This window comes from Oryx dammah, unplaced genomic scaffold, assembly GCF_014754425.2.
Source record: "Oryx dammah isolate SB20612 unplaced genomic scaffold, SCBI_Odam_1.1 HiC_scaffold_10, whole genome shotgun sequence".
Taxonomy (NCBI): Eukaryota; Metazoa; Chordata; class Mammalia; order Artiodactyla; family Bovidae; genus Oryx; species Oryx dammah.
Window position 1 is genome coordinate 23,454,131 of NW_024070194.1, and position 59,216 is coordinate 23,513,346.

General features: G+C 39.6%; 1 protein-coding gene across 2 annotated transcripts; it reads left to right on the plus strand.

Moving 5' to 3' along the window:
- Positions 1-221: 221 nt before the first annotated feature.
- On the plus strand, positions 222-36,029 carry RAD21L1 (RAD21 cohesin complex component like 1). 2 transcript variants are annotated; one of them, XM_040247649.1, is made up of 13 exons: positions 222-715; positions 1,877-2,006; positions 3,533-3,626; positions 6,295-6,401; positions 13,304-13,474; positions 14,641-14,736; positions 15,833-15,940; positions 17,265-17,491; positions 17,723-17,822; positions 18,935-19,059; positions 23,763-23,858; positions 27,915-27,992; positions 35,667-36,029. In XM_040247649.1, the coding sequence occupies exons 1-13, from the start codon at positions 572-574 to the stop codon at positions 35,853-35,855; spliced, it is 1,665 nt and encodes a 554-aa protein (XP_040103583.1). In that variant the 5' UTR covers positions 222-571; the 3' UTR covers positions 35,856-36,029. The 2 variants fall into 2 exon arrangements, with proteins under 2 accessions (XP_040103583.1, XP_040103584.1); XM_040247650.1 differs by having other exon boundaries at positions 23,766-23,858.
- The last annotated feature ends 23,187 nt before the right edge of the window (positions 36,030-59,216 follow it).

Here is a 59,216-nt window from a genome sequence, read left to right on the forward strand (position 1 = left end):
TAGCCTGCCAGGCTCCTCTGTCTGTGGGATTCTCCAGGCAAGAATACTGGACTGGGTTGCCATGCCCTCCTCCAGGGTATCTTCCTGCCCCAGGGATTGAACCTACATCTCTTATGCCTCCTGCATTGCAGGCGGGTTCTTTATCACTTGAGCCACCTGGGAAGCCTGTTATTTGATTATGCTGCTGCTGCTGCTAAGCTGCTTCAGTCCTGTTCGACTCTTTGCAACCCTATGGACTGTAGCCTGCCAAGCTCTTGGAATTCAAATCCTTTATATAGTATATGTAAAATGTAAGAAATGCTCAGTGATCAGAATACATTTAAACCAGGTGTTATACACAGTTTATTAATAGAGTTCTGTCATTAGTTTATAGTTTTGTATTTTAAAGCAGTTTCTTTTTACAAGAAAGTAATTTGAATTGAGTAATCTATTAGAAGTTAATATGTTATAGAATTAATGAGAAATGGTTTTGCTTACTGTAAAATAGCACTAAAAGTATTTTATATTCAAATTTAAATATCTTTTCATATTCTCTCTAGTTCATTAAATATTACTAAGGAATACAGGCAACATGTTCTACACACATGTGCTTATGAGTAAGCGAGGGCCATTGGCCAAAATCTGGCTTGCAGCTCACTGGGAGAAGAAACTCACAAAGGCCCATGTATTTGAATGTAATCTAGAGATAACCATTGAAAAAATTCTTTCTCCTAAGGTATGTTATTGATTAAAATTATAGGATGTATTTACTTTGACTTATGGAGAGGAAAGGAATTAAAAGACATTATACCATGCAATGTATTTCCTAGGAAGTTTTACTACTCAAATGGTCTTCTTTTTTTAAAATTCCTAAGCATTTATCATCTGAAAATAAACATATATTGGTTTCTGTTGGTAATTAACTTTTTAATATGTTTATCATAAATAGATTGGATCCTGAAGGATAAAGGCCATGCTTTATAACTATTTTGTGATTGTTTCTTATTCGCTAACAAAATATTATATACATAGTAGGTACCAAGTGAATATTTCTTAGAAAAATAATGAGTGAATGAATAGGGAGAGTAGAAGGAAAGGAGGATTGAGTATAAATTAAAATATATGTGAAAACTTCATTAAACAAAGCACTATATTCATTATAAAACAGTTACAAGTTACTAGAATTTGCATTAAAATATTTTAATATTTGTATTGGTTAGGTATTTTTCTTCTTAGGATGAATTATGGATTATATATTCAATATATAATATATTCAATTATATATTGAAAACTTACCATGTGCCAGGCACTGGGCTAGACTTTAATTTTTTTTAGTTTGCTTAACCTCAGTGAATGTGGTATTTAAGAGCATGAACTTCTGAGTTGGTCAAATTTAATTTCTGCTCCATCGCTTAATAGTTTTGTTACTTAGGCATGCTGTTTATCACATCAGAGTCTCAGTTTTTTCTTCTGTAAATAAAGGTTATTGTCAAATAAACTGATGTATAAAAAGCTCTTAGGATAACTCCTGGCACAAAACAAATGTATAATAAATTGTAGTCATTATTAGTAAATTGAAGTTCAGGAAGGTTAAATGACTTAGCCTCAGCAATTGAGCCAAGGCTTGAACCTAAGTCTGCCTGACTGCAAAGTTTATGTTGTTTTCATAAAATCAACAATAACATATTTCATTTAAATGCCACATTAGATTATCTTCACTGAATAAAAATGTTAATCATTTTACAAGGTGAGGTAAAAGTTAAATGATTTACTTTAAATAAGAATACAAAATATCTGCTTTTTAAAGAGAAGAAATTCTTATGATTTTATAATTTTCAAAGAACAGAGTTTATAAATCTAATTTTTAATGTTCTAATACTTTAAAAATTATTGAAAGGTGAAAATTGCACTGCGAACTTCAGGACACCTTCTTTTGGGAGTTGTTCGAATCTATAATAGGAAGGCAAAATATCTTTTGGCAGATTGCAGTGAAGCCTTGCTTAAAATGCAGATGACATTTCGCCCAGGTATAAGTGCGATATTGATTTGTCTCACCTGTTTTTTTTCCCTTTTGCATTTTTAGTTTGGGTGGGCTCTATTAATTGTTGATACTCTATAATTCCAGGGTGGGTATAATGAATGGAAAACTTCCTTTTGACTGAAACTTAGTTTCCATGGTTAAGAGCAAATTATTCCTTGCTCTTTTACTGTGTTTGCGGCAAGAGGTTATACTTTCAAAAACTTGAAATGTTCTTGCATATTTACATAAGAAATATATTTAAAGCTACCACAGTTGTGTAAGAGATATATTAAAGCTACCACAGTTGTATAAGAAACTCTGATATTCAGTTTTAATGGGTTTCTTTGTTTGCCATATCTGTTTTTGCCTTTATGAGATAAATTAGAAATAATGTATTGATAGAACCTAGGTATCAATAATTGTCATTGTTTTCAGAATTCTGAAGACTCTTAAATAGCACACTATTTATTAAATATTATAGACAATCTCTAGGCATTCCAAAGTGCTCGAGATTTATATGTGTCATACATAGAATGTCTTCAACTTTTAATTTAATTTTAATTTTACGACTTTCATCCTTTTCCACCTTGTACTATGTTTATTTAAGTACAGACCTTGCCTCGCACCAGTCTGCAAGCTCCTTGAAGGCAATATCTTTGTGATATTTATTTTCTGAATCACTTATAGTACTTGTGTCAGTCCCATGTAAATAGTGTTCCCTCAATTAGTATTAGTGAATCAAGATTGACAAGGTTTGTTTTTTTTTCTTTATTTAAAATATTTGTAGAACCTCTAGATAGAGTTATAATCATATCAAATGTGGTTCACTTATATATTCCATAAATATTTATTGAGCTCATACTTTGTGTGAAACACTATGTTAGGTTCTGGTGTACAAAGACAAGACAGTGTCCCTTTTGGCATAGTGAGGAAATCAGATAATGAAAAAGATATTTTTAAAATTATTATAATATTATAGATTGTGCTATGAAGGAATATAAAGAGTACTACCACAGAAAATAACAGACATGTATTTTAGTTAGGCAAGTTGGGAAAAGCATTTCTGAGTAGATAGAATTTAACCTTAGACTTGAAGAATGAGAAGTATCCAGCCATATAAGACATCCCTAAAGGAATAGCATTCTGGGCAGAGGGAACTGCATGAACAAAGCTCTTGTAGTAAAGTGCTTGACTCATTCAAAGAGCAAAAAGACCAGTACGTTTGGAGTGGAGTAACGCAAAGTGTTGTTAGATCATGCCTATAGATTTTGTAGGGGTGCAGGGCCCTGTTTAGAAATTTAAGTTTTATTTAAGTGCACTAGGGAAGTCACTGAGTCATTTTGAGGGTGATCTGACCTAATTACATATTTAATATATCACTCTGGCCGTTTTGTAGAGAATGAACTGAAGAGGGGTAGAAGCAGATACAGAGAAATGAGTTAGGAGACTAAACAGTCCAGTGAGAGAAAGTAGAGATTTAGTTTATTGAATGTGGGGTTTTTTTGGTTTCATTTTTTTTTTAATCGTTTTCAGGATTGGTTGACCTTCCAAAGGAGAGTTTTGAAGCGGCATACAGCTCTATCACATTGCCCGAAGAATTTCATGATTTTGACACCCAGACTATGAAGTAAATTATTTTATTTCTTTTCCTTCAATTTGATTTTCCTGGTAATTTATTATTTACATTTTCAGATTTCATGAACACAAATAGAACATAGTTAATAGCTGAATTACTCATGTAGTTGACAAAGACTTAAATTTAGTGTGAAATTTCAAAGTAGAACACCAAAAATGTATCATTATGTTTGCTGAATATAGTTTGTAATATTAACAGTACAGTCATTCATTCAATATTTGTTAAGTACCTTCCATATGCCAAGCACTGTTATAGGCACTGAGGAGGAAACAATGAATAAAACACTGTTCCTGGTTACATGAATCTCATGTTTTAGCTGGGGAGAGACAGATAATAAAACAAACAAGTAAATACGCAATATACTAGGAGATGATCAACATTATGGAGAGAAATAGAAAATAAAGTATCAGAAAGGTCAAGAAAGTCTTTACTGATAAGCTCTGAACAGAAACCTGAAAGAAATGAAGGAACAAATTATTCAGTAATGTGGGAAAGAAAGTTCCACATGAATCAAATGAAAAAACTCTAAGGCGGAGCATGTTGGATCTGTTCAAAGAACAGCAAGGAGGCAAGTGAGTCTGGAGTGGAGTAAATGAAAGGCCCAAGTGGTAGGATATGAGGTCAGAGAGGGGTGCAGATAAGAGAGGGTGTTGTAGGCTATAACAAGGACTTTTACTCAGATGGGGAGCACAGGAGGGTTTTGAACAGATTAAGTGACTGGGTCTGACTTGACTTCAACATGCTTCCCTCTGGCTACTTACTATAAGGGGGAAAGGGAGGAAGCAGAGAGCCTGTGAAAAAATTATTGCAGTAAGAAATTAGATAAGAGATGGCAGTCTCTGTGATCAGCTTTTAGTCTTCATTTTACCCAGATGGTGTTTGCTAAAGATTGGATATGGCTTTAAGAGAAAGAGAGAAGTGAGGTTGACTGTATGATTTCTGGTATGAGAATGGAGTTATCCCTTTAATAAAATTAGGATAACTAGAGAATGGCAAGCTTAAAGGGGCAAGGAAAAGGAAAGTAAATTAGGTTTTGGACATAAGTTTTGAGAGGACTGTTACACATCCAAGAGAGCAGGTAGGTAGTTGAATATGTGGGTCTGAAATTCAGGAAAGATGTTTGATGGGATATATAAATTTGATGGTATATATAAATTTGAGAGTTATGAATATTGATAGCTTACGGTGAACAGTGTCAGATTCGTGATCTCCGAAGAAGAAGATTTAACTTCTGGGATCAGGGACCAGGTTTGATCACTCAAGAGCTTTTGTATAGCAGAGTTTTATTAACGTGAAAAGGGACAGAGAAACCTTCTGACATAGACATCAAAAGGGGGCCGAGAATGCCCCACTCACTAGTCTTCAGAAAGGGAATTATATACTTTTTAATTAGTTATTACAATAAATCATAAGAATGTCTCAAGTTTGTGAAAATTTTACCAGACCCACTCCCACAATTTACACTTTAGGATAACAGGATTAGAATTTAACAATAGAAATATCCTACCAGACCCACTTCCATAATTTACATTTTAAGATATCAGGATTAGTAAGAAGATTTTCAGGAAGGAAAAACTGTCCTCAAGCAGGATACATTGTTGTTATATAATCCCTCCTGCTGCTGCTAAGTCGCTTCAGTCATGTCCGACTCTGTGCTAACCCATAAACGGCAGCCTGCCAGGCTCCCCAGTCCCTGGGATTCTCCAGGCAAGAACACTGGAGTGGGTTGCCATTTCCTTCTCCAATGCATGAAAGTGAAAAGTGAAAGGGAAATCGCTCAGTCGTGTCCGACTCTTAGCGACCCCATGGACTGCAGCCTACCAGGCTCCTCCATCCATGGGATTTTCCAGGCAAGAGTACTGGAGTGGGGTGCCATTGCCTTCTCTGATATAATTCCTAGTACAGAGTTTAAACTGAGTTGATGTGTAATCATCAGTTCCCTGCTTAAAGAAAAAAACATTTTATGTGACTAAGACTAAGGAATGTAGAGAAAAAAAGTTTGTCCTTTCCTTCTCCTTGAGAGTTCCAAACCCCTATCTACTCCTTGAGAGCCTCAGACCCCTTTCTCCTCCTCGGGGAACCCGGACTTCTTATCAACCTGCCTAGGAATTGACTCTCTCAATATGTGGATGGAACTTTAACCATAAGTCATAAGAGATCCCTAAAGGAATTAGTGTAGATTTTAAAGAGAGGGGAAGGAAGGAGAGAAAGTGGGGGGATGAGAGCAATTTGAAGACTGAACATTGAGTCATTCCTATTAGTTAATAGTCTGGGAGATGAGGAAGAACTAATAAAGGAAATGGAAAAGGAGCAACTAATGAGGCAGGAAGAAAATCAAGATACACTAGTGTAGCAGAGGTCAGTAGTTATTGCAGAGGTCAAGAGGAGAACTTGTTCCATGAGGGAGGGAGTGAACATCTATTTCAAATGCTGTTGATTATGGTGAGCAAAATAAGGACTGAGAATTGCTGGTTGGATTTGACAACCTGAAGATGATATGCATGTATAATAAACTAATGTTTATAAGTAATACTATTGAGCAAATTCTCCTTTATTTTTGTAATAAAACCTGTTTTTTAATGGATTTTGTTTGTTTTTCAGTATATGCAGAATCACTGTGTTCTATTCACGTTTCCCTCAATCTTGTATTTCTCCATAGTGCTATTGATGTTTCAGAATGCTCTATTCAGAACCAAAGCAAACCAGAAGAAATCACACTTAGAGAAGATTATGGCAATGATCTACTTTTTCATGCTGGAAGCTTTGGTGAGAATATTTGAGAAATTAAAACTACAAGTCATAATCAGTTATATTTTCATCTTTGTTGTATAAATAAAACACTGCCAAAGCTATTTCTATGCCAGTAGAACTATCTGTAGAATGAATTTTTGATATATAGATTTAATCCCTGCAATGAGTTTATCTTTGCCTTTTTCTACTATAGGTGTCAAATGTCAAGACTCAGACTCAACCTATATTTCCCTTCTCAGTGTACAACCATTTATTGAATATCTACTATATGTCAGATACTGTCACAGGCTGGGCAATACAGAGTTTAAAGAAATACTTCCTGCCTTCAAGGAACTTCAGGCTGGGAGAGAGACATACAAATAAACAGTTGTTACAGTTAACATGTACACAAGGCTTTACATGTGTGCTGCATACAGAGTCTTTTAAATATATTTCTTTTAAATATGATATCAATAACAAGGTTTTAAAATAGCTCGGGAATGAGGAGGAAATACACACTATACATTGATTGGGAAATAGAAACTATTTAATGTATTTTCAAATTGAAGTTATATGGTGTAATTTAACTTTATAGTATTTGTTCTTTTTTTGTGGCATTTACCACTCTCTGACTTATATCATGACATTTATTATATTGGTTTGTATTATTCTGAAAACTCCATGAAGGTAAGATCTGTGTCATATTCATCTTCGATTTTCTTAATGCACAAAGCAGTGAACATAGGAGAAGGAAGGCCTAAACCTGTCTTAGATGGAGGAGGGTGGTCAGGGTAGTAATGCTTAAGCTACATCATAACCTCCACTTTTCATCCTGACTCTTCTTCCATAACTCTTATGATCTATAGCTGTGTTTCTCAAATGAGCTATGGCAAAGGACCAACTTTATACTTTGTCAATTTCTGATCTGTCATGGAGTGATACTTTTAAAAAATATAATAAAATGAATTACTAGAAAAATTAAAAAAATTTTAAATCAACATATAAGCCTCACATTTTTGTTATTAGATCCAGCATATATAAAATTACTCTATGACGTTATGTTAAAACTTTGTAAACATCTATCTCTAATTTGTATATTTACTCTGTGGTGGATCATCACTGTCCACAGACCCTACTTTGAGTAGCACACATCTCTTACTGGCTGTTACCCCAAACCTTGAAATCTAACACACTGGTAGAGTTAATCATAGTTCTTACTGCCTAAGACACTCTATGTACATTTCCCTGTAAATGCTCTTCAGCCCTGAAACTTTAGGATCACTTTTAACTATACTTTCTATAAGCTTCATTCCAGTGTCAATTTTTTTTTTTTTTAGAAAGTTGGACATGTTTCTCAGTCTGTTCCCACATTTTATACATCTGTGCGAAAGAAATTGTCCTTAAATTCCATTTATTTTTCACTTCACATTCCTCTTAAGTGCCTTGGGTCCCTATAACTGATAGACACTTCTGCCTATCTTCAAGGCGCTCTACCAGTTTATCATCATCTTTATTCTATTAACTTTATTTTACCTTACTACAGACTTTTTGCTCCAGTCAAGCAAATGTCTTATCAGTCACCCAATAAAATTTAGTTGTTCTCAGTTCTGTCTTCCTATACAGTTCAAGAAGGTGGGAAGAGTATCTTCAGAGTAGACTGACAGACCTGGGTTTGAATCTGAGCTTCCTCTGTTGATTTGCTGTGTGATATTGGGCAGATCACCTAGCTCATCTGAGCCTTACTGCCCTATTCATAAAATTTGGATATTACTAGCAACATCATAGAGTTATTTCCCTTATTTCCTCCTTCAGTACTTTCTGCCAATAAGGAACTTTTCTCTCCTTCAAACCTAATGTCCTCTAAGAAATGGTTAATATTATTTCATCCTATTATGAATTATAAAATAAGAGTGAAACCAAGATTGTTTCCTTAATTTTTTGGTGTAATCTCAGGTTCTCATGATGCTCAGTGCTCAGAATATAGTACTGTTCATAAATGTTATTGTTGTATTGACCAAGACCAATTTTTCTTTTGGAGGCTATCAAGGTGTACCTGGAAGATGAGAACAATATTTTTAGTTCTTTGGAAAAGTTAATCTCTTTTATTGAGCAAATCTTTAGTCCAGTGCAGTGAAAGTTGCCTTTTTTAGCTCTTTCTTTCTAGAAGAGATGTAGGTCTTCCAGTGATATTTCATGATTTTCTTTATCAATTAGCATTAACGTGGGTTGTTAGATGAACGAAGAGAGGACCAACCTCTAACCTCTAGGATTTCAGACTGCTAGACTCTCATCTCTGAGGTTCAGACTTCTGGACCAAGAGACTCAAACCCAAGAAAGGGAAAGTATATGCATGTACTGATAGTCGATCTGGAAGCAGGTCTGTTTGAAGCAGGGAGTTCATTTTATCTGCTGCCATCAGTGTCTTAGGAATTTTCTGTCATAAGTCTCCATTTTGGCAGAATTCTAACACTGATACGAAGACTATCTTTGCTGGGTTCAGATCCTGGCTCTATCACTTATTAGGGTATGGCTGTGGGCAAGTTATAAAACCTTTCTGTGGATGTTTCCTTGTCTGTAAATGAAGACTGTAATAGTATCCTCTACTACATAATATAATGCACATAATAAGCACTCAGTTTATGTTAGCTTACCAGGTGTTCTTTTTAAAGATTTATTTACTTATTTGGATTTGCCCGGTATTTCAGCGGTAAAGAATCCAGCTGCAATGCAGAAGACGCAGGAGAATCGGGTTTATTCCTTGGGTTGGGAAGATCCCCGGGAGGAGGGCATGGCAACCCCCTCCAGTATTCTTGTCATGAAAATCCCATGGACACAGGAACCTGGAGGGCTGCAGATTCACGGGGTGGCAGAGAGCTGGACGTGCACACATTTACTCATTTATTTATTTTTGGCTGCACTGGGTCTTTGTTGCCATGCACGCTTTCTCTAGTTATAGCAAGCGGGGGCTACTCTTCCTTGAGGTGAACAGGCTTCTCATTGTGATGGCTTCTCTTGTTGTGGAGCACGGGCTCTAGGGAGTACAGGCTTCAGTAGTTGTGGTGCTTGGCCTAGTTGCTGCACAGCATGTGGGATCTTCCTGTAGCAGGGATTGAACCCATGTCCCCAGCACTGGCAGGAAAATTCTTAACCACTGGACCACCAGGGAAGTCCCAGCTGACCATGTTTTGTCTTTCTTATGGCTGTATCTCCAACCCCTAGCATATTGTCTAATACCTAGTCGTTCAATAAATACTAAACAATATTGTAAGCCCATTCTTTAATGTTCTACCTACTTTTCCATTATATAGAAGGCACACATACTCCTTATTTTCCAAACCCTCATTTTGGACTACAGAGAAGGCAATGGCACCCCACTCCAGTACTCTTGCCTGGAAAATGCTATGGACGGAGGAGCCTGGTGGGCTGCAGCCCCTGGGGTCGCACAGAGTCAGACACGACTAAAGTGACTTAGCAACAGCAGCAGCATTTTGGACTAACAAGCAACTGAAGCTCCAATGTCCTTGAAATAATATGAAACAATACTTGATCAAGCAGGATATGACCCCTCTAAAGTAGAATAAATAATTCTACTGCCAATAATAATTTTCTGGGAAGTTATTAAACTGTACCACCACTAAAAACTCAATCCTAGTATTTTGGCAGTTTTTCCTCATTGTATTGGGAAAAGCATTAGACTAGAAATCCGGCCTTTACTGATTAGCAGAATGAAATTACTTGAATAATCCAAATAAGTTTTTCTTTTTTATTGACGTATAGTTGATTTACAGTGTTGTGCCAATCTCTGCTCTATAGCAAAGTGACTCAGTTTTACACATACAGACTTTCGTTGTTTAATTGCTAAGTCGTGTCTGACTCTTTTGCCACCCCACATGGACTGTAGGCTGCCAGGCTCCTCTGTCCGTGGGATTTCTCAGGCAAGAATGCTGGAGTGGGTTGCCATTTCCTTCTCCAGGGGATCTTCCTGACCCACAGATCAAACCTACATCTCCTGCATTGCAGGTGGATTCTTTACCACTGAGCCACCTGGAAGCCCTCATATATATACCTTATTTTTATTTTTTAATATTCTTTTCCATTGTGGTTTAACTCCAGGAGATTGGATGTAGTTCCCTGTGCTGTACAGTAGGACTTTGTTGTTTATCCATTCTAAATGTAATAGTTTGCATCTACCAACCCCAAATACCCAGTCTGTCCCTCTCCTGCTCTCTTCCCTTGGCAACCACAAGTCTGATCTCTGTATCTGTGTTATTTTTGTGTTGTAGGTAGGTTCATTTGAGCCATATTTTAGATTCCACATACAAATGATATCATATGGCATATGTCTTTCTTTTTCTGACTTACTTCACTTAGTATGATAATCTCTAGTTTCATTCATGTTGCTGCAAATGGCATTATTTTGTTCTTTTTTAATGGTTAAGTATTAGGTTGGTGTGAAAGTAATTACAGTTTCGTGTTGTTGAATTTTGCTTTTTGACATTGGCATACATTCTTAAATAAATGTGGTTATGTTATATATCATTTTAATGCTCATTTCTGGCTTTGTGTTTTTTGTTTTTTTTTTTTTTGCTAATGACTTATTACTTGCTGTTTATTTTTTATTTATTTTAGACTAGGGAAATGATGTTAGACAGAAAAAGCAAATTAGAGCAATTTTCTTATTTGAGTTCAAAATGGGTTGTAAATCGGTGGAGACAACTCACAACGTCAACAACATGTTTGGCCTATAAACTGCTAATGAATGTACAGTGCAGTGATGTTCAAGAAGTTTTGCAGAGGAGACGAGATGAGGTGAAGATGGGGAGCATAGAAGCTGGCCATTGGAAGTTGACAGTGACCAATTGAGAGGATGCTGAAGCTGAAGCTCCAATACTTTGGCCACTTGATGCAAAGAGCCGACTCATTGGAAAAGACCCTGATGCGGGAAAAGACTGAGGGAAGGAGAAGAAGGGGACAACAGAGGATGAGATGGTTGGATGGCTTCATCGACTCAATGGACGTGAGTTTGAGCAAACTCTGGGAGATAGTGAAGGACAGGGGAGCCTGGCCGTGCTGCAGTCCATGGGGTCACAAAGAGTTGGACACAACTAAGCAACTTGAACAACAACAATTGAGAGAATCATTGAAGCCGATCCTCATACAGCTATGTGAAAAGTTGCCAAAGAACTCAACATTGACCGTTCTATGGTCACTCAGCATTTGGAGCAAATTGGAAAGGTGAAAACCTCAGTAAGTGGCTACCTCATGAACTTGGTACTTCATGAGCTGACTGAAAATTTAAAAAAAATATTCATTTTGAAGTGTCATCTTCTCTTAGTCTGTGCAACAAGGAACCATTTCTCAATCAGATTGTGACATGTGATGAAAAGTGGATTTTATATGACAACCGGCAATGACTAGCTCAGTGGTTGGACCAAGAAGAAGCTCCAAAGCACTTCCCAAAGTCAAACTTGCACCATAAAAAGGTCATGGCCACTGTTTGGTGGCCTGCTACCACAGCTTTCTGCATCCTAGTGAAACCATGACATCTGAGAAGTATGCTCAGTAAAAAGATGAGATGTACCGAAAACTTCAACACATACAGCCGGCATTGGTCAACAGAAAGGACCCAGTTATTCTCCACAACAATGCCCGACCACATATCACACAACCAATACTTCAAAAGTTGAACAAAACTTTATTAAGCTTTGCCTCATCCACCATATTCACCTGAACTCTTACCAACCAACCACCACTTCTTCAAGCATCTTAACAACTTTTTGCAGGGAAAATGCATCCACAACCAGCAGGAGGCAGAAAATGCTTCCCAAGAGTTTGTCAAATCTCAAAGCACAGATTTTTGTGCACAGTGAGGTTTAAGTGATTTTCCCCAACGTCATGGTGCTAGTAAGTGGCTGAACCAGGGTTCCAAGGAGCATTTTGTAAATATATATTTATTTGGCTCCTCTGGGTCTTAGTTGCAGCATGCAGTATTTAGTTCCCCAGTCAGGGATGGCCCAACCAGGCCCCTTGCATTGTGTCCGTGGAGTCCTAGCTACTGGACCACCAGGAAAGTTCCAGGGAGCCTTTTGGAAGGGTGCTGACAGTGTGTGGGCACTGCCCTGAACCTCCACAATAGCTGTCTGCTTTCATCCCCACAGCACCTCTAGGAAGTTGATATGGTTGTTGAAGCACTTGTCCAAGGTAGGGCAGCTGGAAATGAAAGTCTGAGCTCAGAGTCTCAGGCCACTAAACACCTGCTTACAGATGAGGACACCAGGGCTGCAAGGGGTGGTGGTGATGTGAAGTGAAGTGAAAGTTGCTCAGTCATGTCTGACTCTTTGCGACCCCATGGACTATAGAGTCCATGGAATTCTCCAGGCCAGAATACTGGAGTGGGTAGCCATTCCCCTCTCCAGAGGATCTTTCCGACCCAGGGATCGAACCCAGGTGTCCTGCATTGCAGGCAGAGTCTTTACCATCTGAGCCACCAGGGAAGTCCCCATACAACAACACAAATCAGGCAAAATATATCCCCTCCATCTTGAGCCTCCCTCCCCACCCTCATCCCACTCCTATAGGTCATCACAGAGTGCCAGGCTGGACTCCCTGCGTTATACAACACCTTCTCATTAGCTATCCATTTTACAAATGAAAGTATTTGTTGACTTTTTAATGACAGCCATTCTGACAATGTGAGGTGGTACCTCATTGTAGTTTTGATTTGTATTTCTCTAATAATTAGTGATGTTGAGAATCTTTGTGTGTGCCTACTGGCCATCTGTTTGTCTTCTTTGAATAATTCAAGTAAATTTTTAGATCTCATTTTTCTCATCTATAAAATGAGAGGAGCTATACAAGATGATATCTAAATTCTAGCTTCTAACCCTAAAATTTTGTTTCTATGACTAACTCAGTATTAATCATATGTATTTATTTAGGGGAGGAATCTGAAATTCTCAGAAGACATAGCTTATTTGATGACAGCATATTGCTGAGTTCCAGTGGTCTTTTACTTGAACATAGTTCTGGAAGCCCCATTGGAGAAAAATCTCTGTTCTGTGGCAGTGGAGATGGATTTGGAGATGAAGGAGCTGCAGGAGAAATGATTGGTATGCTCTCTGGTCATAAAGAAACTAGATATTTGTTTCAGTCAAAGTACTATAACAAACTGGAAGATTTATTCCAACAAACAGAAATTTCAGATATGCTTCTGTGTCATATAGATTAAAATATTTTTTACCTAAGTTTTCAAAGTCTATAGTATATTTAAACATTTAGGCTAGATCTAAGTAAATAGCCATCTTTGACACATTTATTATATAGGTTGCAAAATACATTTATCATATAGGTTCTTATTTTTCTTTTTACAAATTTCTAGTTTCTAGAGAGAAAGAAGTGAGGTTAGTGTACTCCTCACAAAATATACTAGATTATATACTAGAAACATTTTCTTTAGCAAAAATTGTGGGACAGCTATTCTAAAGGATCTGTCTAGCATTTTATATTATTATTTTATTATGATATTACTGTAAAGTAATCATAGAAATAGGGTAGACAAAACTGGGAAGTCTGAATGTACCTAATTATAATGATATTGACCTTTATATATCAAATCTTTTTTTAATTATCTAATCTACAATAAAAGGCTGGTTATGACAAACTTGAAATTTGAAATTTGAAATTTGAAAACTATGAAAAATAGTGGCTCTACCTTAGATCTCTACTAAAGGAGTTGAAAACTTTTATTTCTTGATTTGAAGTCTAAACATGGCTTTGTAACAAGGTTACTATCTTGATAGTTTAGTAAATATTTTGTGACATTAAACACTTAAAAATACATGTTTAATAAAGGAAAGGAAATTAAATATATAGAATTTTATGTCCTACTGCATGAAATGTTGTAGTCTAGGTTGTTGTTTAGTCGCTCAGTCATGTCTGACTCTTTTGTGACCCCATGGACTATAGCCCACCAGGCTCCTCTGTCCATAGGATTTCCCAGGCAAGAATACTGGAGTTTGTTAACATTTCCTTCTCCAAGGGAGCGTCCCAATCCAGGGATCAAACCCACATCTCCTGTATTGGCAGGTGGATTCTTTACCATTTGAGCCATCAGTGAAGCCCCATGGTAATCCATATAACCAATCAAATATAATTATGTAGGGTTCACTCTTTTTTATATCCCTTGACAACTCGTTGCATACTAAGTTTTCAAGTGTTTAGTGAACAAATGACAGATTCAGCTCTGTATAAGAAAAGTGTTTATTTTGTTTTCAAGACAATCTACTGCAAGATGATCAGAATATCCTGTTAGAAGAAATGCATTTAAATACAGAAATTTCTCTGCTTCCTGAGTCTCCTAATACTGTAGTGGGTATGTAGGAATTTTCTTTTCTGTAGAAAGTGAATAGATATTAATATTCAAATTAAGCCTCAAAAACTTCTAGGTTTAAGGAGCAGTATAGTTTAGTGAAAGATATTAAAGAGTATTGTCCCTCAAACTCTTAGCATGACTTAGATAATAGAGCATAGAAAATTAAGTTTTGAGAAAAGTACAATGATGAGTGTTTAATCAGGATTGGGTTTATTTTTTATGAGAGCATATTTAAATACTCTGGCAAAATATCCTGCTTTTGAATCATTAAAATAATATGTTACATAGTAAAAGCATCATTAATGTTTGACATTAACATTATTATTAACATTCAGTTCAGTTCAGTTCAGTTCAGTCGCTCAGTCGTGTCCAACTCTTTGCGACCCCATGAATCGCAGCACACCAGGCTTCCCTGTTCACCACCATCTCCCGGAGTTCACCCAGACTCATGTCCATCGAGTCCGTGATGCAATACCACATTAATATTAACATGGCTTGATGATCTACATACAGTTTTATAGAATTCACAAATATGGGGATATTTTCTACTTGAAACTGATTGTGAAAGTACTTCAGATGATTTGAAGTCTTTGTAGTCTGATTTTTCTTAAGAAGTAAAAAATGATTAGCCCCATTTTGATTGTTCACTTTTGGATGTTGCATTTGCTTTCTAACACAGTAGTATAAGTTTAAAATAGTAAAAGAGACGGGCAATAAAAATTTAGTTGTGTACGATTCTTTATGGGTCAACTAATCATTAACAGAATACAATTTTTAATAGACATATTGTTAAATTTATGTCAGTCATTTATTGCGGTTCCTACCACTGTTTTTACTTCTGCCGTGACTGTAGCCTAGCCTTAGATGTCACAGGAGCAAAAGTGGGTGATTAATATCACACTGTGGGTCCCAGACTATATAATCTCTGAACCTCTTCAACTCTATTAAATACATGATTCTAAAACTTCATTTGTGGCTCCAGTTAGCAATATAAATCTACAGTTAATCTTTCACTTTAATTCTCATATAGTCTTCTATTTTGCAATATAATCATTATTTTTTTAATAAACCCTTTTATGGCAATGTTGATGGGTAGAACCAGATAATCCAGAGTGTGTATGTTCACCTGAAAATGAAAAAAAGGATGAAACTACAGTATCAAAAGAAGAGGAAGAATTTACCCTAGACCCAATTGATACTTCAGGTCAGAATCATTCATGTTTTTATTTTTAGCTTTGAGGCACTACTATCTTATTTACCCTGAGATATTTTGATAATTCTTAAAATGTTGTAGGAGGTAGTCAATCTAGTAATAATATTTATAATGCAATAAGGGAAGAATGTGAAGAAAGTTTCAGATGATACTTTTATTATATCCAGTCCTGGTCAAACCATCTATCCAGTTTGGGAAACTGGAAAATTTTAAACTGAGTTCAGTTCCAGTAGTTATTGAGCCATTTATTCTGAGGACAGAAATGAAGACAACATAGTTCCTGCTTTTAAGAAGCTTAAAATCTGACTAGGAAGATAAACATGCAAATGAATTTAAAATAAGACAGAGTAAAAGGATCCAAATAGAGGCACTGGATATGAATCGAATATATCCCTAGATCTTTTGAGCATATCCTAGTTTTAAGTATTATCTTTGATATGAATTTCAGTTTATAAATTCAGGCATGCAAAGAATAAAGCATTCAACTTTTTCTTTACAGAATTCAATTTTAAGCCTCTGTCCCTCTTGGTTTGGCAAGAAATTCAATCTGCATGGCTCCCCTATCTGCCCTGAACCATGTAGTATCAAGTTCTGGGGAGGGGTGCAGTAGGTGGAAGGGAACCTCTGGTCATCAGCCACTCCACCTTGTGATACCCAGTGTCCCAGCCTGCATAGTCTCTGTGGTCATCACACAGCCAGCCTCTTTGGAATCTTGTCATATTCCTAGGATTTTACTGAGACACTTCAGTAAGCAGGTTCCTTCTGGCTCCATCTGATCTCAGAATTCCACCCTTTCCAAGAAATCTAACCATCCCCCAACTGTTGCATCTTCACTAAGGAAAAGCTTGACTTCTGCTTTTTACCTGGCAAAATTAGTTAAAGGAGCAAATCCCATGACTCTAGCTATCTACTTGGAATTTACATATGAATTTCAGTGGGAGAGGGGAAAATGCACTGGACAGATACAAATTAATGTTTCAAAAAGTTATCCTGAAAAATAGATAAGTAAATATTTAATCTATCGGTAATTTTTTTAAAGTTATCCTGTTAGATATTTTAAGAAACTTCAAAACTGAATGATTTCCCTCTCAATGTGCTCCCTGCTCCACAGTTTTCAGTTGTCCACTTACACACTAGCTGTGCAAAAACCTTAAAAGGATAATTTTCAGTAGAAAGAATTTTCTACTGGGATTTTCTTACCAAGGCAACTCTGTAGGGTGTATTATGTTAGACATTTCTTAGATATGCAGTGCCTAGAATATCATTTTACAGAGCTGTACAACCTATCACATTTGTACATATTGCTTATATTTAGATATTGCTGAAAAAAGAAAAAGCAAAAACAGAAAATTGCTCATAGATCCAGTCAAGGAGATCAGTAGCAAAATTATGCACAAACAGCTTACTTCCTTTACGGACACACTCATGGTTTTGGAACTTGCACCTCCTACCCAAAGATTGATGATGTGGAAGCAAAAGGGAGGAGCAGATATACTTCTGTCAACTGCTGCCCAGGATTTGACTCATGCTGAACTGAAAATGGTAACAGTTCCCATATTTCTACATGGGTGCAATGTTTGGTGATAAATAAATACATATTTAAATTCATATATGCAACAACTTAAACCCGTGAAAAAATACCCCCTTACTTTTGAATTAATTTGCTCGATGTATGTACATGAATTATAGTTTTTACTTTTTAGCATATGTGCTTGTATTTTGTTGAATTGCTTTACTTGTACAAAAAATGAGAAAAAGTGTATATTTTTACAGTTGTTTACAAAATGCTTTGTGTCCTCTGGCTTTAAACTTGGAAGAAAATTGATACAGAAGGAGTCAGTAAGGAAAGAAATGGGAAGTGAAAACATATTAGGTGAGACATCCTAATTCTGTTGGTGTTGAAGGGAATGCTGTAGAAACAAAAATGTGATTTTACATTTCAAAATAAAGATGGGACCTAATTCCATATTCCCAAATGTAAATGCTCTTAGAAGAATGCTGCTACTGCTACTGCTAAGTCACTTCAGTCGTGTCTGACTCTGTGTGACCCCATAGATGGCAGCCCACCAGGCTTCCCTGTCCCTGGGATTCTCCAGGCAAGAACACTGGAGTGGGTTGCCATTTCCTTCTCCAATGCATGAAAGTGAAAAGTGAAAGTGAAGTCGCTCAGTCGTGTCCGACCCTCAGCGACCTCATGGACTGCAGCCTTCCAGGCTCTTCCTTCCATGGGATTTTCCAGGCAAGAGTACTGGAGTGGGGTGCCATTGCCTTCTCCGAATACTTGAACTTAAAAGAAACTGTTAAATCAGCATTGCATTTTCCTATGTGCAGATTATTTTTTGTCCAACAAACCACCTTAAAAAGATGAAGTATATATACTATGTGGGCTATTCTTAATCTCACTCTTTCCCACCTCCCCTACCCTCGTAGGCAGTACTCACAAGCCTTTGATAAAGAAAATTTTTATATCTAGTAGGATAATACATCACTTTAAGACAATTAACCTGAGAAATCACTTGATAAGAATAGCATTTAAACAATACAGTTAACCTGGGACATAGACATTTCTATCCCCCAGAAAAGACATGAAATATTAATAATTATTATTGTGACTATTATAAAGGAATAATAAAACCAACTGATTATTATGGTGAGTGAACTCCTGCTTCCTGGAGGCATTAAAATCTGCTGAACAATATACCAAGATGGGCTTGAACTATCCATGTGGTCTTGCGAGTTGAATGCGTGGGAGCGAGCGTGGAGGAGATAGTTGGTGGAACATGGCAGTAGAGGTGATAAAGAGGCAGATGAGGGGAAAGGGAAAATAAATATGTGAGACTTGGGGTGCTACAAGAAAGCTTGTGCATCCTTAAATTCGTGGATTCTAAGTTGTCTGTCAAAACTTTTCTTTTGTAAAAGCCATATTCCTGTTTTAAGTTTGAAAGATACTTTGGTGAAATCTTTTTTACTTCCTTAACAATTCAGAGACCTCTGTGATGGAAGAGCCAAATTTCCTGCAAGAATTAAGTCAACCTAAAACTTGGAAGGAAGTGACTGATGGATCAAAATGTAGTTCTCATGAGGATACCAATAAAAACGTTAACTCTGATGTAAGCTAATCAAAGAGAATCATAAAAATATTATCTTCCTGACATATATAGTGAAAGAAAATTGAGACTCTGGTATATCTTCTTACATTTATAATTTATATTGCATTTTATGTTATTCTATATCTTCCTAAGTATGCAGCAATACTACAGGGTAATATGTAATTTCCATCCAAAACAGTTTTTCTAGAAGTTTAAGATATTATAGTAAATCACAAGATAAGTAGTTTCATACTGAAATAGAATTTTGCATGGTACACTGAATAAATTATTATACCTGAACCTGGTCATATGCTGAGGCCTCACATTCAATATATCAAGGAATCCTTAAAAACTCTAGACAATACACCTATTACAAAGAAATATGCCCATGTTTTCCTTCTATTCATAAATTCACCCTCCTACCTCCTTGAATAATACGTGTTAGATCCACCTGATGGTCTTGAATCTGAAGTGAAAGTGAAAGTCACTCATTCATGTCCAACTCTTTGAGACCCCATCGACTATATAGTCCATGGAATTCTGCAGGTCAGAATACTAGAGTGGGTAGCCATTCTCTTCTCCAGGGGATCTTCCCAACCCAGGGATCAAACCCAGATCTCCCACACTGCAGGCAGCTTCTTTACCAGCTGAGCCATCAGGGAAGCCCAAGAAGACTGGAATGGATAGTCTATCTCTTCTTCATGGGATCTTCCTGACCCAAGAATCGAACTGGGATCTCCTGCATTGCAGGTGGATTCTTAACCAGCTGAGCTACCAGGGAAGCCCAGTCTTGAATCTGAAAGAATATCTAAAGATCCATCACCAATAAAATTATTTAATTTCTATTTGAAAAACATAGTTATTAAAAATATAGTTTTAAACAATGTGCTTTCCAGTATTTTCCCAATGTCACTTTCAGTTCAGTTCAGTCACTCAGTCATGTCCGACTCTTTGCCACCCCATGGACTGCAGCATGCCAGGCTTCCCTGTCCATCACCAACTCCCAGAGTTTGCTCAAACTCATGTCCATTGAGTTGGTGATGCCATCCAACCCTGTCATCCTCTGTCGTCCCCTTCTCCTCCAGCCTTCAATCTTTCCAAGCATCAGGGTCTTTTCCAGTGAGTCAGTTCTTCACATCAGGTGGCCAAAGTATTGGAGTTTCAGCTTCAGCATCAGTCCTTCCAATAAATATTCAGGACTGATTTCCTTTAGGATTGACTAGTTGGATCTCCTTGCAGTCCAAGGGACCCTCAAGAGTTTTTTCCAACACCACAGTTAAAAAGCATCAATTTTTCAGTGCTCAGCTTTCTTTATAGTCCAACTCTCACATCTATACATGACTACTGGAAAAACCATAGCTTTAACAACAAAGACAGACCTTTGTTGGCAAAGTAATATCTCTGCTTGTTAATATGATGTCTAGGTTGGTCATAGCTTTTCTTCCAAGGGGCAAGCGTCTTTTAATTTCATGGCTGCAGCCACCATAGGCAGTGATTTTGGAGCCCAAGAAAATAAAGTCTGTCACTGTTTCCATTGTTTCCCCATCTATTTGCCATGAAGTGATGGGACCAGATGTCATGATCTTCATTTCTGAGTACTGAGTTTTAAGCGAGCTTTTTCACTCTCCTCTTTCACTTTCCTCAAGAGTCTCTTTAGGTCTTTGCTTTCTGCCATAAGGGTGGAGTCATCTGCATATCTGAGGTTATTGATATTTCTCCCAGCAATCTTGATTCCCGCTTGTGCTTCATCCAGCCCAGCATTTCACATGATGCATAGAAGTTAAATAAGCAGAGTGACAATATACAGCCTTGATATACACCTTTCCAAGTTTGGAACCAGTCTGCTGTTCCATGTCCAGTTCTAACTGTTGCTTCTTGACTTGCATACAGATTTTTCAGGAAGCAGGTAAGATGGTCTGGTATTCCCATCTCTTGAAGAATTTTCCACAGTTTGTTGTGATCTACACAGTCAAAGGCTTTGGCATAGTCAATAAAGCAGAAGTAGATGTTTTTCTGATATTTTCCTGCTTTTTCGATGATCCGACGGATGTTGGCAATTTGATATCTGGTTCCTCTGTCTCTTCTAAATCCAGCTTTACCACCTGGAAGTTCTCAGTTCACATACTGTTGAGGCCTGGCTTGGAGAATTTTGAGCATTACTTTGCTAGCGTGTGAGATGAGTGCAATTGCGTGGTAGTTTGAATATTCTTTAGCATTGCCTTTCTTTGGGATTGGAATGAAAACCGACCTTTTTCCAGTCCTGTGGCCACTGCTGAGTTTTCCAAATTTCCTGGCATATTGAGTGCAACACTTTTACAGTATCTTCTTTTAGAATTTGAAATAGCTCAACTGGAATTCCATCACCTCCACTAGCTTTGTTCTTAGTGATGCTTCCTAAGACCCAGTTGACTTTGCATTCCAGGGTGTCTGGCCCTAGGTGAGTGATCACACCATTGTGATTATCTTGGTCATGAACATCTTTTTTGTATAGTTCTTCTGTGTATTCTTGCCACCTCTTCTTAATATCTTCTTCTGTTAGGTCCATACCATTTCTGTCCTTTATTGTGCCCATCTTTGCATGAAATGTTCCCTTGGTGTCTCTAATTTTCTGGAAGAGACCTCTAGTCTTTCCCATTCTATTGTTTTCCTCTATTTCTTTGCATTGATCACTGAGGAAGGCTTTCTTATCTCTCCTTGCTATTCTTTGGAACTCTGCATTTAGATGGGTGTATCTTTCCTTTTCTCCTTTACCTTTCACCTCTCTTCTTTTCACAGCTATTTGTAAGGCCTCCTCAGACAACCATTTTGCCTTTTTGCATTTCTTTTTCTTGGGAGTGGTCTTGATCCCTGACTCCTGTACAATGTCACAAACCTCTGTCCATAGTTCTTCAGGCAGTCTGTCTATCAGATCTAATCCCTTGAGTCTCTTTGTCACTTCCACTGTATAATCGTAAGGGATTTGATTTAGGTCATACCTGAATGGTCTAGTGGTTTTCCCTACTCTCTTCAATTTAAGTCTGAATTTGACAATAAAGAATTTTTTTTCCTTTTTACAAAATGTCACTTTACTGACTGTACAAATGAAATATAATATCACACTAGATAAAAATAAACCAGTACATTTCTGGTTTGTTCCATCATCACTGTATTTTGATAACCACTCAGGGAATTCAGAGCCAATCCATGTTGAAACTGAATGCCCTTGGAAAGAAAGACAATTTCACAGTGTATTAAAACAGAATATGTTTTACTAAATATCTGATCATATACTAGGTATTGAGATCCGGGGTTGTGAGTACTACTGTTTTCCTTATTTGGGCTTGGACATTTCTTAGAATGCATGTACTGAAAATTATGATTAGGCAAGCTTGTTTAGTTTATTAATTTTTTAACAGATTAACAAAATTGGTTTTTTCCAATTTTGGTGCTTGGAGGGAAAGAAAGAGATTGTTGCACTAGTTCTTTTGAACCTTTTGCTCCTTCTAGTTCAGTTCAGTTCAGTTGCTAAGTCATGTCCGACTCTGCGACCCCACGGACTGCAGCACGCCAGGCTTCCCTATCCATCACCAACTCCCAGAGATTGCTCAAACTCATGTCCATTGAGATTTCAAAATAATTTGAAAATTAATAAATAATTTGAAAATTCAGTTTGAATATTCTTTCTTCCTTTACCTGAATTTATGCTTTAACCTTCAATTCCATTCTTATTCTACTTTCAGAAATGGTGAACAGAAAAGAAATATAGTCAGGAATGGGATCACAGTTAATTTGAACACAGAAAACTGTTGATTCTGATTATTCATTTTCAAATCTTTCAAAAATTCAAACAATTTTTGTGTAAATTAACTGCATAATTGAAGCTGTCTAAAATGTGGATTATTCACAGAAATTAAAATGGAAAACATGATAGGGCTTCTCAAGCATGTATATTAGAGAATCAAATGCAACCCATTATACTCATGCAAATTTTTTAAAGCTAAAGCGAAACGTCAAGTAAGCTCTATTGTAAGAAGCTTCTAACTTAGTCACAATCATAGATCCCAGTTGGGGAATGAAGCTTGAAGACAGGTTGAAGATGAAAAGGGGGCCAGCAGCTTCTATAGTGATGAGAAAGGAAAAATGGGAATGGGGAATTTCTCTTCTTCCACTTCCCTTCCAGTGGACACAGTTTCTCTTTTCTCTTGCCATTGGCAGCTCCAGCAGCAGTGATAAGAATCCTGTCATAGCCCTAGGAAGGGATATTAATATCACTTGTCCCATTCTCATTCCCTCTGCTTACAGTTCTTCCTCTGCCCCCTGGTTCTGGCATGAAAATAAAGGTAGGGGACTAGGGCAAAGACAGACTGCTTCAAAAGAAATGGTCTCAGATGCACAGCAGCAGAGATTTTTGATATGAGGTCTGTCATAGTGACAGAAATAGGAGGGGAAAAGATAATGGAGGAATAAGAATGTAAAATATAATATAGAATATAGGAATAAGATATAGAAGGAAAAAAGCAATGAGGGCAGAACATGCAAGTTCTTCATGTGTGAGAGGCAAAAAGCAAACAGGAATATTTAAGTCTGGGATATTTCAGAAATGATATTTTGAGAATGCAGATAGTATTTTAAATTAGTTTTAGAAATGACCATCCATGTGATTAAATCATTTAACAAAATGAGATTGTTCCTGTGATGACTACTACTACTGTGATGACTTACCTATATTTCCCTAATTTGCTTAGCAGGATATTGTTGAAATGGTGTCTTCAGCTGCTGAGGAATCATCTTTAACGAATGCCTTCTTGGCACAGGAAATTGAAAACTGTCCAATGGAATTGGTAAATAGATGTATAGTCTTGAGAATGTTCTTTAAAACTTTGTTCCTAAATAGTTAACACCTTATTTACCTTAAAATTATTTTTAGCTGTCATGTTACTTTCTAAAATTACCGTTTAAATTTGTGATCTTAACAAAGATGTGTATGATTAGCTTGACAGAGCATATGTAGAACTGCTTTGATCTTCTATTCTTTCTTTGATTTATTTTGAAATTTCAAGTAATGTTTTTAAAGATATGAGATTTTTATGCTTATCAAATGTAGTCCTGGTTAAAATGTTGATAGTCATTTTTTAAAGTTATTAAAACATCTCTAAAGAAACAGAGCTATATCATGGGGTATGCCTTTAGACATTTGAAATTTTATTTTTCAAATGAAAAAATGTTCTGACTTCTAGACATCAGAAAAAGGGAATGGTCTTTACTGACCATTTCCCATTCCTGACTGTATTTCTTATTGGTTCATCGTTTGTGGAAATAAAATAAGAATGAAATTGAAGGTTAAAGCATAAACTTTGGTTAAAGGAATACAAGGTTCAAAGGGAATGGTCTGCACAGAGGACCACAAGTCAATAGCAAAGCCTGAGCTAATATCTGACTCACCTGACTCCACAGAGATTACTGTCACCTTTCTATAATCCCTGTCCCACAGTGCTGAAGGCATTTTTAAGATTGTAATAAATTTTGACAAAAAGTTTCTTAGTAAATAATATCAAAGCACCTAGTAATGCCTAGTATTAGTTTGTTTTTAGATAAGTTATCTGTATAATGAGTTCCAAGACTATTAAATTGTTTTTTTTTCATATGACTGAATTCTCTGGATAATCTAGGACAGAATAAATACCTGAAAATTTTACCTGAAACGTCCAAACAGCTGAGCCAGAAGACAGATGAGTCACTTTCACCTTTCTCTTTGCTTCTCAGTTCAGTTCAGTTCAGTCACTCAGTCGTGTCCGACTCTTTGCGACCCCGTGAATCACATCACGCCAGGCCTCCCTGTCCATCACCAACACCTGGAGTCTACCCAAACCCATGTACATCCAGTCAGTGATGCCATCCAGCCATCTCATTCTCTGTCATCCCCTTCTCCTCCTGCCCCTAATCCTTCCCAGCATTAGGGTCTTTTCTAATGAGTCAACTCTTCGCATGAGGTGGCCAAAGTATTGGAGTTTCAACTTCAACATCAGTCCTTCCAGTGAACACCCAGGACTGATCTCCTTTAGGATGGACTGGTTGGATCTTCTTGCAGTCCAAGGGACTGTCAAGAGTCTTCTCCAGCACCACAGTTCAAAAGTATCAATTCTTCAGTGCTCAGCTGTCTTCACAGTCCAACTCTCACATCCATACATGACTACTGGAAAAACCATAGCCTTGGCTAGACAGACCTTTGTTGGCAAAGTAATGTCTCTGCTTTTAAATATGCTGTCTAGGGTGGTCATCACTTTCCTTCCAAGGAGTAAGCGTCTTTCAATTTCATGGCTGCAGTCACCATCTGCAGTGATTTTGGAGCCCCAAAAATAAAGTCTGACACTGTTTCCACTGTTTCCCCATCTATTTGCCATGAAGTGATGGGACCAGATCCCATGATCTTAGTTTTCTGAATGTTGACCTTTAAGCCAACTTTTTCACTCTCCTCCTTCACTTTCATCAAGAGGCTTTTTAGTTCCTCTTCACTTTCTGCCATAAGGGTGGTGTCATCTGCATATCTGAGGTTATTGATATTTCTCCCAGAAATCTTGATTCCAGCTTGTGCTTCTTCCAGCCCAGAGTTTCTCATGATGTACTCTGCATATAAGTTAAATAAGCAGGGTGACAATATGCAGCCTTGACGCACTCCTTTTCCTATTTGGAACCAGTCTGTTGTTCCATGTCCAGTTTTAACTTTTGTGTCCTGACCTGCATACAGGTTTCTCAAGAGACAGGTCAAATAGTCTGGTATTCCCATCTCTTTCAGAATTTTCCACAGTTTATTATGATCTACACAGTCAAAGGTTTGGCACAGTCAATAAAGCAGAAATAGATGCTTTTCTGGAACTCTCTTGCTTTTTTGATGATCCAGCAAATGTTGGCAGTTTGATCTCTGGTTCCTCTGCCTTTTCTAAAACAAGCTTGAACATCTGGAATTTCACAGTTCACGTATTGCTGAAGCCTGGCTTGGAAAATTTTGAGCATTACTTTACTAGCGTGTGAGATGAGCACAATTGTATGGTAGTTTGAGCATTCTTTGGGATTGGAATGAAAACTGACCTTTTCCAGTCCTGTGGCCACTGCTGAGTTTTCCAAATTTGCTGGCATATTGAGTGCATCACTTTCACAGCATCATCTTTCAGGATCTGAAATAGCTCAACTGAAATTCCATCAGCTCCACTAGCTTTGTTCGTAGTGTTGCTTTCTAAGGCCCACTTGACTTCACATTCTAGGATGTCTGGCTCTAGGTGAGTGATCACAGCATCGTGATTATCTGGGTCTTGAAGATCTTTTTTTGTACGGTTCTTCTGTTTTGTTGTTGTTGTTGTTTGTTTGTTTTTGTACAGTTCTTCTTTGCTTCTAGACACAGGTTATTTTCACATACAAGAAAACCACAACACAGCACAAGTTCAACTGTTTTAATAATCACCTAGGCTTTCCACACAATGGGCTCAGCTGTAGGGTATCCAGATAGATCAAGTAGACAGGCTTCAGCAAAGTGCACAGACTATTTTTTCTGAGGCTTTTCCTGGTTAGTTGAGTTGTACAATATAGGTGAAGCTGCAATCTCATGGATCTGTAACAAGGAGTTGGGCCATTACTTTTCACATTTGAAAAATAGCTTTTGTGTATTTAACAATAAAATAAAACATTAGTAATTGGGTGAACTAATTTATCCCACAATCAACTAGTAAGGAATAAACATAAATTTTACCTAGAAGAATTTAGAAAACTCTTCAGAATAATATTGACCATATTTTCAGATCAGTGTCTTTGGAATGTACAAAAGGATGCTGTAAGGCAGAACCAGGAAGCCAGTGCAGCTGGCAGGAATGGGGACTTGGCAGTCCCTTTAGCCTTAGATGATTTACAATATCATGTAGAATATTCTGAAGCTTTCTGAAGTCATCTTGGAGTCGATGAAATTGAAAGCACTGTTAGGAAGTGTCTGGGCTCCAGAAGTATACGTGAAAGCTTGACAAACAGTGGAGGTGTGATAAGGGTAACACAGAAGCTGTTAGGTTGCATGATAACAAAGATAACATAGGAAAAATTATGAAGTATTAATAGGTCAGATCCGTGCCACTTGCCCACCCCCACCCCAAACCCTTTGTAGACTTATCAGCACCTTTTTTAATTAGACTTTTTAAAATTAGACTTATCAGCACCTTTCCTATGCTCAGTTCTGTTCTCAGTTTATAAGTTGTTAGTTGGTAAGGAGACTTAGAGTGAGTTCCTGTGAAGGGATTTCAAGTTTACAATTTTTAAATATTATGGTGTTTCTGCAAGTGACTAAAAACTGAAAAGAAGATTGAAAAGTTGGATCTATTCACATAACATGAAAGACAGTGTGTTGATCTTTTTTTGGACAAGGAACCCTTGAAATTTGAAAGGTTCCTAACCCAACTGGACACAACTCACTAAACATCAGTTATTGTTAGAACCTTTATATCACCAGATAAATTCAAATAAAGATCTTTATAATGCATTTATTCTCTAGCTTTATGTTTACTCCTGTCATCTGAGTTCAGATTGACCAGAGCTGGGACAGTCCTAGCCAAAAGTGGTCATCTTTACCTTTAAAAGTAAGGGCACAATGCCTGGGATGCATCACCAATACAGATGCACAATCTCCTACTCTGGAGCCCCTTGTCAGAAGATAGCCTGGGAGCATAGATATCAGCCTATAAAAACTGAGCTGTATCTTTTTGTTAGTCTTATTCTCTCAACTGCAGATGATAATCTCCTTATTTGGCAGGACCCCATGTTACGGTTGTGTGTCTTGTGTTTCTTTCTACACTATGGCTGGCAGATAGTAAACAGTCAATAAATTTTGATTAAAGGAAATATTTTATCAATTATTCAAACAGGAGTTATGGGGGAATGAACAAAATATTGAGGCAGAAAGATGGAATTCAAGAATACTTCAGATGTTACATAGTTTGCAGGTAAGACTTGGTAGGGTTTATCAACACTGTTTTTAGTTTTAAAAATAAATAAAAAGTTAAGTTCAATCCTCTAGATATTAATAAAAATGAAACCATTTTCACTGTGTTCTTGTTGAGGCCAAATTACTCTATAGTGAAATTTATTGTAAGCTGTATACAGGGCTAAGTATGAGTTTGTTTTTGGTGCCCATGTGCTGTAATCAATTCTTACCCATATACATGTCCCTAGACATCTATGCTATGTCTCATTCTTGTGTGTAGCAGGCTGTCAACTAATTCTCAATATGTAATTAAATTTATAACAATTTAAGAACAAAACAGATAATTTCAAATTTTAACATAGTTTTATCAAAATAATTCATGCTTAGTCACCCAGTCATGTCCGACTCTTTGCAACCCCATAGACTGTAGCCTGCCAGGCTCCTCTGTCCATGGGATTTTTTTCCAGGTAAGAATATTGGAGTAGGTTGCCATTTCCACCTCCAGGGAATCTTCTTGATCCAAGAATCAAACCACTGCAGGCGAATTCTTTACCACTGAACCATTAGGGAAGCCCCATCCATGCATATAATTTTGAAAGTTCAGTAGTACTATGCTGTAAGGCTGAAAGGGAAGCACTGAAGTCTTTTGTCCTATCCCTTCCTTATCCCTAAGTTCTGCTTTCCAGAGGAAACTGAACTATTTCTTTTAGATTTATATCTATACTTTTAATTACAAGTTCTTACTCCTCTTTCCTAATATTTCAGCTTTACATTTTATCTGTTGACTTCTTTCAACAGAAAATGAAAATTTAACTTAGTTATATCTCCCCAACCCCAGTCTATCTTAAGCACAGTATTCAGCCATTATAGTGTTATAACTGTAATCATGATGCAGGTTTGATTGTCACAGAACCAAAATGTCAGTGGCTTAAAAAGAAATAAGTTCATTTCTCTCTCAGATAAAGTACTAACTGGTAATGCAACTATGCTCACAAAGTTGTCAGCGGCCAGGTGCCCTTTATCTCATTTTCTTTGTTCTCAGGATCCCAAATGGCTAACTATCCACCATGTCTGCATTCCAGTCAGCAGCAAAGTTTCCTTTAAGGGTACATCCTAGAAATTATATGCATCACATTTCACATTTAATTTCACATTAATTTCAGTTAATAATTTCACTACATCTAGCTGGGAAATGTAGTCCTTATCTGGTAACCATGGACCCAGCTAATAATTCTATTGCTGTGGAAGAAGAGAATAGATATTAAGGGACAACCATCAATTGCCACCACTATGTAAAAATTACTTTAAATTGAACCTTCATAGCATAATCACATTTCTTGTCAACTTTATAGTTTTTTTTTTAGTTAATCATGACCTCATTTTCCCCATTTGCTTAGTGTTTATATACCCATCCTTAATTCTTTTTCTAAACTCTCTGATAATAAAATAAAACAGCTTTTAGTATGATCAGCTACATCAGTTGATTCATCAGCTCCTTTTTTCTTTTGAAGATATCCTTCCCAGAGTTCATCCTACTCTTGTTCCAATTTGGACTAGTTACTCCACAGTTTTTGTCTTGGGACATTCTTTTACCATCACATGGGAATTCCTTTGTCTCTTTCTTATGTTCCTCTGTTTCTTGGTGCTTTGATCTTTATCTTGATTTTTTTTTTTTTGATGGTCAACATGCTCTCATAATTTCTTGAAATAAAGAGTGCATAGGTGATAGAGACCCTACATACAAGTCTGAAAATGTCTTTATTTTACCATAAACTTTATTGGATATATCTGAACATAGTTTGAAAATAATACCTCTCAGATATTGAAGGCTTTGTAACTTTTCTAGGCATCTGTGTTGTTAAGGAAAAGTCAGATGCTGCTTGGTTGGTGGTCCTTTGTAGGTGATCTTTATTTTCTCTCTGGAAGCTTTTAGATCTTTCCTTTATCCCTAGAACCTTGAAATTTCATTATGATGTGCTTTGGTATAGGTCGTTTTCATTTATTGTTCTAAGCATGTAGTAGATTCTTTATTCTGAGAGTTCACGTCCTTGAATTGGATTATTTTTTTATTTCTTGAATTTCCTCCTTGTTGGACTGCCTATGGGTCAGACATTGGATATTCTGAATTGCACCTTTACTTTTTAAAAAATCTTTTTTCCTCTATCTTGGTTTTGTCTTTTTATTCTTCTTTTCAGTCAGTTTAGTTGCTCAGTTGTGTCCGACTGTTTGCGACCCCAAGGACTGCAGCATGCCAGGCTTCCCTGTCCATCACAAACTCCCAGAGTTTACTCAAACTCATGTCCATTGAGTTGGTGATGCTATTCAACCATCTCATCCTCTGTTGTCCCCTTCTCCTGCCCTCAATCTTTCCCAGCATCAGGGTCTTTTCCAATGAGTCAGTTCTTCATATCAGGTGGCCAAAGTATTGGAGTTTCAGCTTCAACATCACTCCTTCCAATGAATATTCAGGACTGATTTCCTTTAGGATTGACTGGTTGGATCTCCTTGCAGTCCAAGGGACTCTCAAGAGTCTTCTCCAACAACACAGTTCAAAAGCATCAGTTCCTCAGTGCTCAGCTTTGTTTATAGTATAACTCTCACATCCATACATGACTACTGGAAAAACCATGCATAGCTTTGATTAGACGGACCTTTATTGGCAAAGTAATGTCTCTGCCTTTTAATATGACGTCTAGGTTGGTCATAACTTTTCTTCCAAGGAGCAAGCGTCTTTTAATTTCATGGCTGCAATCACCATTGCAGTGATTTTGGAGACCAAGAAAATAAAGTCTTTCATTGTTTCCCCATCTATTTGCCATGAAGTGATGGGACCAGATGCCATGATCTTAGTTTTCTGAATGTTGAGCTTTAAGCCAACTTTTTCTCTCTCCGCTTTCACTTTCATCAAGAGGCTCTTGAGTTCTTCTTTGCTTTCTGCCATAAGGGTGGAGTCATCTGCATATCTGAGGTTATTGATATTTCTCCCAGAAATCTTGATTCCAGCTTGTGCTTCATCCATGGTGCTTTCTCATGATGTACTCTGCATATAAATTAAATAAGCAGAGTGACAATATACAGCCTTGACATACTCTTTTCCTGATTTGGAACCAGTCTGTTGTTCCATGTTCAGTTCTAACTGTTGCTTCCTGACCGGCATACAGATTTCTCAGGAGGCAGGGCAGGTAGTCTGGTATTCCCATCTCTTGAAGAATTTTTCACAGTTTATTGTGATCCACACAGTCAAGGCATAGCCAGTAAAGCAGAAGTAGATGTTTTTCTGGACCTCTCTTGCTTTTTCGATGATCCAGCAGATGTTGACAATTTGATCTCTGGTTCCTCTGCCTTTTCTAAATCCAGCTTGAACATCTGGAAGTTCACGGTTCACATACTGTTGAAGCCTGGCTTGGAGAATTTCGAGCATTACTTTGCTAGCATGTGAGATGAGTGCAATTGTGCAGTAGTTTAAGCATTCTTTGGCATTGCCTTTCTTTGGAATTGGAATGAAAACTGACCTTTTCCAGTCCTGTGGCCACTGCTGAGTTTTCCAACTTTGCTGGTGTATTGAATGCAGCACTTTCACAGCATCATCTTTTAGGATTTGAAATAGCTCAACCGGAATTCCATCACCTCCACTAGCTTTGCTCGTAGTGATGATTCCTAAGACCCACTTAACTTTGCATTCAAGGATGTCTGGCTCTAGGTGAGTGATCATACCATTGTGATTATCTAGGTCGTGAAGATCTTTTTTGTATAGTTTTTCTGTGTATTCTTGCCACCTCTTCTTAATATCTTCTGCTTCTGTACCATTTCTGTCCATTATTGAGCCCATCTTTGCATGAAATGTTCCCCTGGTGTCTCTAATTTTCTTGAAGAGATCTCTAGTCTTTCCCATTCTATTGTTTTCCTCTATTTCCTCTATTGATTACTGAGGAAGCTTTCTTATCTCTCCTTGCTGTTCTTTGGAACTCTGCATTCAAATGGGTGTATACTTCCTTTTCTCCTTTGCCTTTCACTTCTCTTCTTTTCACAGCTATTTGTAAGGCCTCCTCAGAAAACCATTTTGCCTTTTTGCATTTCTTTCTTTGGGGATGGTCTTGATCCTTGACCCCTGTACAATGTCATGAACGTCTGTCCATAGTTCTTTATTGCTCTACAAGATTTCTTCAGCTTTATCCTCATTTTTATTGAATTTTTTTTGTTTTCCAGGAGTTTTTCTCATTATTAATTATTTTGTTTTATTAATAATTTTATTATTAATAATTTTATTTTTTAATTATTTTATTTTATAGCATCTGAACAGCTACCCACTCTAATATTCTAGCTTCGAGAACTCCATGGACTGTATAGTCCATGGGGTCACAAAGAGTTGGATACTATTGAGTGACTTTCACAATCCATTTATTTATATTTAATAGTGTTATTGAAGTATGATTAACATAACAATAAACCATACCTATTTGAAAATATATAGTTAGATAAATTTTGAAATATTTATGGAAACTCTCACCACAGTCAAGATAGTGAACATATCAATCTCCAGAAGGTTCCTTGTGTCTCTTGATAATCCCTTGTCTCATCTGCCCCACTGGTCCCCCTCCCCCAGCCCCCAGCAACCACTGACCTGTTTTCTCTCAATAGCATCCTAATCATTTTTTGTGGATGGTATCTTCTCTTAATTTTCAGAGGTTATAGCTTTCTCCTACTGTCCTCATTGTCTGTTTCCTTAGTGATTCTCTTGGATATTAGAAATTTTATCCAAGTGTTTAATAGATCTTTGTTTTTTATTTATGAATGAGACACCAAAAAGCTGATTGGAGGTTATATAAGCATGGGTGGGGCTTATAGACTTGTTGTCTTCATAGCGAGATAATTTTGAGTGTCCCCACCCCCGCCAATACATACGCACACAGATGTCATTATCTATAGAATTTTTTTCCTTGGAATGGTATATTTTTGCATGTTCATATATACTGTCTAGAAGATATAAGCATGACGTCCATGGTTAAGGAACCAAAAGGGAGTAAGGGAAAAGCTGGCAGTCTCACTGTTTAGACATCAGAATTTCCCTTGACTGCTCCCCGCCCCCCTCCCCGCCCCCGCCCCCGCCCCAGCCCCAGCCCCCCGCCCCCCGCCCCAGTTTGTAACACTTCTCTTCCACTATCCACAGTGCCTCCTATCCCAAGTCTAAAACCTCATGGTTGGTATCTCCAGAAAGACAACTTTCTGCCTCCTGCTAGGGTTAGGGACTAATGGTCTCCTGGTTCTGTGAGGTAGTGGAGTAAACCTGAGGGTCTAATTGTTTCCAAGTAGCCTTTTAAGGAATTCTCATGTTTTTAACTTCACACTTCATTTCCAGCCTGTGACATACTGCTGCCTATAATTACTGATCTTTTCCTAGGTTTTCTTTCATTTAGGGGTTTTGTTTCTGTTTTGTTCAAATGTGTTTGTTGGGATGGTTTCCCATTCATCTTGATTTTGGATTCTTTGGTGCTGCTTCTGTCTGAAGCAGCATCCTTCAGTAAGCCTTGCTTTTATTTCTGTAGGGTGGCCACAACAAGGAGCAGCTGACACACAAAACTACTAGTGTTTGTGCATGGCTAGAGCCGGTGGTGATTTTATAGTATCCTGGGCATTTCACATCCATAGAGTAGGAATTGGGCTCTGGACCACATGCTTCTTCTCATGTTTCCTCTTCTCCTCTTTTGGAGAAGGATCAAGGAGATCCTTTGCAAGAGGCACGTTCTCATAGGGAGGTTTTCTCTGCTGGAAATGCTCCTTTTTTCCACATTTTTCATGTTTTATTGTACTTACACTCAAATTTCACCATTAAATACTGAGCATAAATATATGCTGGCCTTATGTCCAGATTTTTGAAATGCAAAGATAAATTGATGAATGGCTTTAACAATGTGATATAGTAGACACTTTAGGGAGTGTGATATAGTAGACACTATAGGATATAGTAAACTCTATAGGGAGAGGAAGACAGATATGAAGCTTTGGGTTGCAGTTGGAGGAAAAACCCATTAGGGACTGAACTGAGAGGTCTTTGGTTGCTGACAGAATCTCTCCTGACTTCAGACTTTAAACAAACTAGAGTTGTTTAAAGTGAGTTTTTTGATTGGTATACAAAAACCACTGAATTGTGTAAAATCTCTATTAGTCATGAGAAATAGAAGGAACAAGATTGATTAAGGAATTGGCACATGCCAATTTGAGTCATAGGGTCTAGCCAGTCAAAAGTGAGCAGGGCTGGCTAGAGGCTGAAAATCCACTGGACGTTGCAGTTCACTAATCTCAGTCTAGAGGTTACTACATTCCTCAGAAATTCTTGTTCTCCAAATAAGTTCCTAAAATGCTTTCCATAAGCAGGGTCTAGTTTCTGTATCTCAAATTGTCTTGCCTTTTGCTGATTCTCCTCTCTGCTGGCGTTTAGGTTTCAGCTTTCTCTAAATCTGATAATTCTTCCACTTTGTATTTCTCTTCTTCCTTTATTTCTTTACCTTCATTTTAGAGGAGCTCCTGGAGGAAACAGAATAATCCTCTCAGGGTGTTTTTCAAAAGAGTTCTTGAAATTTACGAGGCTGTCTCTGCTCTCTCCCTGGGGAAAACCACCCAAACCACATCTTGTCTCCTCAAGAGAGGGAATAAATGAAGGCTTGGCGTGCCATCTCAAAGGTTGCTGACACTGTGCTATGCTACTTCTTTGGTTGAGATTAAAGTATGATAAAATATTTAACTTGTCAATTTGTTAAAAGTTAGTGTTGGTTGCTCAGTTGTGTCCGACTCTTTGTGACCCCATGGACTGTAACCCACCAGGCTCATCTCTCCATTAAATTTGCCAGGCAAGAATACTGGAGTGGGTAGTCATTCCCTTCCCCAGGGGATCTTCCAGAGCCAGGGACTGAATCTGTGTCTCATGCATTACAGGCAGATTCTTTACCATCTGAGCCATCAGTCAAGTGTTATGGACTGGCAAAAAAAAAAAAAAGACCCTTATATATGGTCTTTTTAAAAAAATGCTTCACAACTACCAAACTAGTATAATATTCACCGGGATACTGGCCAGTATTCACCATAGTATTTCTAACTAAAACACAATACTCCTTCTCTAGAAATCTGATTCCAAGTGCAGTCTAATTAAATACTTTATTGTATGTCAGTTTTTCAACTAGATTCACAGGTGTCCTATAGTGAACCAATGTCTTTTTAATCTGTGCAAAGAAACTGGGAGATATTTATTTAGTCATATTCCCCTGCCATTACATTTACCACTAGAGTTGTTTAGTTAACTCCACCCTGCGGCACCTATAAAACAAGCCTGACAGGCTGATAATCATTGTTTTTGAAGATTGCCAAGGTCCTGTGGACTTTTTTCTGCCTGCAAGTCTCAATTAATTGCACTTTTCCCAGGAGCCATTTATGTTAACATCAATAGACCTAACATTTGTATAACACACTGAAATTTGTATAACACTTTAGAGTTCTTTTGCGTGTATTTTCTCAATGAACCAAGCTGTGCTCAATGACCTATTTTTTTTTGTTGTTTCCTAATGAATCATTTGCATTTCTCCATTTAAGAATTTCAGTCACTTATCAAAAATACCAATATTTATTGTTCATTATACATCCACAGCCTGCTTTGTTTCTAATGATCTTATTTCCCTTTCCTCTTTTATAATTGTTTTCCCAGGAATCCAACAAGATGGGAATGCAGTACTTTAGTCTGATGAAGCTCTGCAGATATAGTGACCGAAAACAAACTGCTGCCAAATTTTATAGCTTTCTTATCCTAAAAAAACATCAGGCTATTGAGCTGAGCCAGAGTGCTCCCTATGCAGATATTATAGCTACAGTGGGACCAATGTTCCATAAAATGTGAAGGAAATCCAGAACATGCAGATTTATGTCATCATTGGAATTTCTGTATAGATTGTTCAGTTTAATGCAGAAGCCGTCTGGAAGCAGCTGAAGGTCTGATCCATTTCATAGATAGGTTGAGCTCATATTTCATAGATAGACAGGTTGAGCCCATATTTCCTCTTTGTAAGTTCAGAATAATCATAGGCATAATTAGAAACCTATATGCTTCCAGAAATAATTGTAGCTAAGCAATATTTTTAACTTAGTTGACTTGAATGCATATCATTTACCATTTCCTTGACTTGAATGTTGCATTTAGGATACATTTTTAAAATACTTTGTGTATTCAAGGATTTTTATAAGGTGGATTATTTACTTAAATTTTATAACTTAATATTATTAATTATTAATAAATATTAGTAATTAATAATTAACACTTTCTTATTTCTCCACAACAATAATTTATTTGATTATAATGCATATCACTCCTGGTTTGATATAATGCCCTGGCTTTTAATCTAATATCTTAATCAAAGAGTTATAAAATTTTTCTTAGTCTCAAGTTATATGAGTCTAATATAATATGGCTTTAGTCTAATTATAGTTCATGCAACCTGTTTATTTACTATTAATGATTATTATGGCTATCATTTATGTATCAGCAAAACTAACATTAGAAAAAATTAATGGATGCTTATTCAACATGTTGTTTTCAGCTATAATTCAAGTAAAGATAACTAAAATAAATGTTCTTTATATGGTGTATATTGAGCATTTTTGACATTAAAACCAAAGGTTTTCTTTCTTAGTTGAAGTTTGAGTTAAGAGATTTTCATGTAATGCTCTGTGAGCTCCATACGATTGTATCTGGAATTATGCTACAGACTAAATTCTAAATGGCCCCTGTGAATGTATTAACTATAAGTTTTAGATGTCAAAATTGCCTTTTAAAAAATTTCCTTTGATTTTTAATTAACACACGAAAGATTGACTTTTTTATTTTAGTACACAGTTAATGAATTTTACAGGTATAGATTCCTATGAGCACCATTAGAACCAGGGTACCAAAAAAATGCCTTCTACTAACCCTTTGTAGTCACACCCTTCCCCCATTCTAACTCCTGGAAACTACTCTTCTACATGACTATAGTTTTACTTTTTAAGAATGTCATACAAATGGAATTATATAGTAAGTAACCTTTTTTCAGACTGACTTCTTGCATTCTATCTTTGAGATTAGTACAAATTATAGCATGTATCAGGGCTTCAATCCTATATATGGTTAAGTAGTAGTCTGTTGTCGGGATATACCACAGTTTATGTATCCATTTACCCCCTGAAGGACATTTATATTGTTTAACAATTAAAAATAGAGCTGCTGCATATACCTGTGTACAGTTTTTGTGTGAATATAAGTTTCTAATTTTCTAAGGTAAATATCTAGGCCTGGGTCATATGGCCAGTGCATGTTTAACTTTATAAGAAACTAACAAATTATTTTCCAGATGTACCTTTTTGCATTCCTATTAGCAATGTATGTGAGTTCCAGTTGACTTTTTGTTTACTTTTTTATTTTGAGATAACTGTAGGTTCACATGAACTTGTGAAAAACAATACGGATCCTGTATACCCTTCATCCAGTTTCCCCAATGGTAACATCTTACATATTTATGGTACAATATCAGGGAAACTGACATTGATACAGTCTGCTCACTTTATTCATATCTCACCAGTTTTACATGCACTCATTTGTTTGTGTGTGTTTAGAATGAATGTGTTCGTTCAGTCGTGTCTGACTCTTTGCAACCCCGTGGACTCCTGGTGGACTCCCCACCAGGATTCTCAGTCCATGGAATTTTTCAGGCAAGAGTACTGGAGTGGGTTGCCATTTCCTTCGCCAGGGGATCTTCCCAACCCAGGGATCAAACCCGGGTCTCCTGCACTGCAGGCAGACGCTTTACCATCTGAGCCCCCTGTGTGTGTTTGAAGTGAAGTTGCTCAGTCATGTCCGACTCTTTGCGACCCCATAGACTGTAGCCTGCCAGGCTCCTCTGTCCACGGGATTTTCCAGGCAATAGTTCTGGAGTGGATTGCCATTTCCTTCTCCAAGGGATCTTCCCAACCCAGGGCTCGAACCCCGGTCTCCCGCATTGTAGACAGATGCTTTACTGTCTGAGCCACCAGTGAAGTCTTGTGTGTGTTTAGTTCTATGCAACTGTATTACATAGGTGGCTTCATGTGACCACCACCACAGTCAAGAAATAGAACAGTTCTTTCACAGGAATCACCTGTGTTACTTTTTTGTAGCTACTGCCACTTCCTTCAGTACTTTCCTCCCTAGCCCCTGAAGACCTTTAGCCTGTTCTCCATCTTTATAATTTTGTCATTAATATAGTTGACTTTTGCAGGTTAATTTTATACCCTGTTACAGTTACAGTTCAGTCACTCAGTCGTGTCTGACTCTTTGTGACCCCATGAACCACAGCACGGCAGGCCTCCCTGTCCATCACCAACTCCCGGAGTTCACTCAAACTCATGTCCATTGAGTCGGTGATGCCATCCAACCATCTCATCCTCTGTCATCCCCTTCTCCTCATGCCCTCAATGTTTCCCAACATTAGGGTCTTTTCAAATGAGTCAGCTTGTCGCATTAGGTGGCCAAAATATTGAAGTTTCAGCTTCAAACATCAGTCCTTCCAATGAATACCCAGGACTGATCTCTTTTAGGATGGACTGGTTGGATCTCCTTGCAGTCCAAGAGACTCTCAAGAGTCTTTTCCAACACCACAGTTCAAAAGCATCAATTCTTCGGCACTCAGCTTTCTTTATAGTACAACTCTCACATCCATACTTGACCACTGGAAAAACCATAGTCTTGACTAGACAGATCTTTGTTGACAAGGTAATGTCTCTGCTTTTTAATATGCTGTCTAGGTTGGTCATAATTTTCCTTCCAAGGAGTAAGCGTCTTTTAATTTCATGGCTGCAATCACCATCTGCAGTGATTTTGGACCCCCCCCAAATTAAGTCAGCCACTGTTTCCACTGTTTCCCCATCTATTTGCTGTGAAGTGATGGGACCAGATGCCATGATCTTCATTTTCTTAATGTTGAGCTTTAAGCCAACTTTTTCACTCTCCTCTTTAACTTTCATCAAGAGGCTCTTTAGTTCTTTGCTTTCTGCCATAAGGGTAGAGTCTTCTGCATATCTGAGGTTATTGGTATTTCTCCCAGCAATCTTGATTCCAGCTTGTACTTCTTCCAGCCCAGCGTTTCTCATGATGAGCAGCGTGACAATATACTCCTTTTCCTATTTGGAACTGGTCTGTTGTTCCATGTCCAGTTCTAACTGTTGCTTCCTGACCGGCATACAGGTTTCTCAAGAGGCAGGTCAAATGGTCTGGTATTCCCATCTCTTTCAGAATTCTCCACAGTTTATTGTGATCTACACAGTCAAAGGCTTTGGCACAGTCAATAAAGCAGAAATAGATGCTTTTCTGGAACTCTCTTACTTTTTCAATGATCCAGCGAATGTTGGCAATTTGATCTCTGGTTCCTCTGCCTTTTCTAAAACCAGCTTGAACATCTGGAAGTTCACGGTTCACATATTGCTGAAGGCTGGCTTGACGAATTTTGAGCATTACTTTACTAGCATGTGAGATGAGCACAATTGTGTAGTAGTTTGAGCATTCTTTGGCATTGTCTTTCTTGGGGATTGAAATGAAAACTGACCTTTTCCAGTCCTGTGGCCACTGCTGAGTTTTCCAGATTTGCTGACATATTGAGTGCATCACTTTCACAGTGTCATCTTTTAGGATTTGAAATAGCTCAACTGTAATTCCATTACCTCCACTAGTTTTGTTTGTAGTGATACTTCCCAAGGCCCACTTGACTTCACATTCCATGATGTCTGGCTTTAGGTGAGTGATCACACCATCGTGATTATCTGGGTCTTGAAGATCTTTTTTGTATAGTTCTTCTGTGTATTCTTGCCATCTTGTGACCTTGCTAAACTCACAAATTACTTTTAGAACTTTGTTTTTTTGTAGATTCCTTGGGGTTTTTTACAGACTATCATGACTGCAAATAGGGACAGTTTAATTTCCTCCTTTCTAATCTATTCCCAGTGCAAGAAGGAACTCATTCCTTCCATTCACCATTAAATATGATGTTAGGGTTAGTTTGTTTTGTATGTTGTGTGGGTAAGGGTGGGGTAGTGGTGGGTTTGGGCATGTGTCAGTAATTTTTTCAGGTTGAGGATATTCCTTTTTATTCCTAATTTGCTGAGAGGTGTTTGTTTGTTTTTATCATAAGTAGGTATTGAATTTTTGTGTATTCACAGTATTACAGAAGCAATACCATTATCTAATTTTAGAACAGTTTCATCATCTAAAAAGCAATCCTGTACTCATAAGCAATGACTCCTCACCCCTCCTTCCCCTCAACTCTTGGCAACAACTAATCCACTTTTTGTTAGTCATATAATATATGGCCTTTTTCACTTAGCATAATGTTTATCTATGTTGTAGAATGTATCTGTACTTTATTCCTTTTAATGGCTAAATTAATATTCCATTATATGGATATGCATTTTGTTTATCCATTCATCAGTTGGTAAACGTGGCTTGTTTCCATTTTGTTGTTGTTGTTTCCATTTTTTACTATTATAAATAATGTTGCTCTGAACAAGAGTTTGTAAGTTATAAGTTTTTTTGTATACATGTTTTCTCTTTCTTGGATATATACGTAGGAGTAGAATTTCCGGGTCAAATGATAATTTTATGTTTAACTATTGAAGGAATTTGGAGAAGGAAAGGGCAACCCACTCCAATATTCTTGCCTAGAGAATCCCGTGGACAGAGGAGCCTGGTGGACTGCTGTCCATAGGGACACACAGAGTCGGACACGACTGGAGCAACTTAGCATGCATGCATGCATTGGAGAAGGAAATGGCAACCCACTCCAGTATTCTTGCCTGGAGAATCTCAGGGACAGAGGAGCCTGGTGGTGGGCTTTCGTCTATGGGGTCGCACACAGTCGGACACGACTGAAGTGACTTAGCAGCAGCAGCAGTGTTAAAGGAATTATCAAACTGTTTTACAAAATATCTGTGCCTTTTTACATTTCTACCAACAATGTATGAGTTCCAATTTCTCTATATTTTCACCAGTACTTGTTATTGCCCCTTTTTTTAATTACAGCTATCCTAGTGAGTTTTAAGTAATATCTCATGATTTTGATTTCCATTTTCCTAATAACTTATGATGTTAAGAATCTTTCCATATGGACTTGCTAGCATTTTGTTTAGGATGTTTGCATCTGTGTTCATGAGGGATATTTGTCTGTATTTGTCTTTTCTTGTACTGTCTTTTTCTGATCTTGGGATCAGTATGGTACTGACCTCATAAAAATTACTTGGAAATTGTTTCTTCCTATTTTATTTTTCTGTGAAAAGACTATGTAGAATTTTTACTATTTCCTCTTTAAGTGTTTGGTAGAATTAACCCATGAAACCATCTGGATCTGGAGATTTATATTTTAGAAGGTTTTAAACTATGAGTTCAATTTTTTTTTAATAATTGTAAGGCTATGCAGTTGTCTATTTCATTTTGGGTGAGTTTTCCTGGTTTGTGGTTTCCAAAGAATTGTTCCATTTCATCTAAATTGTGTACAGTTTTTTGGAGTGTTCCCTGATTATCCTTTTAATATCTTCAGGGTCCATAGTAATAACCCCTCTTTCATTCTAGATACTGTTAATTTCTGTCTTCTTTTTTCTTTTCAGTCATATTAGGGGCATATTAATTTTATTGGTCTTTTCAAAGCTTTTGGTTTCATTGACTTTCTCCTTTGCTTTTCTTTTTTCAATTTCATTGATTTCTACTGTGATATTTATTATTTCCTTCCTGCAGCTTGGTTTGAGTTTATTTTTCTCTTGTTTTTTAGTTTTATTAAGGTAGAAGCTTAATTGATTTGGGAACTTCCTTCTTTAAACATTTAATGCTATTTGTTTCCATCCAAGCACTGCTTTAAGTTGCATTGCACTAATTTCGATAAGTTGTATTTTCAGTTTTGTTCAGTTCAAAATATATTCTAATTTTCCTTGAAACTTCCCCTTTAACCTGTGGATTATTTAGAAGTATGTTGTTTAATTTTCAAGGGAGAATTTCCTGTTACCTTTATGTAATTATTCTATTCATTATGGTCTGAGAACATGCTTTAAATGATTTTGATTCTTTTAAATTTACTAATGTTTGTTTTATGATCTAGTATGGTGGTCTGTCTTGAAAACAATATGTTCTGTAGTTGATAGGTGGAGTGTTCTATAAATGTCAGTTGAACCTAGTTGTAATAGTGCTTTTCAGTTCTTCCATATCCTAGCTTATTTTCTGTCTACTAGTTCTACTGAGTACAGAAAAAGGAGTGTTTGTGTCTGCAGCTATGATTGTGAATCTGTTTCTCCATGCAGTTCTTTTTTTTTAATTTTTATTTTTACTTTATTTTGCTTTACAATACTGTATTAGTTTTGCCATACATTGACATGAATCAGCCACGGGTGTACATGAGTTCCCAATCCTAAACCTCCCTCCCGCCTCCCACCCCATATCATCTCTCTGGATCTTCCCCGTGCACCAGCCCCAAGCATCCTGTATCCTGTATCGAATGTAGACTGGCAATTCGTTTCTTACATGATAGTATACATGTTTCAATGCCATTCTCCCAAATCATCCCACCCTCTCCCTTTCCCACAGAGTCCAAAAGTCCGTTCTATACATCTATGTCTCTTTTGCTGTCTCGCATACAGGGGTATCATTACCATCTTTCTAAATTCCATATATATGTGTTAGTATACTATATTGGTGTTTTTCTTTCTGGCTTACTTCACTCTATATAATAGGCTCCAGTTTCATCCACCTCATTAGAACTGATTCAAATGTATTCTTTTTAATGGCTGAGTAATACTCCATTGTGTATATGTACCACAGCTTTCTTATCCATTCATCTGCTGATGGACATCGAGGTTGTTTCCATGTCCTGGCTATTATAAACAGTGCTGCGATGAACACTGGGGTACTTGTGTCTCTTTCAATTCTGGTTTCCTCGGTGTGTATGCCCAGCAGTGGGATTCCTGGGTCATAAGGCAGTTCTATTTGCAATTTTTTAAGGAATCTCCACACTCTTCTCCATAGTGGCTGTACTAGTTTGCATTCCCACCAACAGTGTAAGAGGGTTCCCTTTTCTCCACACCCTCTCCAGCATTTATTGCTTGTAGACTTTTGGATTGCAGCCATTCTGACTGATGTGAAATGGTACCTCATTGTGGTTTTGATTTGCATTTCTCTGATAATGAGTGATGTTGAGCATCTTTTCATGTGTTTGTTAGCCATCCGTATGCAGTTCTGACAGGTTTTGCTTCATGTATTTTGAAGCTCTTCTACAATTATTTACAATTATTATATCTTCCTGGTGAAGTAACCCTTTTATTTTTGTATAATGAGTCCTTTGTCTCTGGTAATTTTATTTTCTTTGAAGTCTACATTTTCTTATATTAAGCCATTCCAGCTCTCCTTTGATTAGTTTTACAGTGTATCTTTCCCCATACTTTACTTTTAGCCTACCTATATCATTCTTTAAAGTGAGTTTCTTGTGGAAAGCATCTAATTAAGTCACTTTTTAAGTCCATCCTGATAATCTCTTTTTAGTTACATTTAATGTAACTATTGACATGTTTGGATTTAGATCTACCATCATATTATTTGTTTATTATTTGTTTCTTCTATTTCTCACTTCTGTTTCCTCCTTTCTTACCTTCTTTTGGAATATCTGAACTTTGTTTTTAGAATTCCATTATAATTTATCTGTTGTTTTTTTTACTATATCTTTTGTTGTAGATAATTTTAAATGGTAACTCTAAGGATTCAAAATTAAATTCTTAAATTTTCACACTACTTAGAATCAATATTTTACCACCTTGAGCAAAGTATAGAAACTTTGCATCATTTAAGTTCCTTTAGACTTCCTACTTTATATTGTAATCATAATTGTTTTATATATTACATCTATCTACATTGAAAACCCACTAGACAGTGTTATGATTTTTGCTTTCAACTGTCAAACATATTTTAAAGAATTCAAGAGGAGAATAGTCTATTAAATTTACCCAAATATTTATCATTCTTATTGTCCTTTTCTTCCTGATGTTCTAACTTTCCTTCTAATATAATTTCCCTTCTGTTTGAAGAATTTTCTTTCACAGTTCTTTTAGAGCAGGTCTGCTGAAGATAAATTTTCTTATCTTACCTTTATCTTAGAATGTCTTTATTTTACTTTTATTCTTGATGGATATTTTTGCTGTCTGTAGAATCCTGGTTGACTGCTCTTTTCTCTCAGCAATATAAAATTCTTGTTCCATTTTTCTTCTGCTCTTCATGGTTTCAGTTGAGAAATTCACAATCATTAAAATTATTATTCCTGTGTAAATAACGCATCATTTTTCTCTGATTGCTTGCAAGATTTTTCTTTATTCTTAGTTTTCAGTAGTAACCAGAATGGTCATTTTTTAAATTATTATCCTTATAATGATTTAGTTCATCCTCTTTGGGGTTCACCAGAAGGCTAGAGACTGTAGCTTTATTTACTCCGCTCTGTCTTCCTACCTTCTTCCCACAGCTGCACCTGCATCTGGACCCAGACGGTGGGAGGAACAGAAAGAGACACAACACAGATACCAGCAGAGGCTCACACTCTCAGGCCCATAGCTACCCTGGAGAAGTTCTTCCTCCCTCAGGGTTTTAGAGACCTATGGGTCCCAGATGTCACAGCCACCACTGCAGGATTCTCTAGGACTGGGTCATGAGATAATGAAGAAAAGATTATAAAATAAAAGTAAAATTATTCCCCTCACTCACCTTGAGCATTAGCGGTCTCTTTTCCAGAACTAGGCATTTTCTCTGTGTTGATTCCCCAATTCCAGATTTGGGGCTACCTTGAGACCAGGCTGGAAGAAGCACAAGCTGGAATCAAGATTACTGGGAGAAATACCAATAACCTCAGATATGCAGATGACACCACCCTTATGGCAGAAAGTGAAGAGGAACTAAAAAGCCTCTTGATGAAAGTGAAAGAGGAGAATGAAAAAGTTGGCTTAAAGCTCAACATTCAGAAAACGAAGATCATGGCATCCAGTCCCATCACTTCATGGGAAATAGATGGGGAAACAGTGGAAACAGTGGCTGACTTTATTTTGGGGGGCTCCAAAATCACTGCAGATGGTGATTGCAGAGATGAAATTAAAGACACTTACTCCTTGGAAGGAAAGTTATGACCAACCTAGATAGCATATTCAAAAGCAGAGACATTACTTTGCCGACTAAGGTCCGTCTAGTCAAGGCTATGGTTTTTCCAGTGGTCATGTATGGATGTGAGAGTTGGACTGTGAAGAAAGCTGAGTGCTGAATTCATGCATTTGAACTGTGGTGTTGGAGAAGACTCTTGAGAGTCCCTTGGACTGCAAGGAGATCCAACCAGTCCATTCTAAAGGAGATCAGTCCTGGGTGTTCTTTGGAAGGAATGATGCTAAAGCTGAAACTTTGGCCACCTCATGCGAAGAGTTGACTCATTGGAAAAGACTCTGATGCTTGGAGGGATTGGGGGCAGGAGGAAAAGGGGACGACCGAGGATGAGATGGCTGGATGGCATCACCGACTCGATGGGCGTGAGTTTGAGTGAACTCCGGGAATTGGTGATGGACAGGGAGGCCTGGCATGCTGTGATTCGTGGGGTCACAAAGAGTCGGACACGACTGAGCAACTGAACTGAACTGAACTGAGACTAGGCTGGGGGACACCAGAGGAAGCAAAATTGGTAAACTAGTCAATGGTGTGTCAAATTCTATCCTTCTACCCCATTTTTCCTGCTAGTATTTTCAGAGTCCTCGAAAATGCTGCTACATGCATTTTCTTCAGGTTTATTGTGGCATTCAGTGGGAGGAATGTGGTTACCCAGAACTGGAACCAGAAATGCTTTTGAAAATAAACAAATTTAAGTATTTCTCAATTTGTACAAAACAAAAAGCAAAACTACTAGTTTCTTTTGAATAATTCATTTCGTGTTTAAAATCCTCATTGCTTACAATTTCTATTGTAACTAAACATTGGCTATCTTCTTCTCAATCACATGCTTTATGTTGCTGAGGAGTCTTTGCTAGCTAACACCATCCCAGAGAACAGTAACGTGCATAGAGATCCTCTCCCTTTTGGGGGGTGAAGTTCCTTGTGAGTATTTCTGAAAAATGTAGTCTTCTAAGTATCAAGGAAAAAAACATGAGGACAGACAAAAAATATCTTTAGATGAGGATTTCAGAAATTATCTCCTGATAAACAAACAGTAATTACATGGCTTCCTTTGGTTTTGCTTTAAGTGTAAGTCACTTGGATTATTTAGGTGGGCTTTAGAGCAGATAAAATGTTTCATCAATTAACTTGCTAATTTAGCATTAGATTTTTGTTTTTTAGACAGCAGGCCTTAATTCACATGGCTTTTTCAACTACAATTTCCTATTCTTACTACAATTGCTCTGTCATATTTTTCCACGAAGCATAATATAATATGGCCATCTGATAGAAGAATTCAGTTTAAATGAATGAGAGGAAAATATAACCAATGCCAAAAAATTTATAGGTATTTTTTGCAAAATTATATGTATTGTTACAGAATAATGGATTTACCACAAATCAGAGCTACAAAAAAAGATTTAACTCTGAAAAGTAACAGTTCACTTAAAACAATTATTTCTTATTATATATAGTATATTGTAAATATTATAATTGTATATTGTAAATATTAACTATTTCTTACCAGGCCAGTATTGCAGAGTCATGATATGAAGTCAGAGAATTCACTTTACAAATACTTCTCTGGAAAAGTCAGCTTAGGGTGAAGGGTACCAAGTTAAGCCTTGCCAAGAGTAGACAGAGACTTAAGGACTTAGAAATTTTAGAGACTAGGATAACATCCGACCTCATGTTCTATAGAAACTAGGGCTTGGCACAATGCGTGCTTACTCTTTCATTTACCTAGTCAATATATTATTGAGCATGTGATATGTGTCAGGCATCATCTAAGCAATGGGAATATGGCAAGAGATAAAACAAAGTCCCTACCTTCCTGGAGTGTACATTCTGGTGGGGGTAATAATGAAAGACTACAAATAGTAAAAATTTAATATGGTGGTAAAATACAGCAAAACTAGGGCAGAGGAAGTAAAGGAGGAGGGAGTCATTATTTTATTTAGGGTGGTCAAGAAAGGCCTGGCTTTCCTGGTGGCTCACTGGTAAAGAATCCACCTGTCAATGCAGGAGACAGGTCTGGGTCAGGAAGATCCCCTGAAGAAGGAAATGGCAACCTGCACCAGTATTCTTGCCTGGAAAATCCCATGGACAGAGGATCCTGGTGGTCTATAGTCCATGGGATCGCAAAAGAGTTGGACACGATTTAGCAACTAAACAACTGGAAGAACTGAGGGATGGTTTGAGTAAAGGAGTTACTGATCAGATAGGGCTGGTTCTGAAGGAGGGAGCACCTACCCATTGCACCCAGCTTCCCACACATAGAGCAGATAAGAATCCAGGCCCAGAGAGTGAGTAACTTTATCTAAAGTTACAGGCTAGAAGTGGAAGGGCTAGGCAGAGTCCCATTTTCTAGGCTTTTCCCACTTGTTTTTTTTCTTCTTCCCTATGACAGTAGATGGAAGACAGACACAGAGGGGAAAGGTGTATAATGAACACTCATTTTAGGTTGTGATTGTTTTTATCTTTCCATCTTTCTGATGATTCGCCACCTTAATACCTCAAAGAAAAACATTTTTTTGTTTTCAGATATTTAAGATTCTTACTATCATTTTCCTAAGTAGTCTGAGTACTGTTTGCATTAATACTCAGGGTTACTTGAGTGAAAATATTCTTCAAGGAATTAGGATCAAATGACTATTTAAGACCACCATGTGATAAGAAGTGAGTTTGGTATCAACATCCCATGTCACGGATGAGAAAACTGAGGCCCAGAGAGGTGACAGGACTCGTCCAGGGTCACACGACCTGTCAGTGAGCCAACATGCTCTGGCCAGGTGCCACCACCGGCTCTAAGTACAGGCCGGTGTGGAAGTGGGAGAGGCCACCGCTATTCGGTGCATGCTGGCATCGTCGCTCCCGAAATCTCTTGGAGCAAGATGCTAACTATCTCTTTAAGAAGGAAAGTGAAGACTGGGCGCTTACGCAGCTGCCGGCGAGCCGCCGACTGGCTGGTCCCCTGCAACCACCTCACCCTCCCTGTCCCTCCCTCCCTCCCGGCAGCCCCAGCCCCGGCGAGCACCCAGCTAGCCGCCTCCAGCAGGGGCTCCGGAGAGCAGTTCGGCGGCCTGGGCAGGACAGCCGAAGCCATGGAAGCCTCCGCAGGTGATGACAGGGACCTCCGGGGACCACCGCCCCAGCGCTGCCGCCGCGGCCCAAAGTGCCAAGTGAGGGTGGGGGAAGGGGAGGCGCGGGGGGAGCGGCCAGAGCGCCCAGCAGTCAGCCAGCCCTCCCGGCTTTTCGGGCTGCGGCGGCCCAGCTGTCAGCGGCGGGGGACTCGACCGCCCCGGGTCCCCGCCCACGCTCACCCGTCCCTGTCTGTTTTCCCCACCGCCGCAGGTTGCTGATTTGGGCCAGGCAGCTGCAGCAGCGACTGCAGAGGCGCTGCGCAAAGCCGGGCCGGAGCGGTGAGAGCCGCCGGCGGGGCTGCGGAGGGCGAGTGGACTCAGGTGAGGAGGCCTCGGCGGAGCCAGGAGGGGGGCCGCGTGTGCTGCACCGCTGCGGGCTGCGGACGGGGGCCGCTCGCTGCGGTAGAATCCCTCAGAGGGCACCAGCCGCGGAGGGGTTAACAGTGACTCATTCTTACCCTCCCTTCATTTCCCTACACCCTTCTAAGCGCCCCACCACCGCCACCACCTTGAAATTCACCAGTTAGAGGATGCTGGTAGCAGCAGAAAAGATGCCTGAAATAGGCGGTTTTAGGGGATTTTAGGGACCACCCCATTTCTATTTGTCTTCCTGTTCCAGCATTTGGCAAACATTTAAGCCTCTTTCCTTTTTGGAGGAGGAAGGAGCAAGGGTACCTGAGGGTGGGGGGAGGATGGAACCTCAAACCCAGCCCAAGGTCAAGTGCCAATGACTGCTTCCTTCCCTTATTCCCCCCCTGAGAAGAATCAAGGCCCTGCGGTAGATCTGGTAAAAAATGTCCCTGACCCCCTAGAGTAGGAGCTCTGAGCCTCAGTCTCCCTGGAGCTTCCTGGAGATGTGATAATTTCTCCTTCTGCTCCTCAGCCGGGAGCTGGGCTGTTGGAACACCAACTAGCCAGGGGAGTCCCACATTCCCTCCCTCACCCCTGCAGTCTGAGGAGAGGCCTGTTTCCTCCGCCTTCTCTGTCCATCTGGAGGTGGGATAGGCTAGAGTTGTTTCCCCAAGGAAGGTGATCTCTGCAGGCAGGGTAAGGGAGGGAAGGTGCCAGAGATTGGGGTTCTTGATGTCCCTTAGCCTGCTCAGAGGCCCCAAGTAGCCATCTTAAAATCTTTTAGGCGTGGGTGTCTGTCTGCTTGTCTGTTAAATGCAGGAGTTGGATTAGATGGTCTGTACGATTTTAATATGCCATTCAAGCAGCTCTTACATGTCAGGGGGACATGTCTATTAAAAGCAATCTAGAATTTAAACTTGGGTATGAAATAATTGGGGTTTCCTCAGTTGATCTCTTTAAATTCAGGACTTCTCTAGGAAAGCATTGACTGTTGGGCCTTGTAGAACTGGAGGCGTCAGACAGTCCTGTATTGTCATCTTCATGCCATCACTGGAATGACCTTTGTCAAGCTACTTCCCTCTACCAAGCTTCAGTTTCCTCATCTGTAAATCTGGGAAGAATTTCTCAGAGGGTTGATGTGAAGACTGAATGAGACCTATATGAAAGAACTGAAAATACTGCCTGTACCTGGCACATAGTAGGTTCTCAGGGATGTGGGACTTGGGAGGTAGACTGGAGGAAGAGGGGAGGGGTGGCTCCTCTTAGTCCTGGGCTTTCTCACCTCCCCTCCAGTCTCTTCCACATCCTTATAGATGGTTCCCTGCCAGGCGATAATGTGTGCTGGAGTGGGCTGGGCTGCCAGGCTGAGGGGCCTAGGAAGCAAGCAGGAGGTACAAACATTTCCGCTGCAAGGATGCTGACATCATTCCAGCAAACGGTGGTCCCAAGGAGGCACATGTAGCCCAGCACTGGGTTTGGAAAATGTTGGCATCAAAGAGCAGAGTCCCTTAGGGAACAGAAGCATCAAAATCTTATGTGCTGACAGGGAGGCAGGGACCAAACCTTGCTGTTTTCACCTGGATCCCACTCCGGCTACCTTGCGCTCCAGGAGTCTCTCACTAGAATCTCCATGAGATAAGGAGGTCAAGACTTTGGTGTCTGTATTTCCTATTCTTTACCGTCCCTCCTGCTGTCCTGTTCAGCCTTACATTCACCCTTTCTTATTGCAGTTTATTCCACAGATACTTTCTGCCTCTTGACAGCATGATAAAGAAGGCTCCCCATAAGGGTAGTGCAGGGCATTTTGCTGCTGCACCATTTGGGCCATAACAAATTATTTCCTCAACTCCACTACATCCCCATTAGTTTGTGAGCTCCTGCTGGCAGAGGCCTGGACTTTTTTCTCTCTATGTCTTCAACCTCTAGCCCATGGCTAGGCATAAAGCAGGTCCTCAGTAAGTGTTGGGTCAAATAACACTTTGAGGAAATTATGTCCCTAAACCAACTAGGTTAGAGAGAAACTGTGGGAGTGTGTTGACAGTGTAGGGAAAAGCATTTTTAAGTATAGTACTGTGCCAATTGTTGGTTGTCATTATTATTGCTCTTATGTTGCTATTGCCAGTGGCCTACAGCTGTTTCACCTTCTCCCTGAGTCAGGCTTGCAGGAACTAGATGTGCCTTGGGGAGTGATGATGTTGACAAACAGGTGGTTCTGGCTGGTGAAAGATGAGCATAAAGAGAAAAAAATTGGGAAGAGAGTGATTCCAACCTCTTCTTGTATTTCGGGGAAGGAGCAGATAAGGAGAATCAAACAAGTCAAAATGGACAAGTAGCAAAAAATCAGGAGACCCAGGTCCCAGGTCTTGTTCTACTACCACTGCACTGAGTGACCTTGGGCCAATCATAGCTCCTCTCAGGACCTCTAGTTCCCCAGGTATAACATGAGAAGACATGATCCTGAAGCTTGCTTCTGCTTATGATATTTTGTCAAGTGGATTTTGTTAAATAAAAATAAGACAACTATTATTACTCAATATTATTTATGGAATAGCAGACCATTACCTATTTCAGGTAATCCTTGTAACAGATTATATTGATGTGAAAGTAGAGGAGTCTGAGGCTTAGAGAGAGTGACTTTCCTAAGGCCACAGAGCTCGAAGTGGCAGAACTGTTATCCGAAACCTGGTCTATCTGAGTCGAAAGGGCAAGCTCTTGCAAAGGTTTTGCTACCTCTGCTTCTAGTCACTGTCAGATGTGTGTACACTTATAACTGTGCCTAGGGCTTTGGAGAAGGGAAAGCTGTGAAGGATTCATGACAAAAAATCAGGCATTTCCCCAAAGGGACTGTTGCGGGGGAACTTGCTGTGTTGACGAGTGTGTATGTTAGTGCTGTAAAGTCATCCTTGCAGTGCAAGCTCGGCTTTGCTGATGAGTGGCCGGTGCCCCTTTACCAAGGAGAATGGCTGGGAGTAAATGACAGTCATGACAGACACACATTTTGAGCTCCTCCTAGGTCCTGTGCTCTGTTTTACACAGGTTCACTTACTCTTCAAATAATCCTATTATGTAGGCTTAGACTTTAATCTTACCCATTTTACAAGTGAGGAAGCCAGGGCAGTAAGACAAAGGATCTTGCCCAGAGTTAGTTACACAGCTAAGTTGTGGTAGAACCAGAAACAGTTTATCTGAGAGTTGAAAGGACTGCTTTTAGTCGGAGCCTTCTCACTGACAGCGTGACTTCGGGTTAGCCAGTTTCTCTCTGCATGTCCTAAATGCACTGGATGCCTCTAGGACTCTAAAGGGCCTAAATGCTGCCTTGTCCCAGAACAAGAGTGGAGGGGTTTCCTTGTCTGGCTAAACATGGATCAGCCTTTGCTTATTATTTATTTATCAGGCCCTAGACCAAGCACATAGAATACAGAAAAGAGTAAGAGGCGATCCCTAATTTCAAGAAGCTCACAGCTAATAGAGGGAGACAAATATCTAAGCCTGTGGGTATGGTTGGACCATCTAGGAGCTGTGATAACACTGATGTGAATGTAATGGGACAGGGAGAAAAGGATGGCCTCTTCCTCTTCTCCAGAAGACTTTAGAGAAATGATGCCATTTTCTGCATTAAATTTGTGTGTAATAGTAATAATAATAAATGTTCTACCCAGATTAGGATGTTTCCAAGGAGTTTTTGACTCTTGACTGCAGCAACCCAAAAAGTAGCCACAATCTGAGGGATCATCCCAACTCACTCTGTGGCTCAGTTCCAAAGGAACCATCCATTTGTCTCAGGGGGCCTGGAACCCTCCCTGTCAGCAGAGGCCTCTAGATGCAGGTGCTCTGAGGCGCCTCTTGGAAAGCCTGTCTAGTGCCTATAACCATCCAGTAGGCTCAGGGACCTGTTCCTCACGTCATTATTCCACCTGTTCAGAGCACCTGACACCTGGAGAGGTGAAGGCATTTACCGAAGATTACTCAGCAAGGCTGGGGTCAGGACTCTGGCTTTATGGGGACTGCATTTCTGAGCCATAAGGGTATCTTTCTACATCTAGGTTGCTAGGGACCTAAGGGGCCGTTTCTTCATTTGATGAGCAGCTCACACCGAGTAGAGGTTTGATGCAGATGATGCGAAGCTAAGGGCCCTTAGAGAGAAGAGGCCTGTGTTCCCAGGCTGCTTTGTACTGCTTGATGAACAGGTACTTATGAAGTGTTTGTCATATGCTAGCACCTCTGAACTGAGGTGCTGAGCCAACCAAAAGGGAACATCTGGGAAGCAGCCTGGTACAGTGGAAAGAGCAAGCGCCGAGGGGCCAGGAGACTGACCTCAGCCCCGCCAGGACTCCCTGGGTGGCCTGAGGCAAGGCTCTTTGCTTTTCCACACCTGCAAAATGATAGGCGGAGGTGGTGATCTCTTCACCATGACTGGTTAACAATTCCGCAACACTTTCTTCTGTTCTAGAACCACTTTAAGGGGTAAAAGAGTGGATAGGATACAGATAACTGTAACCTGAGGAAGAATGAGATAAATATAACTAGAGGTATGAACACATGCTCTGTGGGTTTGCTGGAGGGAGAGGGTTTGGGAAAAGCTCAGTTCAAAAGCTACCTCTTCAAAGATAGGATGAGATGGGGATCAAGGTGGGGGGTTTTTAAACCATGAGGAGTAGCAGAAACATGCTTTCATTCTGGACAGGAAGGCTGTGTAGCAGAGCAGTGGTCCTCAGACAGATTTCAAAGATCAGTACATTTGAGAATCTATCCTAGGCTGGCTAACTTTTTACTCTGCCGAATAAGGACAAATAGCACACGCTCTATTTATTATTACAGTCATATAGAGAGAAAAAGAACATTTTAATATCTTTATTCCCAAAGTAAGAAGGCTATATAAAATCAGGGAAAAAAATGATTCCTTCAAATCAAATGCATTTTGCTTTATTTAAAAACTCACTGCAGGGATTTCCCTAGTGCTCCAGTGATTAAGACTCCAAACTCCCAATGCAAGGGGCCTGGGTTCAATCCCTGGTCAGGGAACAGGATCTCACATGCCACAACTAAGACCCAGTACAGCCAAATAAATAAAAATAAATATTTTTTAAAAAGTCTCATTGCATTGTCCATATTTTGCAGCAGACCAGGGAGCTTCCCAGGTGGTGCTAGTCGTAAAGAACCCGCCTGCCAGTGCAGGAGAGATAAGAGACACAGGTCCAATCCCTGTGTCAGTAAGATCCCCTGGAGGAGGAGGAGGATCCACTCTAGTGTTCTTGCCTGGAGAGTCCCATGAACAGAGGAGCATGGCAGGCTACAATCCATAGGGTCACACAGAGTCAGACACAACTGAAGTGACTTTGCACACACTCACTGTCCTTGAGTTTGGCTCTGAAGTCAGGCTGCTTGGGCTCAAATCCTGGCCAATTTTTCCTCTAGAGCCTCTGCTTCCTCATCTGTAAAATGGGGACATGATGCTATCTATCTACCTCCTAAGGTCACTAGAGGAGGTCCATATGTTATAATAAAACATGTAAAGGAAGGAGCCTCAAACTCTGTTGTCTATGTTGGGCTTTGGAGGATGATAGCAAATTGGAGAGTATTTGCTTGAAAGAGGCAGAGGCTAGCCTGCCTGCCACTCCTGCCATGCAAGAATGTGGGTCACATGTTGTCGGATCTTCTCATTTTTAAGAAAGAAACTCAGGTATTTCCCTGGCTGTCCAATGGTTAGGACTCCATGCTTCCACAGCAGGGGGCATGGATTCGACCCCTGGTTGGGGAACTAAGATTCCACAAGCTGCATGGCCAAAAAATAAATAATTATAATAATAAAAAATAAGACAGAAATCTGAATGTTTGTGACATCGTTTGATTTTTTTTTTTAATGTGGCCAACTAGGCAGCCTTTTAAAATATGCCCATTAAAGTGTGTCTGTGTCAGGCCATCAGTCTGTGCTCCCTGATGTACAGTGTTAGATGCCAGACACGTAGCGCTCATAGCTGTTGGCTTAGGATGAGGACAGAGAAATGAAGCTGAGAGTGCAGACCTGGACCAGGGATGCCCTCCCTCTCTGCAAGACAGGGGAGCACATTGCTTTGGCCACTTGGATCTTCTGCTTCTGGGCCGCCTGCTTCAAAGACCCAATTTGTGCCCCTTCGCTTCTGGCAGCACTATCAGGAAGGAGTCTGAAGAGACTGAGGCTTCCAAACCCCTCTGAGCCCCCTGGCACCTGCCAGCCTCCCTTCCACAGGGTCTCTGGAAGCTTGGTCAGCAGCCTCAGAAGGGGGAATTTGACTGATGGCCAGTAAAGCTGGCATAAAAGCCACCCTTGAGAAGCAGGTGTGAGGAGAGGTGCTGGTATCTCCTCAGCAGGAGGGGTATTTCTTGTTCTCCGGAAGCCACATTAGTTCTACCACCTCTACCTGGGTTATGATGAGGTCTGGACAGTAAATGGTCTCTTTTTGACAGCTCTGTCACATAGCCACCCCCAAGGTAAAGCTGGGATCTGATTGTGAAGGAAGCCTGGAGTGTTCTCAGAGAGGACCTCCTGATTAGCTGGAGGAACCCCACTGACGTGCTTTCAAGGCATTCTGGGATTCAGACTAAAGCCACTGAAGTTCACATTTTTGTGGCTCCACTTAATCAAATATTCATCAAGCACCTACCGTGGTCAGGCTTTACCTGGGCCACCGTGGGGGGAATGCAAAGAAATATTTCCATTCATTCATTCAGCCAGTGTGTACAGTGTCCGGTCTATAAGCAGATACTGATGTTCAGTCCCTCCCACTCAGGGAGATTTTGAGGCTGATAAAAATATATGGATGATACATGGAGCCTGGCTCATAGAAATATCAATAACAACTGCCTTTGGATTGTGTGCCTTCCGAGTGTTAGATGCTAGATTGTAGTACCTGCTTTAGAGAGTGGGTATGGGGATTGAATGGAGTCTTCATCTGAAACACTTACTGTGCCTGCCACATACTGGTGCTCAGTAAAAGGATAGCTGCTTTATGGTAACCTTGCAAAACTGGGCAGATCCAGAAGAAAGGCCAAGACACTTGTTAGAAAAAACAATACGCAAAACAACTCAGTCCCACTTAGCATATATTGTCCTCATTTTATAGATGAGGACACTGGGGCTCAGAGAGGGGAAGTAGTTTTGTTCAGAGCTACTGTGTAGCAGAGCCTACACTGAATGCTGGTCTGTTTGGCATCAAAGCTATGTTCTTTCTTCTAAGCCATATTGCTTCAGAAAACATGGTTAATGAATAAAGCAATAAAGCTACCATATTCAACAGGTGAGGCAGTACCACCTGGTGAGGTGGGGCATTTTTATAATTGAGGAAGCTGAGACCAGTGGAAAGAAGGAACTGGCCATAGTCATGTAACCAGAAAGTGGCGGGGTTGGAACCCCAACCCAGGCATGGCTTCCCACACTGCTGGGATGGAATAGTGGTCATCGGGTATGAAGATAGTTGTATGCAGAAACTCAAATTTCAGTCACATGAGAGATCTTGGGCGTCCACATGCCCTGAGGGGCAGTCCCCAGATCAGCACTTACAGGTGCCAGCCAGGGAGAACAATTTAGGCTCAGTTCAAGGAAAACCATGCTAAATTGAAAAACCATCTAGCAATGAAGCAGTATGTTTTGAGAGCTAGTTCCTCATCTCTAGACTGCTCACATAGGTCTTGATGTTCTAGAAGGAATTCTTGCAATGTGATGGGATTTGGAATGACGATGCTCAATAGTCTTGTAATCTAGAGGATCGGGAATTCTAGCATAGGACTGGTCACAGGTGATGCGAGCAGTGAGTGCTACTGGCGTCCCCAAGAGAAAGGGTAACCGTAGGCTGGGGCTGTCTGGGAAGGCTTCCTAGTGGGAGGAACTAGAGCAGGATCTGAAGGGTTGGGAAAAGGGAGAGGAGTAGCACTAGGTAAGCTGAGCAAGTCCTAGGGTGGCGAGCCCACCAGTCTAGCTGGGCTGTAGCGTTAGTACCTCTTGGCGAAGGGCACTCCCCTGGTCTCCAGAGCTTTTTTAAATGGTAGAAATGGCACAGGGAATCCTGGGTCTTTCCCAAAGCCTCATTAGGAGGCTAGTTTGGCACCACGTCCTCCTCTTCCCTCCCAGCCACTGCTCCTCTCTTCATTGTACCACTCACCTCCTTCCATCCTCCCTTTCGGAGGTGGCAGACTTCAGACATTGAGCTCTCCTGGGGGAGACAGGTATGCCAAATGTGGCCTCTGCAGTGAGGTGAAGCCTAGGGCGCTGACTAAGGTCACCTTCCTCTCATTTGGGCCACAGAGCTGAAGCTGACCTGGGCCTCCTAGGAGCTACTTGCTGCTCAGGGTGAGCTCTGGCTTCAGAGTCAGGCCTGGCTTATCTCCAGTTCTGCTGCTTGTCAGCCTGGAACCGCAGACAAATTGTCTTAGCCCCTACCCCTGGGCCATGTTCTCATCTACCAAAGTGGGATCGATCATTCGTGCCTGAGAGGAGAGGATGATCTGCCAAAAGGGCCTGGCACATGGCAGATGGCCCCACAAATGCGCCTCCTCTCTATGGCCTCAATTGCTTCTCTCCCCGCTGGGTCCCGACCCTTGTCCCGGCGAATGATAAGAGGCACAGGGATGTGTGACATGGCCCATCCTCCTACCGCTCTTCGAGGAAAGTATTATTATAAAAGAGGAAGTCGAGTCACAGGGAATTGAAGCAACTTGTCTTTTGTATGTGGCTGAGCTACCAAATAACCGATTCCTGAGCCCAGCTTCTCCCCATTCCTTTTTCTCCCTTTGCTTTTTCATTCTCTTTCTCTCCCTGTTTCTGCTCCTTTGGGCCTGTGCATATCCATTCCTCCCCTCTCAGCCCTTAGCTGGGCTCTTCCGAACAAGATTACCAGCCCTGGTGCTGATTGGAATGAGCCAGCCTAAGAGCTAAAGAAGGGTATTTTGCTGCTTCAGAAATGTCCGTAAGGGGCCCTTGGTCAAATTCTATCCCAGTCAGCAGTATTCCCTCCATGGGCCCCTCCTTTCTACCTCCTTTACTTTAGTTCATCCTGAAATTTTCTCCCATCACCACTGCTATCTCCCCATGTTTCCATCTGTCTCAAGGCCCAGTTCATATGCTCTTTCAGGAGTCCCTCTTCGTCAGCTCCTTCCCAGAGCCCAGGCTCCTAGTCACTAGGCCTAGCTCTGTGCACTCAGAGGATGGAAAGCACCTGACCCTCTACGCCCTCCCATTTCCTGCACTACAGAGAGCAGCCCCCAGTACTCAGGGCCCAGCCTAGAGCTGTAGGACTACTTGAGCCAACTCCTTGGCTTGTGGCTTCCTTCTAAAAACAGGGGGAGGGTAGGCTCCATGCCTGGAGAGGATGGGCCTCAGAGTTGTTAGGACTAGCAGAAGATGGCTGTTGTGAGGAACCTGAGGTCAGCCTTCCTATGGAGGAGCCCAGGATCCAAGCCTGGACAGCATCAGATCCCTCGCCCTGCTCTCTGAGTGGTCAGCTGAGAGCATGGACTTTGGAGCTGGACAAGCTTGGACTGCCACCTTGGTCTTGAACATGGACTTACTTTGTGACTGTGGGCAAGTCACTTGATTTCTCTGACCCTTTTGTTTCCTCAGTAGTAAAAATGGGCTTCATAGTCATGATTCCAGCCTCATAGGAGCAAAGCTGGGTAGAGAATTAAACTAGATTAGAAACCCCATGTGTGTAAAGTCTGCAGCACAGGGTTTAGCACACAGTAGGTGCTTAATAAATGCTAGTACCCTTCCACCCAGTTAGAAGGAAAGAACTTTGTAACTTCTCTAGTTTTCCAATGATCTGATACATCTTCAGTTGGTAGTGAGCTCCCCTCTCACTGGAGCTATTCAAACTGAGTCTAGGTGACTGTAGAACAGGGATGTTATTCAGAGAAATGGTGCTTCAATCAGCATCATAGGATGCTGGGCTTTGGAAATCTTCACATTCTTTCCTGCCCTTAAGTTCTGTGATTCTGTGACGACTTTGACTCAGATCTCCTTAGTCAATTATGAGAAACAGTTGGGGTTTGGCTTGGATGTCTGCTTAGCACAGATAAAAGTCAAAAATCTGCTAGAGTTATGAGCTAATTGAAGGCTTTCTCCCAAGAGATGACGAGGCTAGAAACAAAATCAGGTCTAAGAAGAGTTCTCACACATCCTATGAAGGGAACCCAGCTGGGATGTTTAGGATATGAGGCTAAATGTGTAGGCTGAATTTTTGGAAGGCTACACCATGGTCAATAGCATGAACTGCCCAGAGCAAGGCCTGTGTTTGATTTGTCTCTGAATCCCCAGTGCCCAGTACAAGCCAGGCATACAGAAAGTACTCTGACAAGTAATGAGCGAATGGCAAACAGCCTTGATGTTTTTTGCAGATGGAATCTCTTGAGTTGAGAGACTCTTAGAACTTCCCTAGAGGCCGTGTGGTGGTCTCATACTCAGTGCATGTACATCTGTGCATCTGTGTCCATGTCTGCGTATATGCCAGGCTTCCGAGAAAGACCCCTCCTGCTTGCTGCTGCCCTGCCTTCTTCTCTTTCTCTGGCCCCTTCACCTCCTTCCAGCTCT

Coding starts and splice junctions, on each gene's coding strand:
- RAD21L1 (XM_040247649.1), top strand. CDS start 572: ATGTTCTACACACATGTGCTTATGAGTAAGCGAGGGCCATTGGCCAAA. Junction 15,941..17,264: donor AGACCCAATTGATACTTCAG/GTCAGAATCATT, acceptor GCTTATATTTAG/ATATTGCTGAAAAAAGAAAA. Junction 23,859..27,914: donor AAAACTGTCCAATGGAATTG/GTAAATAGATGT, acceptor TTATTCAAACAG/GAGTTATGGGGGAATGAACA.